Source organism: Apodemus sylvaticus, chromosome 16, assembly GCF_947179515.1.
Source record: "Apodemus sylvaticus chromosome 16, mApoSyl1.1, whole genome shotgun sequence".
Classification (NCBI taxonomy): Eukaryota; Metazoa; Chordata; class Mammalia; order Rodentia; family Muridae; genus Apodemus; species Apodemus sylvaticus.
In genome coordinates, this window is record NC_067487.1 from 88,556,677 (window position 1) to 88,624,801 (window position 68,125).

The window sequence follows — 68,125 nt, forward strand, 5'->3', positions numbered from 1 at the left end:
CATATATCCTTATTACATGCTAGGGAATCCTCTGGATATATGCCCAGGAGTGGTATAGCAGGATCTTCCAGAAGAGGCATGCCCAGTTTTCTGAGGAACCGCCAGACTGATTTCCAGAGTGGTTGTACCAATTTGCAACCCCACCAGCAGTGGAGGAGTGTTCCTCTTCTCCACATCCTCGCCAACAACTGCTGTCTCCTGAGATTTTAATCTTAGCCATTCTGACTGGTGTAAGGTGAAATCTCAGGGTTGTTTTGATTTGCATTTCCCTGATGACTAATGATGTTGAGCACTTCTTAAGGTGCCTCTAGCCCATCCGAAGTTCTTCAGGTGAGAATTATTTGTTTAACTCTGTACCCCATTTTCTAATAGGGTTGTTTGGTTTTCTGGAGACTAACTTTGTGAGTTCTTTATATATATTGGATATTAGCCCTCTATCTGATGTAGGATTGGTGATCTTTTCCCAATTTGTTGGTTGCCGATTTGTCCTTTTGATGGTGTCCTTTGCTTTACAGAAACTTTGTAATTTTATGAGGTCCCATTTGTCAATTCTTGATCTTAGAGCATAAGCTATTGTTGTTCTGTTCAGGAACTTTCCCCCTGTACCTATGTCCTCAAGGGTCTTCCCCAGTTTCTTTTCTATTAGCTTCAGAGTGTCTGGCTTTATGTGGAGTTCCTTGATCCATTTGGAGTTAAGCTTAGTACAAGGAGACAAGGATGGATCAATTCCCATTCTTCTGCATGCTGACCTCCAGTTGAACCAGCACCATTTGTTGAAAAGGCTATCTTTTTTCCATTGGATGTTTTCAGCCCCATTGTCGAGGATCAAGTGGCCATAGGTGTGTGGGTTCATTTCTGGATCTTCAATCCTGTTCCATTGATCCTCCTGCCTGTCACTGTACCAATACCATGCAGTTTTTAACACTATTGCTCCGTAGTATTGCTTGAGGTCAGGGATACTGATTCCCCCAGAATTTCTTTTGTTGTTGAGAATAGTTTTAGCTATCCTGGCTTTTTTGTTATTCCAGATGAATTTGAGAATTGCTCTTTCTAACTCTGTGAAGAATTGAGTTGAGATTTTGATGGGTAATGTGTTGAATTTTTATAGTGCTTTTGGCAAAATGGCCATTTTAACTATATTAATGCTGCCGATCCATGAGCATGGGAGGTTTTTCCATTTTTAATTCTTTAAAGACATAAAAAGGGCAATTCTCAGGGTGTGTTTGTGTGTGTGTGTGTGTGTGTGTGTGTGTGTGTGTGTGTGTGTGTGTGTGTGTGCTTGTTCACATGCCCGTTTCAGCTCTGGAACTCAAGGCCCTCTTGCCTAGATTATAACTAAGGGTAGTCTCTGGAATGCGACCTTTCACCTAGTTTCTAACAAAGAGCAGGGTCTCGAACTTCTGACCTTTTTGGGTCATTGGAGAGTTAGGATGTATTTTTTATCCTTTCAGGATGAATGGGAAGAGGAACTGTAGGAAGGAAGAACAGGAAAGGGATGAAGACTGCCCAGTAAAAGAAGATTAAAGATAATTTTAAAAGAGAGAGATACATTGAATTCACACTCAAAATTTGTTTATCTTTCAATCCTTTTGGAATATATTGGCTTAAGCCTTGGCTTGTAACAACCACACTAATTAGTGACATTGTGTTATATGGTTGTATAGGAGAATAGTTTTCTCAAAACAGCATGGATTTCTTCTCTAAGTCCACATTGTGTAAGCATAAATTAGGCTGTATCCATCATATCTAAAACACAAACATACAGGATGCCTTGGGCAATTTTCATGCCAACATCACAACAACCTTCCTCAAGTTTTTCCTAGTGCTGCCCATTCATCTGCAAGTATCATGATTTTGCTTTTCTTAGTGGATGAATGCTGTTTGATTGTGTAAATGTGACATGTTGTTACTACCTGTTTGTCAGGTGATGCACATCTAGACAGTTTCCATTTTCTAGTTATTATAAATAAAACAGAAATAAACATATATAAGGAAATATCTGTAGTAGCATACAGAGTCAATGGCATATATGCCAAATATTGATATAGCTGGATCTTTTGGAACATTGATTTACTTTCTTCCTTTTGGGAAAACACCACAATGAATTTCACAAGGACTCGTCCAGTGTTCACTCTAACCAACAGCAAAAGTCTTTGGTTTTTCCCATCATCTTTGCTATCATTTGCTGTCTTTTGTTTTACTAATCTTGGAAATTATGACTACTGAAGGATAGAATCTCATAACAATTTTCATTTTCATTTTGCTCAGCCCTGACAGAGATTCCCAGATTAAAGTCCTCTCATCAAGTTTCAGAAATGTATAAGGAAGAGGAAACAAAAATATTTACTCATGCATTCTAATAACAAAAATAAGACACAATCCTTCTTTGTCAATTTTTTCTTATTTCTTTGTCAATTTTATTTCTTATTTCCTTTTTAATATCTTTATTTCTTATGTATCATAAAAGGAGTGGAATTATATGAAATATTATCTGCCTACATTAATATTATCATAAACATTTCTATTATATTATGAAATATAGTGACTCTTGACTAATTGACCTGAGGATGGAGAGTGAGTGGAAGCAAGAAACTGAGATTTGTCAAGCTAAAGAACATATGTTATACAACCACACTTTTTTAAACTTCCCATCTCCTAAGCATGATTTCTGTATTCTATACTGTGTTTTGAATATGCTTGAAGAAAGACCAAAGGGAATAAAGGGATGCCCATAGCCCTCTCAGGATCCAGCCAGAATAGGAATATGAAAAGACAATAGCATCACAGGTTCCATTTAGGCTCACCCGAATCCATATGAGTGAGGAAGAGGAAGAGTCTCAAGATGTTCTCCAAACCACATTATTTTCTTCCTTCCCTCTCTCCATGATTCTGATATTTCTTTTCTTGTATCCACCTAGGGAGCCATTGTTAAAGTGGGAATTTCACAGAACAGCAGTAAGGTGCCTATAGCCTCAGGGACTTGCTTTCTGTCTTGTTGATGGAATGCCCTGTAGAGAGAGGAGATCCTATCTGCTGAGAGAACTCTTTTGGGTCTTTAATTACCTTGTGAAAAGTTGAGCAGGGCCCTGTTGATACTCTTCATTTAAGTGGATATGATAAAGTACATGAATAATACCTTTCGGAGGTAATCCCATTTGGCATTACATCTTTGTGAGAAGCCATGGGATCCTCCTCAGGAGGGTGTTGAACATCTTCCAATGGGGTTCCTAGAATTTCTGACAAGGTTAACAGCAGGACTGATCTCATGGATCAGCAGGCTGCCAGTGGGGAACTGACAAATAGGCTGAACTATGTGGCACAGCCTCTTCATTGTAGACATTGGTTTTACCTGTCTCAATTAAGTGGATGGGCATTAATTAAGTTTAAGAAATAGTAAAAAAGGAGTGGTCTGGCACTTTATGAGAAGGGAAGTTTTATGACATACAGTAATTGGATACTTCAGGCTGTCTGAAACTTGTGGTGTTCCTCCTGTCACAGCTTATTAAGTACTGACATCTCGGATGTGGTCCGCTATGGTGGACATTTATAATTTGTTTTGTTGTGAGTAAGGGTCTTGTTATATAGACAAAGCTATCATGAAACTATAAATCCTCCTGTCTCCATATCCAAAGTGGTGGAATTACTAAAGGTGTGCACTAATGTCCTGAGGTGAGACCTGGCTCCATTTATGAACCTCAACTGGGTTTTTAAAGCTACAAGCCTTGAACTAGTTTGGTGGCTTAGAAGTTAAAACCATTTGCTGACAAATGTGATGCCCCCAGTAAGTCCTTGTACTAGGAAGGAGAGACAAATGCTACTAAGTAGAAGCATGTGTGCAAACACACACACACACACACACACACACACAGATGCACACACACACACACACACAAACACACACAGATGCACACACAGAAATTAAAAATTTATATAATATTCAGAATATATCATTTTAACTGCTATATGTGATGACTAAATACACATAATTTTTATTTTTGTTTGTTTCTTTGTATTTGTTTTGTTATCATATAAAGTTGCCAAATGCCTATGTGTAGTCACAGAAATTTACAAAATTGAGGCAGAAAATTATAAACTAGAGGTACCCCTAGTTAACAAAGAAGATATTCTGCTTGGAAATCACAAGCTTCCATGAAGCTATTTGTTGTCATCTATTAATCTGGGGTGTACTGGTGAGTACAGTGAGTGGTTGTGTTTTGATTCTTTCTTGCAGTTTTTAAATCTTAGTCTTAGTTGTTTTATAATAACAATAATTATTATAAATTATCAATAATATCATGAAATTATTATTATTATCATCATCATCATCATTATTATTATCATTATTATTACTATTTAATCATTTTTTTATAGTCCAGACTTTATCCCTCTCCTGGTCCAGCCTCTGACTGTTCTACATCCAATACCTCCTCCTTGCTCCCATCTCCAAGAGGGAGATACCCCCAACCTCTACCCCACCAGACCTCCCAATTCCCTGGAGCCTCATGTCTCTTTAGGGTTAGGTGCATCTTGGCTGACTGAGTGTAGACCTGGTAGTCCTCTGCTGTATATGTACTGGGGGCCTCATATCAGCTGGTGTATGCTGCCTGGTTTGTGGCTCAGTGTCTGAGAGAGGTCTGGGGTCCATGTCAGTTTAGACTACAGGTCTTCCAATAGGTTTGCCTTCCTCCTCAGTTTCTTCCAGCTTTTCTCTAGTTCAACCAATGGGGTCTTGAGTCTATTTCCATTGCTTCAGAATAAATATCTGCATCTGACTCTTTCAGCCTCTTGGGGGGTCTTTCAAAGGGCAGTCATGATAGGCCCCCTTTTTTGTGCACAACTCAGCATGAGTAATAGTTGCAGACTCCCCTTGGGTGGATCTCAGTTTGGGCTTGTCTCTAGACATCCTTTTCCTCAGGATTTTCTCCATTTTTGTCCCTGCAGTTCTTTCAGATGGGAACTCTTCTGGGTCAGAATTTTTTACTGTTGGATGGCAACCCCACCCTTCTACTTGATGCCCTCTTTTTCTACTGGAAATGGGATCAACAAGTTCCCTCCCCTGACTCTAAGGCATTTCATCTAAGGTCTGCCCTTTGAGTCCTCAAAGTGAATATTGGCAAAAAAAAAATTACAGAATGTAATCCCAAGATAAGGGTTTGTCTATCTTGTTGGTTTTTTTCAAAGAACCAGCTCCTGGTTTGTTTGATTATTTGTATAGTTCTTTTTGCTTCTACGTGGCTGATTTCAGCCCTGTGTTTGATTATTTCCTGCTGTCTACTCCTCTTGGGTGTTATTTGCTTCCACGGGAGAAATATTCATTTTGTTTCTTTATTTTATAGGTTGCTACTTGTTGTGTTTACAAGCTATATATGTTTCCTCATGGCATTTTTAGGATTAGAGCCAGGGTAGTGGAGGAAATGGCTTCAGAATTTTTTACTTTTCTCATGTAATACATGCTTGATGAAAACATTTTGAAACCAACCTTGGCAACCACTTATTTTCATATCAACTTTTACAATGGTAGAGAAAAGAGGGAGTATTATTGCATTTTTGTTGCAATCTGAATTTTCTATATATCTTTCTTCATGTTTTGTATATATCTCCATGGATAATTAAATCTTTAATAAATTAATTGAAATAAATCCAGATAGATATTGGGGCTTTATGCATACTTAAGCCTGAAAATAAAGGCTACTCTGAATTTTAAACATAATACATAAACTATAAATAGATAGAATGTGTGTTTCCAGATTAAGCTCTATTATAATTTCAAACCATCATTCAAATGTTACTTCCTCAAAAGATTTTGTATCAATTGGCTTGAATATTGGCTGATAAAATATGGTTAAAATTCACAAGGACTCGACATTACTATTTTATGTATGTGATTTTCTGCACTGTTTTAAAAATGTGACCTTTATATACTCAAAGGATAATCAGACTGAGAAAGAAACTAGGGAAATGACACCCTTCACAATAGCCATAAACAGTGTAAAGTATCTTGGGGGTGACTCTAACCAAACAAGTGAAAGACCTATATGACAAGAGCTTCAGATCTCTAAAGAAGGAAATCAAAGAAGATCTCAGAAAATGGAAAAATCTTCCATGCTCGTGGATTGGCAAGATTAATATAATTAAAATGGCCATCTTGCCAAAAGCAATATACAGATTCTATGCAATCCCCATTAACATCCCAACTCAGTTCTTCACAGAGTTAGAAAAAGCAATTCTCAAATTTATCTGGAATAACAAAAAACCCAGGATAGCTAAAACTATTCTCAACAGTAAAAGAACTTCTGGGGGAATTAGTATCCCAGACCTCAAGCAATACTACAAAGCAATAACTGCATGGTATTGGCACAGGGACAGGCAAGAGGACCAATGGAATAGAACTGAAGATCCAGAAATGAATCCACACACCTATGGTCACTTGATCTTTGACAAAGGAGCTGAAAACATCCAGTGGAAAAAAGATAGCCTTTTCAACAAATGGTGCTGGTTCAACTGGAGGTCAGCATGCAGGAGAATGCAAATTGATCCATTCTTATCTCCTTGTACTAAGCTCAACTACCTAGTTAAATGCCGGCCTTGGCCATACCTTTGACATATTCCAAAAGGCATAGGCCTCCTTTTGGTATTACTTTGTTTTTTTCTACAGTCATTTCTGAGATGGCCCCACTCACCACAGTTAAAACATTTGAAATCTTGGGTCCTTATCCTTCCACTGGGGCCCCTGCATGGCTATAGAAGGTGGCATGCTCAGGTTCCATGTCTTCCCTCTTAGGCATTTTGGCGAAGATTACCCACATGCATTCCAGAGAACTTTCCCAGTGCCAGGTCTCAGATGGCTAGGATCACCGGGCCATGCCCCCTCCCCACAGCTACAGATTCATACTCATACTCCTGGCCCTCTGGGCACCTTTTCTGGCTCTTCACACACCTGATCGTGACCCACTATCTCCCCTCCTACTTTATACCACACAGGTTCCGCCTTCCTCTGCCTTCCATGACTATTTTTACCCCTTCTGTGTAGGATCCAAGAATTTTTACCTAGGTTTAATTTTTTATTTAACTTCATTGGGTCTATGGGATGTGTCATAGGTATTCTGTACTTTTTGGCTAATATTCACTTATCAATGTGTACATACTGTGTTTTTTCTTTGGGGTCTGGGCTACCATACTCAAGATGATATGTTCTAGTTATAACCATTTCCTGAAAAATTCATGATGTCTTCATTTATAAGAGCTGATTAATATTTCATTGTGTAAATGTACATTTTCCCTATCCACTCCTCAGTTTAGACACATCTAGTTTTTTTTCCAATTTCTGGCCAATATATTGTATTATATTTAGTTTATCCAGTCTTATGTTGAGGTGATAGATCCACCTGAATTTGAATTTTGTGCAGGGTGATAAATAAAGATCTATTTGAATTCTTCAATAGGTAAATATCCACTTAGGCCAGCATAAGTTGTTGAAGATGCTTTTAATTTTCTTTTATCCTATTTGAAGGTTTTGGATTTTTGGTTGAAAATCAAATGTCTATAAGTATGTGGGTTCATGTCTGAGTCATTGATTCTGTTCCATTGGTTAACCTTTCTGTTTCTGTATCAATACCATGCAATTTTTGTTACTATTCCTCCCTAGTACAGCTTGAGGTCAGGGATGGTGATTCCTCCATAAGTTCTTTTATTGTTCAGGACTGTTTTGACTATCTTAGGGGTTTGCTGGTTGTTTGTTTGTTTTGTTTTGTTTTGTTTTGTTTTCCATATGAAATTAAAATCTGCTCCTTCAAAGACTGTAAAATATTTTGTGCAATTTTGATGGGAATTGCTTTAAATCTGTATATAGCTTTTGGTAAGATTATCATTTTCAGAATGAATACAACCAGTACATGAACATAGTAGAGCTTTCAATCTTCTAATATCTTCCTTGTTATTTTGTCCAGGGATTACAAGTTCCTCTTATACAGACATTAACCTTGCTTGGTCAGAGTTCCACCAAGATATTTTATATACTTTGTGGCTATTCTAAATGGTGATGTTTCCCTAATCTCTTTCGTGGCCTGTTTGTCATGTATATAAAAGAAGGCCATTTCTTAGAGTTAATTTTATATCCAGTCACATTGCTGAAGCTGTTTTTCAGCTGTAGACCATCCCTGGTAGAATTTTGGTGGTCACTTATGTATACGATCATGTCATCTGCAAATAGTTACACATGACTTCTTTCTTTCTAATTTGTATCCATTTGATCTACATTTGTTGTGTTATTGCTCTAGCTAGAACTCCATGTACTATTGAGTAGATAGAAAAAAAGTTGACAGTCTTGTCTTGTCCCTGATTTTACTGGGACTGATTCAAGCTTCTCTCCACTTAATTTGATGTTAACTATTTCCTTGATGTACATTCCTTTTATTATGTTTAAGTGTGTGCTTTGAATTCCTGATATCTCCAAACCCTTTAACATGAAGGGGAGTTGGAATTTGTTGAAGACTTTTGCAACATCTAAGGAGATCATCATGTGTTTTTTTCCTTTGAATTTGTTTATATAGTATATTACATTGATGAATTTTCAGATATTGAACCATCCCAGCATCCATGGAATGAAGTCTACTAGATTGTGCTGAATGATGTTTTTGCTGTCTACTTGGATTCAATTTGCAAGCATTTTATTGTGTATATTGCATTGGCATTTATAAGCAAAAAATGGTCTGATGTTCTTTATCTTTTTGAGTCTTCATGTGGTTTATGCATCAGGTTAACTATGGCTTCATAGAATTAGTAACTTAGAGTTTCTTCTGTTTCTAGTTTGTGGACTAGTTTGAAGAGTATTGGTGTTAGCTCAGTTTTAAAAGTCTAGAACTTTGTACTATGTTAATCTGGATCTGGACTTTTCTGTGTTTAGAGGCTTTTAATGATTGCTTCTATTTCCTTAAGGGTATGGGACTGTTTAGATAATTTATATGATCTTGGTTCAACTTTTGTAAGTGAGATAAGTCTAGAAAGCCCTCCATTTTATTTACAGGCTTTTGAAGTAAGACCTTGTGATTTTTTTTAAATATCCCTGGTTTCTACTGATATGTCTCCCTCTTCATTTCTGATTTTGTTAATTTGGTTATTGTGTCCTTAGCCTTTAACTAATTTGGCTAAGGATTTATCTATGTTTTTGATTTTCTCAAACAACAAATTCTTTTTTTTATTTGATATATTCTTTGTTTACATTTCATTTGATTTTCCCTTTCCTGGATCTCCCCTCCCAAAAGTCCCATAAGCCCTCTTCCCTCCCCCTGTTCTCCAATCAACCCCTTCCCACTTCCCTGTCCTGCAAACAAGCAATTCTTGGTTTTGTTGATTCTTTGTATTGTTCCCTTTGCTTCTAATTGATTAATTCCAACCCTGAGTTTGACTATTTCCTGGTGTACACTAATCTTGAATGTGTTTGCTTCTTTTGTTCTAGAAGTTTCAAGTGTGACCTGAACTTCCCAGTTCTCCCCAATTTCATTATGAAGGCACTTAGTGCTTTGAATTTTTCTGTTAGCACTGCTTTCATAGTTTTTTGTAGTTTTGGCTAGGTTGTACCTTCATTTTCATGGAATTCTAGAAAGTCTTTAATTTCTTTTCACATTTCTTTACAGACCAAATGATCACTAAGTAGAAAGTTGTTCAATATCTATGAGTATGTGGGCTTTTTGATTTCTCTGTTGTTGAGGACCTACTATCCATGGTGATTTGATAAAATGCAAGGGATATATCAATGTTGTATCTGGTGAGGCTCATTTTATGTTTGTTTATATAGTCAATTTTGAAAAGGGTTGTGGAAGGTGCTGAGAAAAAGGTATATTCTTTTTTTGGGGGTGAGAAATTGTGAAGATAACACCATGTAGTTCAAAACTTTTGTTAATTTCATTTTGTCTCCATTTAGTTTCTATTTTCATGATGTGAAACTTTCATGATGAAAGTGGTATGTTAAAGCATCCCACTATTATTATGTGGAGTTCAACGTGTGCTTTGAGACCTAGTTAAGTTTTTTTTTTTTAAATAAACATTTGTATGCTTGTAATTGGGGTATAGATGCTCAGAATGGAAAATTCGTCTTGGTGAGCTTTCCCTTTGATGAATATGAAATGTCCTACTCTATCTCTTTTGATTACTTTAGGTTGAAAGTCTATTTTATACAACATTTTAAATGCTACTCCAGCTTGTTTCTTGTTCCTGTTGGCTTGTAAAACCTTTTACCAGTTCTTTACTCTGAGATAGTATCTACCTTTGATACTTGTCTCTTGTATTCAGCAGAATGATGGATCCTGTTAAAAATGCATTTTGTTAACCTCTGTCTTTTCATTAGTGATATGAGTCTCTTGATGCTGAAATGAGTGACCAATGATTGTTAGTTACTGCTATTTTAATATTGGAGATGGTACTGGGTATGTGCATGAGTCTCTTCTTTTGGGTGTGCTATTAATTCCTTTTGTGTTCTTGACTGTAGTTATCCTCTGTGTCTTGTTTTCCTTCTAGTATTCTCTCTCTGTAGGGCTGGATTAGTATTAAGATGTTTAAATTTGGTTTTGTTATGGAATATATATGTTTCTCCATCTATGATGATTAGGAGTTTGGGGAGCCTGGCATCTGTAGTCTCTCAGGGTCTGCATGATATCTTTTCAGGATCTTCTCTTTCAGAGCCTTTTTGGGAAGTCAGATGTAATACTGACAGCTTGGCCTTTAGGTTGCTTTGCTTGCAGGTTTTAATGTTCTTTCTCTGTTCTACACAGTTAGTGTTTTTATTATTATTTGGCAGAAGAATTTTCTTTTCAGATCCAATCTATTTGGTGTTCTGTAAGCTTCTTGTAAGTGTGTAGCCATCTATAAATAAAATAGGAAATCAGAAAAGGTAAACAGAATTATCACAGTTGAAGCCCAAAGGAAGTTACCGCTAGAACCTATGACTCATTGCTACTGACATTTTTATATGAAAAAATCCTGTATAGTACATAGTATACCTGCAAATGGCATAACCAAATTCTACCAAATAATTTAAATGTGTTTTGGAAAATCATGATAATTCCTCAAGTAGCATAGCTACTAAGAATATAATTAGTGCTGTTTATGAACAGTGCTACATTTTCTTTTTTTTAAACATTTTTATTTTCTATATTCTTTGTTTACATTCCAAATGATTTCCCCTTTCCTGGATCCCCCCTCCCCATATGTCCCACAAACCTTCTTCTCTCCATCCCTTCTCCAATCACCTCCCTCCTTTTTCTCTGTCCTTATATTCCCTTCCAATGCTAGATCGATCCTTTCCAGGATCAGGACCCTCTCCATACTTCTTCATGGGAGTCATTTGTTATGCAATTTGTGCCTTGGGTATTCAGGGCTTCTGGGATAATTAATATCCACTTATCAGAGATTGCATCCCATATGTATTCTTTTGTGATTGGGTTACCTCACTTAGGATGATATTTTCCAGATCAAACCATCTGCCTAAAAATTTTGTGAATTCATTGTTTCTAATTGCTGAGTAGTATTCCATTGTGTAAATATACCATATTTTCTTTATCCATTCCTCCTTTGAGGGACATCTGGGTTCTTTCCAGCTTCTGGCTATTATAAATAAGGCTGCTATGAACATAATGGAGCATGTGTCTTTATTGCATGCCGGGGAATCCTTTGGGTATATGCCCAGGAGAGGTATAGCAGGGTCCTCTGGAAGTCTCATGTCCAGTTTTCTGAGGAACCTCCAGACTGATTTCCACAGTGGTTGTACCATGTTACAGCCCCACCGGCAGTGGAGGAGTGTTCCTCTTTCTCCACATCCTCGTCAACAACAGAATACAAGAGATAGAAGAAAGAATCTCAGATGCTGAAGATACCATAGAAACCATGGACTCAACAGTTAAAGAAAATGCAAAATGCAAAAAGCTTGTAACCCAAAATATCCAGGAAATCCAGGAAACAATGAGAAGACCAAACCTAAGGATTATAGGCATAGATGAGAGTGAAGATTTACAACTTAAAGGGCCAGCAAATATCTTCAATAAAATTATGGAAGAAAACTTCCCTAACCTAAAGAGAGAGATGCCCATGAATATACAAGAAGCCTACAGAACTCCAAACAGACTGGACCAGAACAGAAATACTTCCCGTCACATAATGATCAAAACACCAAATGTACTATATTCTTTATTTACATTTCAAGTGATTTTTCCCTTTCCTGGATCCCCCTCCCGACAAGTCCCATAAGCCCTCTTCCCTCCCCCTGTTCCCCAATCAACCCCGTCATACTTCCCTGTCCTAAAAACAACTAATTCTTGGTTTTGTTGATTCTTTGTATTGTTCTCTTTGCTTCTAATTGATTAATTTCAACCCTGAGTTTGACTATTTCCTGGTGTACACTTCCTTTGAATGTGTTTGCTTTTTTTGTTCTAGAAGATTCAGGTGTGAACTTAACTTGCTAGTTCTCCCCAATTTCATTATGAAGGCACTTAGTGCTTTGAATTTTTCTGTTAGTACTGCTTTCATAGTTTTTGATAATTTTGGCTAGGTTGTACCTTCATTTTCATTGAATTCTAGAAAGTCTTTAATTTCTTTTCACATTTCTTCACAGATCAAATGATCACTAAGTAGAAAGTTGTTCAATTTCTATGATCATGTGGGCTCTTTGATTTCTCATTTGTTGTTGAGGACCTACTATCCATGGTGATTTGATAAAATGCAAGGGGATATATCAATGTTGTATCTAGTGAGGTTCATTTTGTGTTTGTTTATATAGTCAGTTTTGAAAAGGGTTGTGTAAGGTGCTGAGAAGAAGGTATATTCTTTTGTTTTAGGTGAGAAATTGTGAAGATAACACCATTTAGTTCAAAACTTTTGTTAATTTCATTTTGTCTTCATTTAGTTTCTATTTTGATGATGTGCCCATTGGTGAAAGTGGTATGTTAAAGCATCCCACTATTATTGTGTGGGGTTCAATGTGTGTTTTGAGACCTAGTAAAGTTTTTTTTTTAATAAACATTTGTATGCTTGTAATTGGGGTATAGATGCTCAGACTCGAGACTTCGTCTTGGTGAGTTTTCCCTTTGATGAGTATGAAATGTCCTACTCCATCTCTTTTGATTACTCTAGTTTGAAAGTCTACTTTATACAGTATTTTAATTGCTACTTCAGCTTGTTTCTTGTTCCCGTTGGCTTGTAACACCTATTATTCCTAATGAAGAGTCCTAGCAATGGGTGGTATGGAATCTCAACTGGTCATCTTTTGCAGCCAGGCAAAGCTTCTATTGGTGGGACCAGACTGCATTCAATTGAGCTGTTGGCTAAGAGGGTCCCATGAACATCCCCAAACAACCCAGGCTAATGCTAAGACAAAAGGTTGCTCTCCACCAACTGACAGCAGGACCCCATTGCTGCGGACAACACCTGCACAACTCATTGAACATGGAGAAATCAAGCTGGTATGTATCTGGGATCTTCCCTCCTATGTTCTAGTCTCTTTGGTATGGGAACATGTTCTGCAGGCTACTGAAAGAGAAATAAAACCAATCCAGCCACAGAACCTCTGGCCTATAATCTGTCCTGCCTATAAAAAATATATATATAACTTGTGGGAGTAGACAATCAAGGTCTGATTTGATCGGTGACCCACTTCTTGAGAAGGAACCTATACCCAACACAGCTCAAGTGACCAAGAGTCAAAAACTAGATAGTGGAGAGATCTGGGGTAAACTCAAACATTACTGGAAAAAATCAATAAAATGACTTCTAATGATAGTCTGCTATACTTGTAGATAAATGTCTTGTCGAGTCATCATCAGAGAGGCTTCTTCTGTCAGCATATGGGAACAGATGCAGAGACCCACAGCCAGACATTATGCAGAGAGAGTGTCTAAATTGGAGGTCTCCATCGAATCTCTCCTCTCAGGTGCAGAGAACATGGAGGACACCATGAGAAAAGGCCCTTGGAAACAATCAAGTAAGGCACATATAATCTCACAGAGACTGAAGCAGGAAGCACAGGGCCTACACATGCCTGCAAGAGGTCTTTTGCATATATACTATTGCTATTAGCTTAGTGTTTTTATGGGACTCCTAACTGTGAGAATGAATAGGTTTCTGACTCTGGTACCTGCTCTTAGGATTCTTTTCTTCCTGTTGGGTTGTTGTGTCCAAGGTTGATATGGTAGTTTTTGCTTCATCTTATTATATTTCATTTTGTCAAATATTTTATTTGGTGGTTGTCTTTTGGAAGCCTATTCTTTCCTAATTAGAGACCGAAATGGAGTAGATCCAGTGGGGAGGAGCTGAGAGGAGTAGAGAGAGGGTAAACTATAATAAGGATATGATTAAACATATGAGAAAAGAATCTGTTTTCAGTATAAGAAAAAAAAATGAGCAAAACCAAAGACTTGCTTTGCTGAGTATCATAAACATGAATGGATAATTAAGGGTAAGGACAAAGTCTGATACCACACATGATACTGCATTTCAGAAGAAAATACTGTATTTCAGAAGAAAATTTGAATAGTGAAGAATTGTTAAGAGTATAGATGCTCACAGATGGCTTCTCTAAATATAATGAATATATGTATGGAAAGTAAGCAAACTACCTTATTGCATAGGAGGTATGACACCAGACTCATGGCCCTTGGCTTGATTTTATTGCTTTAGAGAGCATGTTAATTCTTTGGGATCACCTTTAAGTTTTGACTCTATAAAGGTGTTTCAAAAAGAAATGAGAAAGTATTCTGTCCTTCCCTGGCAAATAGAGTTGAGTTTCAGGAGCACAAAAGGCTGAAACTCCAGGGCTTGTGAAATCAGAGGCTGAATGAGTTTAAACCACAGAAGCTCTGGAATCTTCCAGACCCTAGCAGGGAAAATGCCACCAAATAAACAAAATAGGTGCACATTAGGCTGGTGGGAACGTTTAAAATCTGTGTGGTACATACATCTGATAGAATGCTCCCCTCTTTGTATTTTAAACTTTCCAGTTTATTTACATAAATATGCTACACTTTCTGTGAAGAAGATTAGTCAGAATGACCTGTGTCTGAATTTTAATTACACTGGGGCTTTCGAGGGGCATTTCTCATTGAGTGTTCTCGTCCAGTCAGTAATTCTGCTTGACAACTCTATTTTACAGGGAACAATTTACTGGGTCTGACACTTCAGTGGCAGCATCTAACCTTATTGTCTAAGAGCTCCATTTTCTTTTTGCACTTAATTTTTCTCTGAAGTCAGAGAAGAGATGCATTAGTGGCAGTTCTGGTGAGGTAAAGGTCTGGAACCTGGTTTCATTTTTTTCCATTCTGTGTATTTTTCTGTGCTGCACTGCTGCCACAGATGATCTGTGGGTTTGATTCCAGTAGGGTTTGTAAAGATGGTGGGCAACTGGCTGCATTACAGGTGCATAGCAAACTCCTCAAGAGTGATCCACAACTTGGCAGGGTCTGATGGACGAGTTGGTCCTCAGAATCTCAATTTTTCCCCCTTCAACCTATGATGACTTGATGGCTGACCAGAACAGAAATGAATTGGAAAGAAAGCCCTCAAGGCCAGGCTTTGGGGACTAGGGTGAAAGGAAGGCAACAGATTCTGACCCACCGAGTTTTTGATTACTCTTTAGACATTTGTTGGAACTATGGTGTGTTCAATACTACTCTAAACTCTGGGGATGTAGAGACTAAACAAAATATCTGCAAACCAAACTAAAGCAATCAAACATCCAACCAAACCAAACAAAATTAACCAACCCAACCAAGCAACTGGCCCACCCCAATCAATCAACCAAATAACCAAAAAAGTCAAACATCCATCCAACCAAACCAATCAACCAACAGCCAACCAACACACTAACAACAAACTAACAAACTCAAATGAACTAACCAATCAAACCATCCAACCAACCAACAGATCTAAGTAAACCAACCTACCAGCCAACAAACCAACCAAACCAACCAACTGAACCAACCTACTAACTAACCATCCAAGCCAGCCAACCAATGAAGCAACCAAACCAGTCAACCAAACAACCAAATGAACTAACCAACCAAACCAGCCAACTGACCAAAGGAATCAACCCAATCAACTTACCAACCATCCAAAACAACCAAACAAACAAACCAGTCAACTAACCAAATAAACCATCCAAATCAGCTAACTAACCAAAGTAACCAAATCAACCAACCTAGCAAACAAGCAACCTAACCAACCAACCCACTCACCCACCCATCTACCCACCAACCAACCAACCAACCAACCAACCCAACCCAACCCAACCCAACCAACCAACCAATCCAGTCAACCAATGGCGCCAATCAAAGACACCCTCCTACCACCACTAGCATCCTCTGTGCACCCACCCCCGCCCACACACACATAAAAATTTAAACCATCAAACTCCCTGCCCTCATCAACAAAGATAATGTCTAGTAGCAAATACTTGGGAAGTAAATGGATGTCTGGATTCAGGCAGTGACAGCAGGGGTGACAGCTGGGGGCAGACACAGCTTCCCATTTTGTAATACTATAATACTGTTAAGCACTGCCTTAACCCAAATTGATTTCACTGACTATTAAGATTCCATGCTTTTTGTCTGACAAATGTCACACTCATGTACAAGCATTTGTACTTTATTTAGAATGCCAGTTTAAAGGGTTGCAAGAAAGATAAAAGACTAGTGTGCCTTTGTGGGTAAGCTCTGGGAAGGATTACCTCTGAACAAAGTGGTAATTGATTCCCATGAAGAAGTAAGGAGAGGGTCCTGATCCTGGAAAGGATTGATCTAGCATTGGAGGGGAGTATCAGGACAGAGAAAAAGGAGAGAGGTGATTGGAGGATAGAAGAAGGTTTATGGGACATATGGGGACGGGGGAACTGGGAAAGGGGAAATCATTTGGAAGGTAAACAAAGAACATCGAAAATATAATAATAATAATAATAATAATAATAATAATAATAATAATAATAATAAAAACCTCTCCAAGAAAGCTGCCAGATGGCACTGGTAAGGTGCAGATCGGCAGAACCATTTGCCCCACCCCCATAGGCAGGACTATCCAGGTTACCCCTCACCCCTTGGGCTTGTTCGCGAGGAAGTGGGGGAGTTTCAGTCTCTTTCCAGACAGCATGATTACACACCCAAATTTTCTGACACCTCAAACACACCGAAGTCAGATTGTCTCCACACAACCAGACTGTCAAAGGCATGAGTCTGGTGGTTGGGAGAACTGGCCACTCTGTAAGGTGGGGAGTGGCTGTGCACTGCCCCTGTGCCAGGTCTGCTCAGCCGGGGTCTAGGGAGAAACACTGGCAAGGAAGAAGCAGTTCTCAGGACCGTGACATGCAGAAGTCACCAGAAGGTGGGACATTGGGAGGAGACTGCTTGGAAGGACTGAGCCTATGAAGAGGAGAAAGAGGGGCAGGGTGTTGGGGATGGGGACTTGGTGACAGTGCCAGGGGGCCTGTGAGCTGCGGACTTGGAGCAACTTCTCCTGGGCATGCGCTGAGGGGTGGCGGGCAGAGCATGAGCTGCTAGCCAGGAGCCAGGAGCCCTGAGCTGGGAGCTGGGAGACTCAGCTGGAGCCCTGCACGCTACCACCCTCCGGGTTCCCAGCCCTGGGTGCTGAGCTGGCCTCTACAAATAGCAGGTTCCAGCTTCTGCTTGGGCACACAGGCTTTTGCTGGGGAACTCAGGAAAGTCACCCTGAAAAGTGTCTGCTGCTGCTATCGCCCCCTACTCAGCCTCTGCAAGAGGTAACAGCCTGCCTGGGATTCTGGGGCTCCAGGGAGGGAATTTTGCAGGGTGCAGAGGGTGAATATGGAAGCTGTGGTCTTGCACATTGGACAGCTCAGGATGGTGGTGGTGGGGAGTACATCCTACCTGAGAGGCAGCTGGGGTGTTTCTTATCAAGTTTCCCAACTTGCAGCAGTGAACATCCCCTCACAGGGGGCGCCTGCTGGAGATACCCCTGTGACCCTCATTACTGCCTAGTGGAGCTTGCTCTGTCTGGCACGCACTTGTGAACACACACTCTCTCTCTCTCTCTCTCTCTCACACACACACACACACACACACACACACACACACACACACACACACATACACACATACACACACGAGTTCTAACCCCCAGGTGACACTGAGTTCTGGCCCAGCTGACCGACAGGTTTTGGTCCCTTTGAGGGGTCCTTAAAAGATGCTGCAGTGACTGGGAGTGGTAAGGGGCTGCTTCTCAGCCCTAGTCCCAGTTCAAAGAGGAAGTGGTCTTGGTCCTTCAGACTTGGAAGGGATGCTGGGATCGCAGCTGACTAAAGAGCACACTTTCCATGGCTATCTCCAGCCCCCCCTTCAGCAACTCCTGTCCCTCACCCCCAAGCCAGGCCTCTTTCCCCTAGGCTACCTTCGGGTTCTACCTACCCCAAAGAGGAGTCAAGAAGGAGTTAGAAAATCGGGGCTTCAAAGTAAGAGTGGGTGATGAGAGGATCATGCGGGGTCTCAGATTTGCACCACAGCCTCAGTGAGCTCCTCTGATGCCTCTGGCAGGGCAAGGAGCCCAAGTAAATCCCAGAGCCTGCTGCTAGGATGGAAGTTAAGGTTGCAACCAGCTGCTTCTAGGTGATGTGAGAACCAGAAAAACCAGAAAGCCTGTGTTTGCCCCTCTCCACCTTTGATTTTGTTTCCCTCTGGGGAGGTGATTTCTGCCCTGAGGACACCCAGTGGTTTCTGTTTGAAGACAGAAACTTTATAGGTGTGGATGTGAATATTGATGAGATAGTTGTAGTTACTCAAAACTTACTGGAAAAACCCAGAGGGGAGAGAGGTGTCAGTTGCTGTTAGCAGACTGAGGTTTCCTGAGGGCAAGGATGCTCAGTTGATTATGTGGCTCAGGCAGCACCTACTTAGCAGGGAAACCCTGGGGGACATTCTGTCACACTGGCTTTTATGATGTAAAATGTCTTCTTTGTTTATCTTGCTTTTCTTTCACCTGCTTCCTGCTTCCTTACTCTTTCTAAAATGACATTTGAGGTCATTTTGTGGGCATTACATTTTGCTTACATTTCCCCTTAGTATGAAAGAAGTTATTTATAAAGGTGTAGCTCTATAAAATACATGGAAGAGCAGACTACAGGGATGAATTCACGTCTCCTAAGATGGGCACTAGGTGGCCCCTTTTATAGGTGTACATCTTCATTTAGACGACCTTGCTTTCACAGGAATTTTCTTAATGAGATCTGGAATCAGAATGATATCAATCTGACTTGGTTCAGAGACTCAGCCACAGAGTGGTTGCCTGATGCTGTGCTAGAGGTAGAGTTAGGAGAGGCTTAGACAAGTGGACCCTGTCAGCTGACTCAGTGTGGGAGGAAACACATTAGTTCATGTTCTTTGGGATATATTCCAGGGAAACATTGACATGAAATCACAGTAATTGATCAGTGCCTCTGGACTCAGCACACAAGCCTTAAACTCAAGCCTGTAGGAGATGCAGTAAGTTAAAATGCTTCTTCGGGGGGGGGGGGGGAAGGAGAGAAAGAAAGAAGGAAAGAAGAAAAGGAAATAAGGGAGCGTTTTATGAGAGTTGCCCCAGCCTGCGGGGGTTTTCGACAGGGGACCCTAGAAGAGAAGGGCAGAGAAACAGAGACAGGAGACGCTAAGAACGAGGTCAAGACAAATTAACTGCTCAAGACCTAGTAAACTGTATTTTCTCAGGGAACTTATACAGGCAGGGGAAGAAGTGAGCGAGTGGGATTCTTCATGTGGAAGGAAGGAATGAAGGGAGGGAGGAAGGAAGGAAGGAAGGATGAATTACAGTGTTAATGCTTCCATTATCCCTGAACACGTTCTGTGATAAGATGATAAGAGAGCAAACTGGACCAGCCCTGTTGTGCTCATGGTTTATCGGTGTGTATGCAGGTGAGAGTTACTGAAAGTATTTCTTCTTTGTTGACCTGGTTGTAAACTTGCCTCTCTATAGGTGAATGACTAAATTATGAGTCATAACAGATGTGTCATCTCCCTTTCTGGATGATCTGTCTTTTCAATCATGTTTGCTGTATGTGGCTATTATAAGAATGGAGATCGAGGGGAAATAATCATTAACCAAGGCTGCTAATTACAAGATGCATTGATAAAATATTTTATTATGTAAAAGTTCAAAGCTCACAAGACTAGTTCAGTGGACTCCTGTCTACCCGACAGGCTGAGGCTGGAGTTGTCCACTCAGGACCAGTGAGTTCTTGTCTACAGTGTAGCCAGATGCTCTGATTATCTAGTCAGGATCAGTGGGTTCTTATCCCATAGCCAGATGCTATGGTTGTCCAGTAAGGGCCATTTTAACTTCATCTGTAGTCTCCTGCACTTTCTAGTCTCCTTGGAGTGTGGGACCAAATGATAGAAATTATATCCAAGGAAGTATAGCTACAAATGATGTCTTACTTGGGCTGTGCTCACCGTTCTTCCCCTTTTAGTTGGTTGTTCTTGTCTCCTTCTTATCTCATGAGAGTGGGAGTGAGGAGCACTGGTGGACAGTGGGTCGGAATGTAATGGGACTGTTCTGCCCTACTTGACTCCTTTATCATTTCCCACTCATTATTTCCTGATTAAAAGTGTTGCGAGGCCTCATTGACACAAATAATGGACAAGTGGGGTCTAAAGAGGTTGGCCGTGCTGCCCAAATCAGCATTGTTAGCATTTTATAACTCGTTCTAGAATTTTCTATGATTCTCTTATAATGATTATAGTGCATTTGTGGGTGTCTCTTTTGTTTATTCTTTTTAAATTTAAAATTCTCTCCTTTGAGCTAGCTTAGATACTGATTGACCCTTGTGTGCAAGGTACTCTGCTAGGCTATGTTCTGTTTATAGCAGTGAATAACAAAGATGGCTGCTTTCCCCAGGCTCTCAAACACATCAAGCTGAAAAATTGTTCCTGTAGAAGCTTATTAATTTTATTAATATTAATGTTATTAATATTAATGAGGAGTGGCTCATTAGGTCAAGGTGCCTTATGTACAACAGTGAGGACTGACAGAGTTTGTATGCCTGGAGCCCATGTGCAAGCTAGACACATAGAGTAATTGTCTACAACCCCAACACTACTGGGGATATGGGAGGCAGAGACTGAATCCCCAGACCCCATGGTCCAGCTAGCCTGGCATACACAGCAGAAAAATTACCATATGACCCTGCCTCCAAAATGGTGGAACATGAAGGCAGATACTCCAGGTTGTCCTCTGATTTTCACATGTACATTGTGGCATGTACCAGCATCCACACATATGAATACACATCACACACACACACACACACACACACACACACACACACACTCACAGACACACACACACATTCATGCAAAACACTTATGCTTATATAACCAAGAAAGGCATAATTATTTTTAATATCTTGACTGAAAATATGCCACAGCAATAGTGACACAAAAGATGTGGGAGTAACCAAACAATCTGAGTTCAGGCCATGTCATATGAGATGGAACCCCCTGTACATGTTACAACAGGGATAGAAAAGTAACCTGGCAATCAGAAGGCAAGAGATTCCATAGAGTCACACAGCCCAAAAATCTCACACCAAAGTTTATTTGGGAAGGAAAAACCCAGAGGGCTGTGTGGAGAGAATATCTTCTATCTGTATGGATGAGGCACCTGTCAGTTAAAATCTGATGGCCTATAGCTTAGGCACAATGTAGGAGGCAGGCATACGGGAGGCAGAAAGAATTCTGGAAGAGTGCCGGGTGGAAGATGCGCCTGGGAAACTATGAAAAAACAGGCCCATGTTAGCTGAGCAAAGGTAAACAGACACACAGCTGAATATCAATTAGAATAAATGGGTTAATTTTTGTTATGATCAAGTCAGAAATGAGCCTAACTATATGATGAGTGTATTTATAAATATATTTTGAGTTTGTGTCTTCCTGGGAGAATGGGGCTGGGAGAAAGAACCGAACTTAACTTCCTCTGGTGCGTCTGCCTCTGCTCAAATGCAAAGCAGCAAAGAATTTCAACAATATGTAAGTATATGCATTCCTGATGAGAGCTGAGAATACCAGAGGAAATTACAACTAGAGTACAAAGACTTGTGAGCCAACATATGGGTGCTGAGATCAATTACGATCCACAGATTTAGTGCTGTTCTTTTTAGCACTGAGCCATGTACACAACAGGGATATAAACCTGTTCGTGGGGTTGGGCACAGAGCTTTCCAGGGTAGGGATGGCTGCGATTTCGACTTCTGTGCTTGGGCTGCTCTGTAAGGACGGAGTGTAGATGGGGAGACTGAGGTTGGCCTGTAGAGCAGTTAGAGTGTTCTCTCTGTGGAACCTGGCAGTTGGAGGAGCTCAGGGGGGGGGGGGCTTAGCCACTCCTGAGCCTCAAGGGATTTGCATACATCAGACCCTGCTTAAGTGGTCAAGAAAAGGAAACTAGATATTCAGAATACTTAAGTTAATATACACAGATGATTACAAGGGACCTGTCCTCAGGACAAAAATCTATAGGAAGATTGGCAAGGTTTCCTATCACCTATTTTCTCTTTCAGGTCCTCACATGCAGCCCCAAGATTTCTCTAGAAAACTCATTCAGTGCCCACAACTTGAATGCTATTATGCTTTCTCTGGTGCAAATCAGGGAGAGCTAATAGCCGAGGAGAAGGTCTGTATGCACTTTGTTAAATGTTCCATGTTCTCCATCTCTTGGTGTCTTGGGGATTTCAGTCACAATAATCTTCCAATAAACTCTAAAGTTTTGCATCCCCATGGTTTCTCTGTGCAAGTCCCCACCTCAGCTCCCTTGAGGGACCTGCCTCAAATCTGAGCAAACCTAGGGTATCTCATGAGCAGGTACAAAGTTATAGAGTACCACGTTTATATACTTCTATTTTTCTTGCTTGTATAGAAGACTTTTTGTGTGTGAATATTTCAACAATATGTAGGTATATGCATTCCTGATGAGAGCTGAGAATACCAGAGGAAATTACAACTAGAGTACAAAGACTTGTGAGCCAACATATGGGTGCTGAGATCAATTACAATCCACAGATTTAGTGCTGTTCTTTTTAGCACTGAGCCATGTTTGGAGCTCCATTTACCATCTTTAAAGTAAGTGGTGCTCTGGAGAGCATTGGAGATCAGAATGCTTTGTTTACTCCTCATCTTTTCATCTAGGAATATTTAAAAGTGATGATCTGGACCCTTAGCCTGGTCTTTTACTGATATTACCACCTCACTTAAAACTCTGCATTGGTCTGCAACAATTTGGGCTCAGGGTTGAATTGTATCCGTGTCTACAGGACCAACTGTGATATGAAAAGACATAATGTCTCTCTTTACTTAAACCAACAATAAGAAGGATAGGAGAGCATACAAGGGAAGGATATAATAGAAGTGAAAAACAGAGCTTGTCTAGGACAGATGTGGAATGGAATGTGAGCATTGCAGGAAGGACACAGATGCACTTCCTGTACTCATCTCCCCAGAGACACCCAAGAAGCCAGTGGTAAGAAAGCCTTGCACTGTAGGGATGGAACGGCCATCAGTGTGGCTTCCATGTATTATCCATTGGCTGAGTGTTGACTCATTATTTTCAGATAGCAATGGTTAGTGAGCCCCTGGCTGCTCTTGGGGATACAGTAGCAAACATTATGAACACATAATACTCAATCCTGTCATGCTAATTTCACACACTTCTAGGCAACCTTGAAATAACCAGCTCAGTTCATAAATAACAGTTCACTATTGTTTTCAGCTTTACACCATCCTAGGCCAGGTCCTAAGGCCAAAGGGTCAACAGGTTAATTTAGGAGCATGGATATCTGGGCAACTGAACTCTTACATTATATGTAATCTGGGACTCTGAATAGACTTCAAAGCCCAAGCTGAAGACCACAAGTCTTAAGGAAAAGGGAGAATCCACTAGAGAGGATACAGCAAGGTTCTATTAGCTACTATTGATTATGACCAAAGAAATTCAGGCTCAGGTGTGAGAAATCCACTATGTACTTTTATTTGGGGAAGCCTAGAGCTACATGAACAATATAAACTTGTACTATATCTCTTGGTTACAGACCAGAAGTAGATGGTAAGAACCTACTGTTGAAGACATCACAGTTCAGTCTTGGCAATAGAGAAATGATCTGAGACTGGCAAACTTCTTCCCTGCTGCCTTGCATTCTCTGTGCAGTATGGTGCTATGCATAGTGTTGGGAGAAAAGTCATTTTCTGACAAGTAGTGGATTCTTTTTGCTATAATGCTGACCTGATAGGAAGGATATGCCTATTGATGCAATCATGGAACTATTGTTATAATAGTAACCAACAATTTCGGGTTGAATTTTTGGCCATTTCACAGGATGGAATCCATGCCTGAAGCTCTAAATCACAGGGATTCTGTGAAATTTGAGGGAAATATCAATGTGTTGTGGTTAGCTTCACTTGTGCACAGGGCCAAAGTCAGAGGCATTGAAGAGAATGGATGTCCACCCTCGGGTCATAGTGGGCTTCTTTCTGCAAGTCTGTCAGCAACAGTGAGTTTGTTGTGTCATCCCTTGTTCAGGACAATAACTTTGTGTGAGGTAGACACAAACCCTAGCCTCAGTGGCCAGGTCATTAACAATTCATGGAAATCACATGCTGTAGGAACCATGTTCAGGCAAGCACTTTTCTGCCTCTAGGCCAGACAGATTTTCCTGGTATATTATGATGTGTTTTGTGGCTAGATTGGTCAGTCAGGAATATGACCATCAGGACAACTTGGTTGCAGGACTGGACAGACTGGAGCAAGTGACATGGTGTATGAAGAATGGAGAAAGGCTTTATTGTCCTATTTATATTATATAAATGTAACAATTTCCACAGGGCTGTAGTCATTACCTCTTGTCTTCCAGGGTTTGAGAGGTGCTCACTTAGTTACCAAAATTCCTTTCACATCTGTGATGAACTGCAGATTCAATATGCAGTGAATATCAAAGTGCAACTGTCACTGCTTTAATGGTATAAGCCTCAATTGTCATCCTCAAAGGTTCTTCTGGGAGCCTAGCAGAAACACTAGGATCTTTTCCAGGAAATACTTTTTTTTTCATTTTCCCATGATGGGGTACCAGAGGATAATAGAGTCTCACGTAGAGAAACATCATATTATGCGGTTTGTATTAGAAACTGAATATTGGTGGTAGACATCTTAGATTAAAGTCAGCCCAAAAGAAAGTAAGTTTCTCTTGAATCAGAAAATTCTCTTAATTATTTAAAAATCAATTTATTACTCAGGGTAACACTTTGAGTACATGAGAAATATAGACCAATATCTGGGTCCTTTGAGATATTTCTCTTCTGCAGTTGATTACTTAGTGTTGGACTTACAATCTGTCCCATATTGACACTGCAGCAGATGAGGCAGAGCAGCTTTGGGTGCACTGGAGCCTTACACACGTACTGGTGCACAGCCAAAAATTTTGTCTTAACCTCTTAATAAATATGCTATATAAAATAATTAATTTCTAATTGCTATAAACTTCTCAAATACTAGTCTATCTTTGAATAAGCCATATATATTGTTTTTCCTTCTGGACACTGTATATAATCATAGTACGCCTTCCATCCATGCCAGTGCACATAAATGACATAGATAAATTATACATGACATAAAAGCAACATGCATAACACCCATTGAATATACAGAGTTATTTACACTACACTACATGCATACATATAATACATTCATATATATAAAACACACAAAGACATTTATAAGTGCATGTGCAGACACACACATACACACTTAAACTCTTTCTCTCTCTCTTTCTCTCTCTCTCTCTCTCTCTCTCTCTCTCTCTCTCTCTCTCTCTCACACACACACACACACACACACACACACACACACTCCCACAACTAAAGGTGTGTGAAATTTGATTCATCTCAAATCTGTGACAGTTACCTTGATGTTCCAGATGGTGACATGACTGCAGTCCTGCAATTGGAGAAAAGGAAATGTTGATAAGTCATGGAAAACTCACATTTTGAAACAACTTATACATTTTATATTATACTAAAGGAGAGTCTCATGTGATCTAGGCTACACCACATATCCTAGAGAACACAGAAGGATCTTGGAATTATCCTCCTGACACCTGCTCTCTAGTGCTGTATTACAGGCAAGCAGCACCTTGGCAGATTCCAGAAGTGCTGGGAACTGGATCCAGGGCCTAAAGCTTGAAAAACAAGCACTCTCCCTACTGAGCCCTGTCCCCAACCTCTAATATAAAAAGCTCAGTGTAGGGCAATAGTTCTCAGCCTAGAGAGTGTGATTGCAATGTTGGTAGCAGCTATGGGAAAGGGTCTAGGGACCAGTACTCCTACATAGTTCTCCTTATGGTCAGAGTCAGTGTGTCACGAGCACATACCTTGGCACATTTTACCCAGAGTCACTTGCAAAATATTGCTTTATTAAAAGTACCAGTTAGTGCAGTCATATTGGAGTCATGATATAAATCAGATGGTAAAAGTTACCTAATAATTTTTTTAATATTTTTATTTTCTATATTTTTTGTTTACATTCCAAATGATTTCCCCTTTCCTGGATCCCCCTCCCCATATGTCCCATAAACCTTCTTCTCTCCATTCATTCTCCAATCACCTTCCTCCTTTTTCTCTGTCCTGATACTCCCCTGCAATGCTAGATCAATCCTTTCCAGGATCAGGACCCTCTCCATACTTCTTCATGGGAGTCATTTGTTATGCGATTTGTGCCTTGGGTATTCAGGGCTTCTGGGCTAATTAATATCCACTTATCAGAGATTACATTCCATGTGTATTCTTTTGTGATTGGGTTACCTCACTTAGGATGATATTTTCTAGATCAAACCATTTGCCTAAAAATTTTGTGAATTCATTGTTTCTAATTGCTGAGTAGTATTCCATTGTGTAAATATACCACATTTTCTGTATCCATTCCTCATTTGAGGGACATCTGGGTTCTTTCCAGCTTCTGGCTATTATAAATAAGGCTGCTATGAATATAATAGAGGATGTGTCTTTATTGCATGCCGGGGAGGGATGTTCAAATATGGCATACAAAAATGTAAGGATTAATCGGACTAACACAATTTGACTACTTAGTATTAGATAGCTTGTTACTCATGATTCACCTGCTATAGCTGTCCTGCTGCTGCCATTACAGGTAGGCTTTACATTGGCCAGAACTAGAAAGGGTCTTTACAACAGAGAACCTTCGGTTTGGAGTTCTAGGCATTTTTTATAATCGTGCAATCTCTTTCAACATCCCAGTAACTAAACATTATTGTCTCCCAAGATAGGGCTATGTAGTTTAGATCAGATCTGCTAGAAAAGTCTTTCTCACAATCAACTGAAAATAATTCTCTGCTTTTGATCCATGAGATTACATAAAGGGAATCTGGGGAAATCTTACAGTGTGTAACAGTATCCACTGATCATGCAGGGAAGCAGGCACTTCACAATAACCTGACTCCAGATCTAGAGCATCTGCCAAATTCTTCTCACCACAACAGGTACTGAAACCACAGATAAAGGCATAAACTAAAAATAGTATCTGTTTTCACATGTCTATACAATGATGCTACAGAAAGAAGATAATATGTGTATCTTGTAAAAGAAATCTTAAATTTTATTAGGTCTCAGTATTTTTATGATCAGGAGAAAATGCAAAATGTGTACACATATACATTCACATTTATATGGACACATGCACACACACACACACACACACACACACAGAGAGAGAGAGAGAGAGAGAGAGAGAGAGAGAGAGAGAGAGAGAGAGAGAGAGAGAGAGAGAGAGAGAGAGAGAGAGACTGATATAGGATCTTAGATTACTTTGGATCTCTATGACTGAATTTCTGGTTCTTATATATTTCATGCGACACGTTTTGGTCCTTTCCCTATGTTGCTGCATCTCCTCTGAATCTATACTCAATGGAAGAGTCCTGGCTGATAAGCAGTAAAGTGATAGAATCTTGCCATCTGGGGTGGATCTGACACCCAGAGATCTGATCATACTAAGTGTGTGATCATAGAACACAACATAGGAGAAGAAACCACCTCCCTAGATGGTGAGAACCATACACTTCTAGACAAAATTCCAGAACAAGATTTGCATAATTTACCTTTTGTGCCAGTTTGTCCTTTGCATTCAGATCTCTGACTGAAAGTTTGTAACTGACATTGATAAAGGACAAAGTAACAGGGAATAAGCATTAAATAAGCTAATGAGTTTCATAATTTGTTCTTTTCCTCATGTTACTGGGGATAGAATTCAGAGCCTCAAGCATGCTGCTCTCACACTCTGACCCTGAGGTACACACAAGTCCTACTTCCTTAATCTTCTCCTGAGAGTATTAGTATACCCGGATATCAGGATTATGGGACAGAAAGGAATAGCATCTCAGAGACAGTGAATGATCAGATTTCAAATATGAGAAAACTTATGCTCACTAATCCCAGAATCATAGATATTTGGTTATTATGAATTTCTAAGAAGGGGGGTGATGAAGATAAACTGCCAGGAGGGTAAGGAAAAAACCCAATCAGTGCTGTGTCCTGCCCGAAAACACGGCCTTGATTACTTGCACAAAGATACATACACAGAAGAGAGCTGTGTCCTGTCTGTGGGCATGGAGCCCACTCTGTAGACAATTGGATATTTATTTTAATCCAGTAGGTGTCAGTGTGAAAATCCCAATTATGAAATGAGAAAAGGCAGACTCACAGTTGCACACATTTTCCTCCAAGTCCAAGTTTCCTGTCTCTCATGTCCACCTTTCTCTCCACCTTCCTCCTTTCATTCAATTTTCCATTACTCATTTACCTTCTCTTCTTCCTTAGATCTCTCTCCCTATCTCTCCCTCTTTATCTTTTCCTTCTTGCCTCTCTCTTTGCCTCCTATCTCTCCTCTCATCTTCTCTGCACAATGTTACCATTCTCTTTTAGAAACTGTGAACTAATCTTCCTTTTGCAATTCATCATTTTTATCTTTGTCCTCCTAGACCTTGTCATTCCTGTCCAAACTTAATGCCCTCTAGTTTCTTATTTTGTCCTTTCTTTCATTTCTATGTCTTTCTCCCTTGTCTTCCATCCACATTTTCTTTCTGTCTGTCTTTGTTTCTTCCTTTCTGTCTTTCTTTCCCTCCTTCCTTGTTTTCTTTCTTTCTTTGCTCATTTTTCTTTTATTTATCATACTCCTCCTTCTTTTCCTCCATCTTCTCAATGTCCTTCCATCTCTACTCTGTGTCCTCCTTCTCTTTCCCCTGTGTGTATATAAACATCTTTGTCTCAATGTCTCTGGATCCCTTTCTTGTACAATGAATTCTTGCCCATTGATTGTGAGGAACAAGAGACAATATTCTAGAACTAGTGTTAGCTTGTACCTTTAGGACATCAAGTGACGAAACGTATTATAAAAGAAAGCATATTCATTGCTTGCTGAACACTACCTTGCATAAAGAATTCAGAAGAATATAACATTGGGAAGGAAAAATCATGGAAATCTCAGTGTTTCTTCTGGAATTTCTTCAATCTCTGCCCCTTAAAGTTACTTCTTAAGAGGTTGTCTTAAAAACCAGCAGTGGTGTCATTATGTCTTTTAAGAGTGCTTGGTGATCATTAGAATATGCACATAAAAGGAAGGCTTTCATAGCAATCAGTTAAGACATTCTGAACAAAGACAGTTTTTAAATAGTTTTGAGACATTGGTGATTCTATACTTGTAAATTCCAGACTTGAATCTCACATACTTACTCTTTATACTTGGGGGCACACACCACAGCTATGGATTCAGGGAGCACCATTTGATATCCAAAATATGTGTGCAGTTCTGCACTTGACCAGAAGGCTGTCTGGGTTTGATCGGTCTGAGAAGACAAAAGAAGCAAAGAATTCTAAGTTAGCCCAGCCAGCTATGCTTGATTCACCAAGGAAGGGAGGCACAAGGAACATTAACAATCTGTTCTCTCCTGTGATTTCCAAAATCCTTGAATGTAGACTGCCATCTGTCATGTGCAGCAGTAATGTGGAACCATCTTTTTTGTCCTCCTAATTCATAATGTTCAAAATGTACTGTGTTTTTCTCATTTAGTGCCTTAGTGTTTTCATTTTTGTGAATCAACACCATGGTCAGTCCAACACTTATAAAGGATAACATTCAATTGAGGCTGGCTTATAGGTACTAAGGTTCAGTCTCATCATCATAGCAGAAAGTATGATAGCATTCAGGCAAACATGGTGCCTGATGAACACAGAGTTCTACATCTTGTTTGAAAGGCAAAAAGGAGAAGAATGTTTCACAGAAGAATGTCTCCTCCTCTCTTAAAAAGAGGAACTCAAAGTTCATGCCCAAAGTGATACACTTTCTAAAACAATGCCAATACTACTCCAACAAGGCTATACACCATACCCTGCCTGGGACAGGAGTATTCCAACCACTTACTTTTATCTTGTCCCTCAGGACAAGGCCCTTTTGGTCATCCACGCTTAGTTAAACCTGATGTCTAGATAGTAACTATTCCAAGTTTTGTCTTCACTTCTAACCCATCTCTGCTTCTTTCCTAACAACAGCAGACTGATTGCTTCATCAATATTTCTGATGACTGCTTCAACAATTTTTTGGGAATGCAGCTGTTTATATTGAATCCTGCCCCTGAGACCCATGGGATTTCTCCCTATGTGACAAGGAGCTACTTCTGTCCTTCTGATGTGGTATAGTATTACTGTCATCTGATCATACTATGTCTTTTTCCATTACTTTTCTTCTTCCTTCACTGGGTCAGCATATGTAAAAACCCAGCAAACAATTGCATGCATGAATGGTGATAAATCTTGCAGATGTTAAACCCTGAAAGCCAGTTGTAAAAGTTACATTTCTACCCATTGCAATTGAATCACTCTTAGAATGGAAGTGGTGCACATGTAAAATGGAGGAAGACATGGTGAGAGCAAGAGGGGTTTCAATCTTTGAGGGAGAAAGTGAGAAATTTGGAGCAGGCTTCTAGCAGATTCTCATTTCTTTCTCTAAGTTGTGTATAAACATAGATTCTTCCTCCACGAGCCATTAAACAACTGTGTTTATGTATGTATACTCACACCTAAGCTATCATTTAAAATATCAAGCCTTTGGAAATCTAAAGTGAAATGAAAGAAAAATTAAAAAAAAAAAAACAATAAACAAGAAGAAACCATGTCCAAACTATTTCACAGGTCCTATATGACAGTAATCCGTCAACCCATTCCAAAAGAGCAGCCTTCTCACTTCAAATTCCCCTAGATTCTAGGGCCTAGATGCCAGCTTCAGTATGACAGTTATAACAGAATCCACAATGGCCAATTTCTCATCAAGTGACTTTTGTTTTGAGGCACAATATTACTGTTCAGTCAACATGGCACCAAATTCAGTAACTTTCAGTTTATCCTCCTGAATGCTGGGGCTCTAGGAGAGTGACAGTATACCCAGTTTTTGATGACATTATTGAACATTGCAGTCTCTGTACACCATGGATTAAAATATCCCCAGAACTTCAGCAGGTTCCATCCTGAATTCCTGATTCCTGTGTCCCCATCCTGTGGCTTCGGTGAACCACATATCCAGTGCCCTTTCATCCTTTTTGCTCCTTCATCCCCACTGTGTTCCCTGATTTCCTTATTAGACATTCACCTAAGGTGCCAGGAATTGTTTCTCTTGCAGCCAGTTCTCCATATTTACTGAGATCATGAGCCACCTGCATGTTTAACTGCCTCAAGTCCCTCTCTAGCCTTCTCACAACATCCTCCCAATATTGATGTTGTAATATCTCACAGGTGCCTTCAATTCCACTTTATAACTGCATCTCACTTTCAAGTTCTGTCCTCTTCTACAAACCCTACTCATGTTTATGAGATAAACACTGGCCCCTCCATGATCCCAACTGATATCCTGCCCTGTCTCAGACTCCTCAATCTCTATCCCTATTCCCTGGATATCTGAAATCCCCTGATCAGTCCTACAAACACACACACACACACACACACACACACACAAGACTATCACCCTCTTATCATCATTCCATGGTATCAGCTCCCAAACCTCACCTGACTTTCCCTAACCAAGCAGCTTTGCATCTCCTTCATTTTAGGTTCTAGAGTATGGCTTTGATCACACCATAATTTTGCTCAGAATAACCCACAGAGTTTTCCCTCTACTCAAAATGGCCACTGTTTTTCCAGGCCATCCAAGACAAGGGATGCCATGGTTCTAATGACTGATATCAACACATATCAGGCATTGTTTTCCAATACATACCATAAATCCTAGCCAACAGAAATGCTCACCGATACAGGAGGTCAGTGTATCACTCTTCAATGCTATCTACCTCCCCTCTAAAATCAAGAGATGTATGCTGTGCATGTGCAAATACTTGAAAACCTAGCTTGTAGGATCTCTTTGTTGGGCACAGAGGACGTACTTCTTCATAAATACAAAACACAACCATTAGAAAGGACACTCTTGGCTTACTTAAGTTTCATTTCTACATCTTTTAGGTATGTGGTCTGTACAGACTGTTTTAATACATCCTGCTAAGCAACCATTCTCCATGCAGATTCGTATCAAGTTGGAACATTGAAGAATTACTCTGAGTAAGACATAAAATACAAGGAGCTGTAAAAGTACTAGGAAATGCTCCTTTCACTTGAACTGCTCACTGTTGACTGTATATGGTCAGTGATAAAGATCTGGAATGGATTGACTCTTTGCAGAGCACTATTTAGGCTGGCTGTTTCTAAGAGAGAGACAAGAGGTTCCCCAGTTACCGAGTTCCATTTGCTTACATGGATCAATCCTAATGTAAGAAACCCCAGTTCTTCTTATATTAGGAACTGATAATCCTTATAGCAATAATCTTGGGCTCCTTTCTGGAGAGGAATGATGCTATGGGTAACATGATATTCCTCTTCAACCTGCCAGGAGAAAACAACTTGTCACAACTCTTGGAGGACTCAGACCCATTCTCTCACACACACATGACCCAGACCACACCAGTGCATGCATCTCATTGTTCCTACTATCTTTAGTGTTTCAAAACCTTGGGTGCTATTGTGCTTTGTTGAGATACAGTAAAAAGGAAAAGATGTTGAGTAGAATCAGAGATATTCATCCTGACACCTCCTGGTCCTAGGCTCTTTCCTGTAGCAGTCAGCAGGTCTGCTCAGGTGTCCTGAGGTGTCTTGATAATTTATACTCCAAAGCTTACCAGTGTAGGTACTAAGTCAAGGATCCAAAAGCAATTCGTGTTTCCTTTTCTCTTTGCAACTAGGCACCATTTCTCTATTCCTGCTTTATGCCTCCCTGGCTGCCTTATGCTTTCGGTCTGCCTTCTTTATCCTTTAGGTAATATGGCACTCAGACTGTGGAGCTGATTTGAGCTTGTAGGAAGCCTTCAGGCTCATTGTGTGAGTGACTAGAATTATTGGCTCTAGCCCCCAACTAGAATGAAAATTTCTAATTATAGTATTGAACCACATTGTTCATTTCCATGAACTCTGAAAAGCAACCAAATACAGTCATCAAATTCAAGATGGCCAGTCCTTGTCACCCACAGTTCCCTCTGGAGGGTGATGTGTGTGGTATATGCCCTAGATATGTTCCCTGACAGTCATGGAAAAACAAGGGGGAAGAAACGGCCTAAGATCAGGAGAAGTATTCATATCTTTACCAAGGCTCCATGTAACACCCCACATTTCTTGATTCCTCTCTTAGTGTTCTTCCTTTCTGAGGTGAGGAATTTCTCACATACATCCTGAGGGAGAACCAGCAGGTGCAGGTCTCTTCCCTTCTGAACTCTAATGAAAAATTTAGAGAAGTCTGTGGTGACAGGGCCTGGTATCTCTGAGCAGCACTCAGTCAGTCAGCCTGGGAGAGAAATTTAAAGTCATTGTGATTCTTTCCTTCATTCTGCTCCTGATAATTAATTAGCAGGAAGTTTTACTCTAGGTTCTGGCTATTGGTGTCTGGGAGATGGGGCCTTGGACTTTACTGTCAGCTTAAGTGGATAGAGCAATGTTTCTGGATGTGAATCTGAGATGATTATAAAATTTCTATGTGTGTGGAAGGATTCATTGGACAAAGTCTTCTAACTGAGGTATGGACCATATGCCTCCAGGGATCTAAACAGTCAGAGAATAGGAAAACTTCTGCTGTGTTTCCCCAGGCAGAGATATGTCTTCTCTATTCTTAGTTCATATCTCCAGATTTTTTGGCCTCTGGATTCTAAGATCTGGACATGTGTTTTCCTGTGTCCTGCTGGGATTTTCCTTAGGCACAGTCTCACACAAGTGATTTACAAGGGCCGTGACTTCCAGACATAGAATCAAACTGCAAGTATTTCATAGAATCCTCCTTTAAGAAGCCAGCTGTGGGCATGCTCAATCATATGGAGCATTTACACTCGAGCTGTGAGCCTGTGAGAAACCCCAACAGATAATAAGAGGTTGCGTACAGCAGAAAGCCAGTCTATTCTCAAGATCAGAACATCAGGGTATATCCACAATAGTGTAGTATTGTAGGGAAAAGAGAGACCCTTGTGGCCTCAGAACTTCAAGGCAAGCTCAGAAGTTTTCTTTCTTGCCATCAACTCATAGACACATCCAGAAATATTTCTACGTCTACTCAAGGTGACAAGAGAGTTAGATTGTCAAGACTGAAAAAAGAAACACTCATCACAGTAGGTTTTGTTACCACAGCATAGTGAGTTGATCCCTGGTAGCAAAATACTGAATACATGGCTGGAGATTGAGTATTCTCTGTGGGCTCCAGCGCTCCAGACTTGAGACACCTGTCCAGCATCTCTGCCTTACCTTACTTATGAGCTTCAGTTGAACTCCTGTGTGACTGACCCAGAAGAAATTGGAACTACTTCTACACAAGGCTTGTCCAAGTCAGAAACCTGTGGTAACTCACCTGGCCTTTCCAAGGTGCGTGTTTCTGCAGCCTCTTTGGAAGCTGCTGATGTGGCTGGGGCTGCTTCTTCACAGGCTTTCTTTCCTGAAGACACCACTGGTGGGCTGAAGGTCCTTGTTGTTACTGAAGAAGGCTGAGCTTCCTTTTATGCTAATGGTGCTCCAGGGCCCTCCTCCCCAAATTTGTTTCCTTCAGAACCATCCATTTTTCCAAATGGGTAGAAAGCCCATTTGAATAATCCCCATGTTACTAGAATATTTCTTATCTCCTCCCAGAAGGCTGCTGTTTGGTGAAGTTCCTCTTTGTCCTTCTGTAGGAAGGGAAAATTATTTAGGCCACTGCTTTAAATCTTACAAGCAAATTCTTGTCAGCCCAGATATTAACCAAATGTAGTTCTATTAAAGTCTGGCATCTCAGTCTAGGACCTGTATCCCTGGTGTGTTTGAAAATCCATTCTTCTACTTTACTCATTTCCTGTTTTCAGTAAAGCTAGGTCTGAGTCTTCTCAGTATGCCACTCCAGTGTGTGTGTGTGTGTGTGTGTGTGTGTGTGTGTGTGTGTGTGTCTTTGCTTCATATGCACATTGCATGTGGAGCCCTTTTATTAAATAACACACTCCACTGACACAGCACAAGACAGTCCTGGGAACAGACTTAGTAGGTGACACAGAGTTTTTCTCTCTCCATGCTTCTCACACTGAGTTTCTCTGCCAAATAGCTTAGATATTCTTCCAAGTATTCCTTTAGTAATTCCCTTTTCAGGTCCTCATCTCTCCTAAAAACGTGTTTTGTCCTCTGCAATACCAAACCAAAATGGATAATTAGAACAGTTCTAATGTCATCAAAAAGACAAAGAAAATGAGTTAGCAGGGCAGCAGTATCTCAGTCATGACCTGAACGCCATTCCCTGCCATCCCCTGCTTTGTACTGAAATCCTGAAGGAGAATTTTCATCCATTCCATCTAGTGTCATCATCTGTGGCTTTTCTGTGACTAGCCTTGTACTACTCTTTAGATTTTTGGTCACCCACATTGAGAATGAAAACCTACCTTGAGGATATTTGATCTTCTAAAATTCTCTAAAATCTCTTGGTACTTTTTTTCTGTGGGGATTTTTCTACATAGAGTCTTAACAGAATAGAACAGAGAGAAAGCTGTGCAGAGAAAATTATGTGTCTAAATGAGGACCTAAGGAAATTTGGCCTCTGTATACTTGGTTTCACATGTTTCTCATATTTAAAAAGGTGCACGCTGACATCCCACATCCATTTCCATCCCTTGGCCTGGAAAGAGAATATCCACAGTCTTCCATTAAAGTGGCACATTCAGCAAACATTCAACTGTCAATGGGCATTGCTAAAGTGGCCTAGTGCCACTCTCACCTCAGCACTCAGGAGGAACCAGATGGACCCACAGAAATTTGAGGAAACTGGTTGTCCTCATAAATTTGAAACTAGAAAATAAATAGTGTTCACAGTCTTCCATTCCCAATCACAATATGAATCTTTGTCCACATAGAAGGTTTGTTTATTGCTTACCAGGAGTGCACAACCTCATCAGATGTCATCAGGTAATGACTAGACACCGGAAGGTTCTTAGTTCCTGGAGGTACTGTGCTGTTGGCACCTAGTCAGATGATACACTGAAAGATGCTGGTGAACTGCTTCAACCCTCAGGTCTGTCCAAGATTCAAAACCGATTCACAAACCTGTCAGAAATTCTGCTTAAGAAGAGGATATGACCATAAACTCAGTCTAAAAAACTGATGTCTGGGTAATTATATGACTCCTTAGTAAGAGTGATTTATTTTTGGAAAAGAGAAGAAATAATGGGAGATTTACTATAATCTCAAGAGAATGCCTTTATTTTGCTGGAAAGCACCAGTGGAAACCCAGGAGAAACCTTGTTCTAGGAGTTATAAAAGAAGGATAATGCAAACTGTGGTACCTGAGCTCATCTGTAAACCTGAGCTTTATCTTTGTAGACAAGGAAGTGTTATGTCTGCTCATCACACAGGCTTCAGAAGTTCAATAAAATCATGTCCAGAAAACCCCTCCCCAGTGCCTGAGCTCCTCAGAGTCACGTGTATCTCCTTATATTCTGTTTCACCTTTCAGGGCCTCTTATGGTTGGTGAGACTTTTCTACCATCCTCTTACTATAGGTAAAGCACACTTGTCAGTCACTGAGGCTGAAATAGTTATTTCCTGGTGACAGCTCTGCTTTCTACTTTTTATTCTGCCTACCCAATATGATAGCCAGTTTGAAAAAAGCCTAACTGTGCTTAACAACACTGATGCCAAGTAGTCCACAATCCTCTGGTGACTGTGGAGCTATAGGAAGCCATACCTCTCTCCCGTGGAATTCACTGAGCTTGGCCACCCATCAGAGACAAGCCAGTGACTTCTTGAGAGGAGATTTGGAAATCAAAACACCTCCCAGATCAGATACACCCTGCTTTCTGGCCCCCTTTTCTTCTACTATGATCTGGACCATGTGTGCACAGGTTCAAGAACTAAGTCTACTACCAATAATATTCCTTACTCATTGATACCACCACCTTTAGTCCTCATGTCTTTGAATTGCAAGAAAAAGCCTGTGTGTGAGCTGCCAGAAATCTGACAAAGAGATGACAGCCTCAAGTGCCATAGCTTTCAGCCAAGGAGAGAACCCTGAATAGAACAACAGGTTGAACAAGGGAAGAGTTCCAGGAAAGGAGTAGAAACTGCAGGTTCTCATGTGAGAAATTTGTGATAGAGCACAAAGATGGCTTTTCCTTGTCCACATTTATCTAGGTCGGCTGCCATTTTGAAGAAGTTTTTCCTAAGGCTCATGTAAGAAGCCAACAAATAATTGTTGTTGATTTCAGTGTTCTGCTCTAGCGCACTTAAGATTTGGAATCTCTCTTGTGGAGGTAGAGTGACATTATGATGTCTGAGGATGTTCTAAGACAGAAAAAAAAGACAGGAAAGATCAAAATCATTGGTCAGGCCTGCCGTCCATTCCAGATCTCTAGCGCACGTGCACATGCATGCACATAAACACACACACACACACACACACACACAAACACAAACACATACACACAGTTCTGTGCATCTGTATTGCTGCATGTTTGTGTTGGATTCACAGATCTCTTTTGCTAAAGAAATTAGAGTGAATAGAACCCCACAAGTGGTGTTTGAGTTTTATGAATTTGGTAAATAATCCCACCATGGGATTTCCTTATTATGGTAATCAAGTGGTAGGCTTGGGATTGGGATGTCTGTCCCCATTAAACATGTAATGCACAAGAGCTTTCAGGGAATGCTCAACTTTAGGAGCTGTCTTACAAATAGCCTATTTATTGAAGTGAGAACCAGAAAACTTCACATAGCTATGAGTGGTTCTGTACACATAGAAACGTAATGCATTTTCATGACCATGAGGAAGGAAAACTCAGTTTCTGCTGTCTAAGAAGTTCAGAGGAATGGATACAGAAAATGTGTTAAATTTACACAATGGAGTCCTACTCAGCTATTAAAAAGAATTAATTCATGAAATTCTTAGGCATGTGGTTGGAACTTGAAAATATCATCCTGAGTGAGGTAACCTATCACAAAGAAAACACACAGTAATCACTTGCTGATAAATGGATATGAGCCCAAAAGCTCAGAACACCCAAGATACAACTCACAGATCACATAAAGCTCAAGAAAGAGTAATATCAAAGTGTGGGTACATTGATCCTTCTTGAAAGGTGGATCAACACACGATGGCTTACAACCAACCGATAGACTGAGCATAGGTTCCTCAATGGAGCAGCTAGAGAAAGGACCCAAAGAGATGAAGAGATTTTCAGCCCCACAGGAGGAAGAAGTACCAACCAGTATCTCCAGAGATCCCAAGTTTTAAAACACCAAACAAAGAGAACCCATGGCTCCAGCTACTCATGTAGCAGAGGATGGATATTTCAGACATCAATGAGAGGAGAGGCCATTGCTCCTATGAAGGCTTGATGCCCCAGTGTAGGGGAATGCCAGGTCAGGAAAGTGTGTGGGGGATTGTTGGTAAACGGGGAGGGGAAATGGGATCGGGGATTTTTGGAGGGGTAACAAGGAAAGGTAATAACATTTGAAATCTAAATAAAGGAAATAGATACTAACAAATAAACAGAAAACAAACAAACAAAAATGTTCAGAACCTAATCCTGAGAATCCTCAGTAGGCAATAAAACAGTTGAGTAATCTGAGCACTTTGAATCACAGCATTGTGAATGACTTTCTTGGGTCAGAGTGTTTGAGCACAGAGTGCAATGCAGTCTAAAGACTAACTGATAAGGGCATTGACCTGTGTTATCTAATCCCAGTGGCAATATAAAGAAAAAGTGATATATGTCCACTTGGGTGAAAACATTTGAGGATCATTAGTATAAACACAAAAATAACATTTACATTTTAAATTTGTCTCTCATAATTCCATGTAAATTACCTTCATTTGTAACTGCATTGAGACATACCATATTTGTTGTTCCAGTAGAGAAAGATCCTTTCTTCTGTAGATTCCATTGGTCTGAGTGCCTAGGTATCACTAGGTTCCCACCTGTCACAAGTTAAACAAGAAGCTAGGAAAGGAGATCCTTTCCTTCACTGGGAATTAATGTTATATTACATTAATGTGGACACACTTCCCAGGGAGGATGTGGATGTGACAGGTGAAGGGAAGATCAAGATTAATCTTTCAGTCATTTTTACCTCAGATAAATCCCTGTGCAGGATTAGATGTAAAAGGACTTCAACCTGATTGCTGAGAAAGTCTCAAGCCTCCTCTCTCAACACTGCTGTTGCCATTGGTCTCTGAGATCTCACTAGATCACCCATTTAGTTGTGCTTGTAGGATCATAGGATCTTTCAGTGCATTCCTCCAAAGATTTCTAAGTTTGGCTTATAATTCAGTGCCAATAATAATCTGTCATAGGATATGATGTATTACTGAGAAAATAGATATTATGGCTTATATTGAGCTGTTGAGTAACTGTAGTTAAAAATGTCTCATACATTTATTATAAAATACTTAGAACTTTAAGTGTCTTAACACAAACCAATGACAAATGGTTGAAGTAATTGATTTGCTAATTAAGCTGATTTCAAGATTCCATAATGTGTAAATTTGTTAACTCTTAATATTGTATCTGCCTAATGTTTGGAACTGATAATTTTCATTTAAAATATTTTTTAAAAAATTAATATTGAAGTATGAGTATCAAAAATTCTAATTTTATACTTTTGATATTCAAAAGTGTATCAAGAAATCATTCAAGGATAACTGAGATATTTTAAATAAATTCTGTTATGTATGATGATACATTTTATTTCATTGTTCTTCAGATAATTGGCAGCTATACCCATTCTATTACTTGTCTCTTTGAAACATTGCAGCTGTAAACATGTATGTTCAAGTATTCCTGTGAAATTATTTTGACAACAGTTCTCTTGCCTTTTGGCCAGGAATTGCAGCTAATGAGAATTTCTTCCTGGGATAATTAATTTCCCTGAGCACTCTCTTTTCAATTAAAGTTGAAGAAAGGTATATAATAATAAATAGGGACTGTTAAATACGTTTTGATGATTTATACACCTTCAAGTTGACTGGAATCATCTAAGAAATCGTAGAAGCATATTTCTGGTTATATGTGTTAGAGACTTTCCAGGTGGGATTAACAGATGCAGGTGTTCCACTCTGAATGTGGGAACTGTGTGTCCCTTGACCTGGAAGCTGAGGTTGAATAAACAGTAGCAAAGGAGATAGCCACCAGAGAAGTACATCCCTTCTTCTTTTTTGCCTTTCTGCAAGGCTAAAATGCTGTACTCCAGCATACTGTACTCCCAGCCATGATGAACAGAATCTTCCTCCTATTGGAATGCAAACCCCTAAAGCTCCTTGGAACCTTTCTCTAACTCCTCTATTGGGGACCCTTTGCTCAGTTCAATGGTTGGCTGAGAGAATCCCCCTCTGTATTTGTAAGGTACTGGCAAGGCCTCTCATGAGACTGCTATATCAGGCTCCTGTCAGCTAGCACTGTTGTCATGCACAATAGTGTCTGGGTTTGGTAACTGTATATGGGATAGATTCCTATTTGAGGGCAGTCCCTGTAAGGTCATTCCTTCCTTCTCTGCTTGACACTTTGTTTCTATATTTCCTCCCATGAGTATTTAGTACCCCTTTGAGAAGGATCTAGGCTAAAGGGTCTGGAAGGATGTACCAAGTTGACAGTGAAAGACACAAAAATGAACTAGAGCAGCTACATCAATTTCAGACAAAGTAGGTGTCATTTATATAATAACATGTCATTACTTAAAGCATAACATACATGCTTTTCTTACATTTTGAAGGTTTACAGTTCCATGATGGAGTCACTGGAAGTGTTGAGTTCACGATCTCATTCATGCATGGCAGCTTCTTGCTGTCTTTCTACAACCATGAAACGAGCTCCTTGTCCCTCTCTGGACTGTTATTGGTGGTAAAGTGACCCAGAAGTGACATCACTGCTGGAATCCCAGCTCTCTCCTGGCAGGCTGTGCTCAGAGGGCAATGAAACCACCCAGCTCCAGGGTGCAGATGGTGAGTGGAAGGATCCTTTCCCAGATGCTCTACTCATCTTATGTCCTGTGACTCTCCCACAGTTCTTATTTTAGATTCGCTGTCTTTATCCATTTGTTACCCTATGTTCTAATAAGGACTCTTGGAAAGGCTCCTATTGTCTCACCATTATAGTACTTTGAACTTTGAACCAGAAGTTATCTGTGACCCCAATATGAAATACAATTCTCAACATCCATTCACAAGTAATATTAGACAGTAGTGTGGGCCAACTGCATTTCTTTCTTTTAAGAAGTTGTATTCTATTTCATTATGATAAGTAAAAAGCAAATTTCCAGTAATTATTGTTAAAATATACTATATATATATATATATATGTGTGTGTGTGTGTGTGTGTGTAATTCGAAATTGATTGACTAGATTGCAACATTGAAAGATTATATATACCATAACCACAAAAATATGTAAAAACTTTGGTAGAAGTAAAAAAAAATCATGATTGCTTGAGTTAAGGACATACTGGTAGAGAAGGAAAACCCTCCTACTTTGTGACATATTTGCATATGTATTTAATTGGACTATAAAGGTGTTAGAAAGTGAAGGAAATAACCTTATATTTGTAGGGTTTTTTTTTGAGATTTCTTTTCTTTTATTTTTTTTAATTTATTGATATATTTATTTACATTTCAAATTATTTCCAATTTTCTGGACCCCCACTCCCCGAAAGTCCCATCAGTCCCCTTCCCTCCCCCTGTTTTCCCACCCAACCCTTCCCACTTCCCTGTTCTGATTTTTTAATTTTTTTAAATACATTTTTTTAGTCAATATATTTTTATTTACATTTTAAATGATTTTCTCTTTTCTGGCCCCCCACTCCCCAAAAGTCCCATAAACCCCCTTCCCTCCCCCTGTTCTCCTACACGTATGACTTTTTTATTGCCTGTTGACATTTCTGTGATCTGACGTGTTTGTCACTACTTATAGTATTACCCTCTCACTCAAAATCAGCCTGCAGCTACATGCTTTCCAGAAGCAGTCTGTTCTGCCCAGCTGCTCTAAAAATCAATCTGTCTATAAAAAGCCAGCCTTGCTAAGGGTAATGCCAGCATAGGTATTTCTTTCCCAAGCTGAATGAGAGAACACAGACTTTCAGGGTCTAATTCTTTAAAGAAAGTAAATATACACATAATAGAAGCTCCAAATGCATCATTATTTACATTTTTATATTTTATATTTTTACCATTTTAAAAGGTACAATGGCATCATTAATTGAATATACATTATGTTCTGTAACTTTCCCCCTGTGCCCATGTCCTCAAGGATCTTTCCCAGTTTCTCTTGAATATGTTGTGGAAAATGCAAAGACTGAAAATCAGACATTATGCTGGCAGAGAGACAGAGATACATACAGAATGTCCAACAGACAGGCAGACACACACAGAGAAAAGAGAAAGAGACAGACAGAGAGAGCAAGATAGAAAGAGAGAGACAGAGACAGAGACAGAGAGAGAGAGACAGTGCGAAAGAGTAGCACCCAACTCCATATGAGATTTCTCCATTAAATACCCCTCCTCAGAGCTCAGGAAATCCTGAAGTAGAAAAATAAGAATAAATAATATACTTTCCATAGGATAGACTAGACACAAGGAGAACAAAGCGTTCTAAGTCAACTGATCAAAACTTATTTGTATACACAGACACCGAGGCAGCAAACATAGGGTGTACTGGGGTGTACAAAGTCTTCCCAAAACCTACCTTACACTTTAGTATTTTTATGAGAATCCTAAATGTGTAAAAATATGTCTCAGTTTCTTGTGTCTTCTCTTGAGCTCTTTTCTTCTATTGGTTTGCCAAGTCTTACTTTGTTGAGGTTTTCAGTGTGGTAGCCTAAGTTTCATTCTTAAATTCAATATACAGATCTAAAAGAAACCACCTTCCTGAAATTATCTGCTGACTTCCAAACTTTTATCCCTTTACTGATCAATATTGAACACACAAACAAACAAACAAGCAAACAAATGTTAAGTATCTTAGATGAGGTTTAGAGAGATGCTTTAGTGATTATGAGCATGTACTGCTCTTGCAAAAGACCCTACTGAAGTTCTGGTACCTCATAAGCTGGCTCACAACCGTGAAAGTGGAAGGTAACATTAAGCAACATCTGAAATTGTCTTCTGACATCCACATTTGCATGCTGTGTGCAAATATCCTCCCATTGTTCAGGTGACATTCCTTACTGTATATGAAGGTGTATCTCTATATTTTCAATTGTTAAATCTGTACTGATAAAGACCTAAGTGATGGCAGGAGTTTGATACTGTCATTTCTGAACCATCACTGTGTTTTAGATTTTACATTTTGCTGATTTAAATTTTGCTGTTTTGCTCAAAACAGGAATGTCATTGCCCAGTGGCAATCCAAGAAATATTCTGGCACTGCCTTATTGCTGATTGCTAATTATAAATATCTGACAGCCAATAGTCAGGTCAAAACTACTGGGGTTGACCAGGGCAGTAGACAACAGAGGGGACAAAAGCAGATGCAGGAGTATGAAAAGATACTGATGGAAACAGAAGATAGGGAACAGAGCAGTAAACAACAAGACCCAATTGCGTAGGTAGATTTTTGTACAACTTGAAGTTTAAATGAGCTATCCCATTAAAATGCCTATAGCTTTGACCAATACAGAAATCTATGTTTTAGTTCTCCTGTAAGCTGCTCTGTGAAAAGCCCTGCTTTCATCTATGCTTACAACAATACATACCTGCAAAACAATATGTGATGCAGCTTCTTGGGTGTATGGATGATTAAACTGATAGACAATTTCATGGTTTCCTACATAGAGGAATCCAGAGAAGCTTCCATCCCTCTTCCAAACACAATGGTCCTTCCTGCCTGACAAGTGTAGCCCAGCCTTCTCACATTTCTCTCTTGCACAAATACCCTTTGAGCCTTGGTAACAGGCTCTCAGGGCAGCAATAGAGCCCCTGAGAACAAAGTCTTTGATTTATTACTCGTGCTGTATGCATAGAGGCAGAGAAGGCACACACAGAACTAAGTACACATGTATGAATGCTCACATCTACAAGCATAATCTCTCACTCATGGAGACCCTCATCTCTGTACATACTCATGTATCACACACAATTGGAGAAACCTGTGACAGAGAGGCACATGTAGACACACATACTTCAAAGGGTTTTTACAACTGTATAGCCATTTAATCTACTGTACACTTGAGAAACTCCCCTGAGCCAGCAAGAAACTGGACTTGTGTGTTAGTTCATGATAACTGTGGCATCCACTGCTTCCTCCTTTTTCTGGACTTCCATCAACCACTGTCCAATCATGTTCTCTTTCAGATATCTCTGGATAAAATAGCTAAGGGTCCTGGAATGCAAACTGCATGACAAGTGTGGTTGCCAATCTTTCAGACTTGTATATCTATCAAGATAGCAGTGTCACAGATGGAGGTAGATGCATAGTGCTCTCACAAGGCAGAGAGGGGAGAGGCATTCAACAGAAAGCAACAGGCATGCCACTTACTTCATTCAGCTTAGAATCTCTGTCTCCACAGTTGGCTCCAGTCAGTCTGTGGAAAACTTCATCCCTCTGCTCCCTCGGAATCTCTCTTGACCAATTAAAGGTAAGTTGTCTAAGAGACATGGCAACACAGCTTGTGAGCAATGAGTATTTCTTTATGGTCACCTGTCCCTTTGCCTAACTGTGAAGTATCTTTTAGGCTCTGGTTCCTATATTGATGATTTGTGAGGTTTGGTTGTCCAGAACTTGAGCATGCTATATTAGTAACTCAGGCCTAAATAGAACATCAACATCACTGTCACTCAAACCTCACTGAAGCTGAGGCAAGAAAATCATGTGGCCAGCCTGCCTTATATGGAAATTCTACCTCAAAAAATGCATGATTGTCATTCAGAAATGTCACTGCACCTGACATCTCATAGACTACAAATGCCTCTTACTATGCTAACAGGAAAATGTCAGCAGCAAGGAGGATAAACTGCTCTGAGTTAATGAAATCACCTGCGAGTTTCTTTGCTTGTTGATGGAGAATCACCAAAATATCAGCACATCCCTCCTCTCATCTCTAGAATTGGCTTTACTTTTGATCAGGTCTAACTATGTAATCCAAACTACCTAGACATCTTGGTATATTTCTCCCTCTATTCCAAGAAGCAGGACTTGAGATGTAAGGCAGAATAGCATACTTTTTGTCTTCTGAGTGACTTACCTGATTAAAGAATAGGAAAATTGGCAAATTTCCTACCTTCCATTATCTCCAACAGGTCTTTAACTTGTAGCCACAAGGTCTCTCCAGAAAACACATTCAGAGTCTACAACATAAATACTATTATTCTTTCTCTGGTTCAAATTAAGGACAGCTTATGTCTGAATAGGAAGTCCATACACAACTGGTTAAAATATTCCATGTTCTCCTTCTCTTGCTGTCTTAGCTTTTTCAGGGACTTTAAGCTTCCTCTAGAACTCCACACTCTCTACTTACCCATGGGTTCTCTGCCAGATCCCCCACCTGACATCCCTTGAGGTACATGCATCAAGATTGAGGAAATCCAGGCAGGCTCTTGAGCACGTACATACTTATAGAGTTCTAGGTTTAAGGATTTCTATTTTTTCTCAGAAGACTTTGTGTATGTGAATTTTTGGTCTATATGTATGTATATGAATTCATTACTAGAGCCAAGGTTACCTGAGAAAATTAGAAATTGAGTAGAGAACTTATGAGCAAACATATGGGAGCTGAGATCAAATAGGATCCATATTGAATGATATTTTTTTTTTGGAATGAGCCATGTCTGGAGCCTCACGCTGTGTCTATAAATTAATTTGTACTCTACAGAGCATTGGAGATCAGAATGCTTTGTGTCCTCCTCATGTTTTGATCTAGGAACATTTACAAGTGATTACCTGGCCCCTCAGCCTAGTCCTGTACTTATAGTACCACCTCACTTACAACTCTGCACTGGCTAGCAGCAAGTCAGTCTGGGGATTGGGTTGTGTCTATGTATACAGGGCCAGCTGTGATATGAAAAGACATAATTTGTGTCTTCACTTAGACCAACAAGCAAGGAGAGGTGAGAATCATAGGGAAGGATCTAATAGGAGAAGTGAAGAAAAAGTGTGTGTCTGGGACAGATGTGGACTGGAATGTAAGCATTGCAAAAAGGACACTTAGAGATTCACTTTCTGTACTCATCTAGGCACCGACATGCAAAGGGACCAGTGGTAAGAAAACCTCGTGCTGTAGTGATGGAACAGTTATCAGTGTGGCATCCTTATATGATGCATTTTTGAGTGCAGACTTGTGGAAATAATTGAGAGTTCATTATTCTCAGATTGCAATGGTTACTGAGACCCTGGCTGCTCTTGAGGATCCAATAGGAATCACCCTGTCCACAGGCTTCAATATCCAAGCTAGAGACCATGAATCTTAAGCTAAAGGGAGGACCCTCTGCAGTGAACACTTGCAGCTTGTTTCAGCAACTGATGATTGTGATCAAAAAATTCAGTCCCAGGAGTGAGAAACCCACTTTGTACTTTTATTCAGTGAACCCTGAAGCTACATAAACAATATAAGATAGTACTATTTCTCTTGGTTACATACCAGAAGTAGATGGTAAGAACCTACTGTTGAAGAAACCACAGTTCAGTCTTGGTACATAGAGAAATGAACTGAGTCTGGCAGACATCTGACTGTTGCCTTGCATTCTCTGTGAAGTGTGGTGCTATACATGGGAGAAAAGTCATGTTCTGACTACTAGTGGATTTTATATGCTATTATTCTAACGTGCTTGGTAGGATATGCCTACAGATGCAATCATGACAGTCTTGCTATAACAGTAACCAACACTTTCTGGTTAAAATTTTGTCCATTAGACAAGATGGAATCCATACCTAGATCTTTAATCTGGTCCTAAACCCACACTTGGTACATAACAGATCATGAAAAGACACACTGCTGTCATTTTGGACATACTTTCAAACTGCTTCCTGAATGTGTTCATGTTCATAGATTAGTCCTACTTTTCCCAGAGGTCAGAGAAACTACTTTTGCAAGGGGATCTGTCAATGTATAGACTAATTTAATCTCATTTTTATTATGATTACTCTTATTGCTACTACTCTTATTATTATTATTATCACTGTTATTATTATTTAGATGTATACCTATTTCCTTATTTACCTCAAGTTGCTGAGAGCAAATGTTAAGTGTTTGACCCCAAATGAGACATTTAAATCACACAAATACACACCAGACCTAACTACTCAGAGGCTATAGTATAACATGACCTAGAAACAGTATAAAAGGTGGAAGATGAGGAGGAGTGCTTTGAAAATGTCTGTTCTGGACAGGATAAGCCATTGCACTCATAAATCCCAGGGGCTGTGTTTACTTGCACTATACCTTTAAAAAGTGAAGTCCTTACAGCATTTTGTCATACATATTAAAGAAGCTCCTAGTCCAGCTTTATAAGAAGAGGTACTAATATCAAGTGTTTTTGGTATGAGGAGTCATATTTCTTTAGAGGTATGGAGTAAAGAATTTGTCCAGCATCCGGGACACCACAAGGAAGACATGTAACACACCTGATTATACACAGCAGGTTTTTGGTTTTGTTTTGCTTTGTTTTGTTTTGTTTTAAATAGTACATGTGCCTTGGCTTTCAGGCACAAGGACCTTAGCACCATGCCTGACAAGCAGAGTTTGATCATGGAATCTAACATAGTAGTAGAAAATACCTGATGCCTTCAAGTGCTCCTGAACTCGAGAGAACCTCTAGCATATGTACTCTAGAAGCAAAACAATAAACACATATACAGAAACACACACACACACACACAGAGAGAGAGAGAGAGAGAGAGAGAGAGAGAGAGAGAAACAGAGAGACAGAGAGACAGAGAGAGAGAGAGACAGAGAGAGACAGACAGACAGACAGACAGACACAGAGACACAGAGACACAGAAAGAAAATAAATGTACATTTAAAGGAGACATGATAGTTAAAGAGATTTTTTTTAAATTGGATTCTGTGTAATTTGCGAGAAACATCAATGTGTTGTGATTAGCTTCACTTCTGAACAGGGCCGAAGTCAGAAGCATTGACGAGAATAGTTGACCACCCACAGGTCATAGTGAGCTTCTTTCTGCCAGTATGCCAACAGCAGTGAGTTTGTCCTGCCATCCCTTGTTCATGACAGTATCTTTGTGTGAGGTGGATGCAAGTACTATTCTCATTGATTAGGTCATGAAGAATTCAGGGAAATCACATGCTGTAGGAACCATGCTCAGGTGAGCACATTACTCTGTGTAGGCTAGACAGATTTCCCTGGTGTATTGTCTTGTGTTTTGTGGCAAGATTGTTGAGTCAGTAGTATATCCATCAGGACAACTTGGTTGTAGGACTGGACAAACTGGAACAGGTGACATGGTGTATGAGGAGTGGAGAAAGTCTTCCTCATCTTATTTATGTTCTATAAATGTGACAAATTCCACAGGGCTGTAGTCATCTTCTCTTGTCTTCCAGGGTTTGAGAGGTGGTCACTTTGTTACCAAAGTTCTTTTCACATCTGTGATGAACTGAAGATTCAATATGCAGTGAACATCACAGAACAAAGTCAGCACTTTAATGGTATAAGCCTGACACAGCATCCTCAAAGGTTCTTCAGGAAGCCTAGCAGAAACACACATCTCTAGCATATTTTCCAGAAAATACAACTTTTTCAGTTTTCCATGATGTTGCAGTACCAGACTATAATAATCTCATGTAGGGAGACATCATATCATGCTGTTTATACTAGAAACTAAATACTGGTGATTGACTCATGTCAGATTAAAGTCAATCCAAAAGCAACAAAGTTTCTATTTAGTCAGAAAATTCTCTTTAGTCTTCAATAATCCATTTCTCTCAGGGCAACACTCTGAGTAGATGAAAAATGTAGGCTGATGTCTGGGACCTTTGAGGTGATTCCCTTCTGCAGTTGGTTAGTGAGTGTCAGAAATACAATCTCTCCTACATCCACCCTGTGACAAATGATGCAGACCAGTTTTGGGTGTACTGAATCCTTACATACAATGTATGTTCATGGTTCATGGCCAAAAATATTGTCTTAACCTCTTAATATGATTTATAACAAAATCAATTTCTAATTGTTATGAAATCCTAATACACTATTTATGTTTAAATAAACCTCATATAGAAAATATAAGTTTTCTTTTGGCCACCAAGCATAACCATCCAGACTGGTACACATATATGATGTAGATTAAACATTCAAGATATAGAAGCAACACGTATAACACATTGAACATAACAGATATGTATACCACCGTACATACATATAACACATTCATATATTTAAAACACTCAGAGAGACATACATGTACACAAGTGCTCACACACACACACATTCTCTCTCTCTCTCTCTCTCTCTCTCTCTCTCTCTCTCTCTCTCTCTCTCTCTCTCTCTCTCTCACTCACTCTCTCTCTCCCACAACTGAGGTGTTTGGGATTTGACTCATCTCAAATCTGTGACAGTCACCATGATGTCCCAGGAGGTGACATGACTGCAATCCTGCAATTGGAGTAAAGGAAATGTGGATAAGTCATGGAAAACTCCGAATTTGAAACAACTTATACTTCTTATATTATATGAAAATAAAGTCTCATGTTATCTAGGCTACACCATATATCCTAGAAAGCACAGAAGGATCTTGGTGTTATCCTCCTGACTCCTGCTCTGCCGAGCTATGTTATAGTCAAGCAGCAATTTGGCAGATTCCAGAAGTGGAAGTTCTGGAACTGAATCCAGGGCCTAAAGTTTAAAACACAAGCAATCTCACTGCAAAGCCCTGTCCCAAGCCTCTAATGTAAAAAAGGTCACTGTAGAGCAGTAGTTCTCATCTTAAAGGTGAGATTATCTTGTTGGTGGCAGCTATGGGAAAGGGGCTGGGACCCAGTACTCCTCCCTACTTCTCCTCATGATCAGAGTCTGTGTCACTATGTATCTTGACAGATATTTTACAGAGTCACTTGCAAAGTATTGCTTTATTAAAAGGATCAGTAAGTCCAGTGTAGTATTGGAGTCATTGTATAAATCAGATGATAAAATTTATCTAATAGTCTTTGAGGAATGCTTAAATATAGCATACAAAAACATGAGGAGTACTCAGTCTGACTCCGTTTGGCTACATAATGTCAGATAGCTTTAAACTCATGATTCACCTGCTATATCTGTCCTGCTGCTGACTTTGTCGATATGTTTTACATTGGCCAGAAATAGAAAGGATCATTACAACTTGGAACCTTGGGAGTAGATTTCCAGGTAATTTTTTATAATCATGCAATCTCTTTCAATTTTCCAATTCTTAACATTGTTATGTTACAAGACAGAGCTATGTAGTTTAGAACACATCTGTTCAGATTTTCTTCCTCCCATCTGGCTGAAAAAACCTCCTCTGCTTTTGATCCATGAGAGTACTCAACTGGGAACAAGGGAGATGATAAAATGTGTAACAGAATCCACTGATCTTATACGGAAGCAGGCACTGCACAATCACCTGACTCCAGATCCAGGGCATCTGACAAACTCTTCTCAGCACTACAGGTGCTGAACCCACAGATAACAGGCTTAAACTGAAAATGGTATCTGCTTTCACAAGTCTACACAATGATGGTACAGAAAGAAACATAGAAATATACATGTTTTACAAAAGAAATCTTAAATTATATTAGGTCTTAATTTTTTGTTATAATCAAGAGTATAATGCAATATATATATATACACACACATACATACACATATATATTATGACACACATAAAGCACACATACGCAGAGAGACAGAGAGAGACAGACTGACTGAATGACTCTTGGAATTAGCAGTCTGATATAGGATCTAAGTTTAGTTTGGATCTCTGTGACTGAATTTCTGGTTATTATATATTTTATGGGACAGATTCTGGTCCTTTCACTATGTTGCTACATTTCCTTTGAATCTAAACTCAATGGAAGAGCCCTGGCTGATATGCAATAAAGTGAAAGAATCTTGCTATCTGGGGCTGATCTGACACCAGAGATCTGATCATACTAAGTGTGTGACCAGAGAAAATAATATGGGAGAAGAAACTACTTCCCTAGAGAGTTAGAACCATACACTTCCAGACAAAATTCCTGGTCATAATTTGCATAATTAACCTTTATTGCATATTTTTCATTTGCATTCAGATCACTGAGTGAGAGTTAGGTAATGACATTGATAAAGCATTAAATAAGCTAATGCTTTCATACTTTGTTCTTTTCCTCATGTTACTGGGGATGGAATTCAGAGCCTCAAGCATGCTGCTCTCATACTCTGACCCTGAAGTACACTCAAGTTTTGCTTCCTTAATCTTATCCTGATGTTATTAGTAAGCCCAGATATCAGGTTTGAGGGACAGAAAGGACTAGCATCTCAGAGACAGTCAATGACTAGATTTCAAATATGAGAAAACTGATATCCACTGATACCTGCATCCTAGATATTTGGTTATTGTGAATTGTTAAGAAGAGGGTGGTGAAGATGAACTGCCAGGAGGGTAAGGAAAAAATGATGAACCCAATCAGCACTGTGTCCTGCCTGAATACACGGCCTTGATTACTTGTACAAAGATACATACACAAAAGAGAGCTGTGTCCTGTCTGTGGGCGTGGAACCCTCTCCGTGGACAATCGGATATTTCTTGTAGTCCAGTAGGTGTCAGTGTGAAAATTCCAATTCTGAAATGAGAAAAGGCAGACACAGTTGCACACATTTGCCTCCAAGTCCTAGTTTCCTCTGTCTCTCTTTTCCACCTTTCTCTCTAACTTTTTCATTTGTTTCTGTTTTCTTTTAGTCATTCTTCTCTTTTTTTCTTAGATGTTTCTTTTTTCTTAGATGTCTCTCCCTCTTTCTCTTTTACCATCTCATCTCTCTTAAAACCTCCCATCTCTCTTCTCATCTTCTTTGCACAATGTTTCCCTTCTATTTTAGTAACTGCGGACTATGTCTGCCTATTGTAATTGATCATGGTCCACGCTGTCCTCCTCCTAGGCCTTGACATCCATGTCCCAGTTTTAATTATCATCTAGTTTCATAGTTTTTCTCCTTTCTTTTTTTCTTTGATGTCTTTCCCTCTGATCTTCCATCTACCCTTTCTTATTTATTTATTTATTCATGTATTCATTCATTCACTTTCCTTCCTTTTGTCATACCCCTCTTTCTTCTCCTCTCTCATCTCTGAGTCTTTTCCTCTCTCCTCTGTGCCCTCCTCCTCTTGCATCTTTATCTATATAAACATCTCTGTCTCTATATCTCTGGATCCCTTTCTTGCATGATAATCTAAGTGGACAGAGGAAGTCAACAGTAGAAATATGTAGGAAGAACAATGTAGCAATGAGTTAGGTCTGTTTAAACCAATAAATGTGAGGGAGAAGGGACAAATTTCTAAAGCCAGAAATTTTGTTCCTGTAGTACATCAAGTCTACAAAAAATATTATAAAAGAAAGCAGGATGATTCATTGCTTGACCAATAGTACCTCTCCTGAAGAATTCAGAATAACACAGCATTGGGAAATAAAAGAACTGAAACTCTTATACAGTGTTTTCTGAGGAATTTCTCCAATCTCTGCCTCTTGAGGAAATTTCATGAGAGGTTGTCTTAGAAATCCAGCAGAGGTGTCATATTATCTTTTAAGAGTGGCTGGTGATCGCTAGAATATGCACCTTAAAGGAAGGCTTTCATAGCAATCAGTTAAGACATTCTGTACATAGACAGTTTTTAAATAGTTTTGAGTCATTGAAAATTTTGTAATTCTAAATTCCAGACTTGAATCTCACATACTTACTGTTTATACTTGGGAGCACATACCACAGCTGTGGATTCAGGGAGCATCATTTGGTATGCAAAATGTGTGTGTAGATCTACACTTGAAAGAAATGCTGTATGGGTTGGATGGGTCTGAGAAGACAAAAGAAGTCAAGAATTGTAAGTTAGCCCAGTCAACTATGCTTGATTCACCAAGGAAGTGAGGCCATGGATCATTAACAATCTGTTCTCTCCTGTGATTTCCAAAATCTCTCCATGCAGACCCACATCTGTCATGTGGAAAACGAAAATTGAATCATCTGCCTTGCCCTGCTACATCATAAAGTTCAAAATGAACTGAGGAAAGGAAAACTCATGCAAAATGTAAATAAATAATATATCTAATAAAAAACACAGTAAAGGTGCTATGGGCATGGCCTAGTGCCTGCTTAGCATGCATAATAAAACATCATAAATCAAAAAGGAAGGTTTTCTCCTTTACTGCCTCTGTTTTCAATTTTGTGAATGGGCACCATGACCAATGCAACATTTATAAAGAATTTAATCAGGGCTCCTTACAGGTCCAGAACTTCAGTCCATTATCATCATAGCAGATAGCATGGCATCATCCTGGCAAACATGGTGCCAGATGAGCAGAGAGTTCTACATCTTGTTTGAAAAGCAAACAGGAACATAAAATATCACAGGAAGGAAGAAGGGTTTTGGAGTTCATGCCCAAAGTGAAACACTTTCTCCAATAATGAGACTCTACTCCAACAAGGCCATACCCTCTAATAGTGTCACTTCCCTTTGATCATCCATGACTACTTAAACCTGATGTCTAGACAGTAACAATTTAAAGTTTTGTCCTTCACTTCTAACCCATGTCTGCTTCCTTCCTGCCAACAGCACACTGATTAAATCATCATTTTTTCTGATGACTACTTCAACAATCTCTCTGGGAATGCAGCTGTTGACATTGAATCCTTCCTCTGAGACCCATGGGATTTCTCCCTATGTGAAGAGGAGCTACTACAGTCCTTCTGATGTGGTACTGTACTACTCACACAATCATACTATGACTCTTTCCTTTACTTCCTTTCCATTCTCACTGGGTCACCAGATGTAACTACCCATCAGACAAATACATTCATGAGTCCACACTTACAGATAGTAATCTTACAGAGAGTAATGGTTGCAGCCCAGTTAAAAAAGTTACATTTCTGCCCAATGAACGTGAAGTACTGCTAGAATTGAGGAGGTTCTCATATAAAATGGAGGAAGACATGGTGAGATCAAGAGAGGTTTCAATGTCAGAGGAAGGAAGGGAGAAATTTAGAGCAGGCTTTTAGCAGATTCTCATTTCTATCTCTAAGTTGTGTATGCATATAGATGCTTCCACCTTGAGCCCTTTAACAACTCTATTTATGTATGTACACTCACAACTATGCCTTAATTTAAAACATCAAGCCTTTGACAACTAAAGTGAAATCAAAGAAAAATTGAAGAAAACAACAAACAAGAAGATACCATGTCCAAACCATCTCACAGGTCCTACATATCAGTAATCTGCTAACCCATTCCCTAAGAGCACCCTCCTCACTTCAAATTCCCCTAGATTCTAGGTCCTAGATGCCAACTTCAGTATGACCATTATGACAGACTCCACATTGGCCAATTCCTCATCAAGTGACTTTTAGTTTTGAGGCACAGCATTACTGTTCACTCAACTTGGCACCTACAAGTATTATTGTCCTGAATGCTGGGGGTCCAGGAGTGTGACAATATACCCAGATTTTATGACATTATTGAACATTGCAATCTCTGCCCACGAAGACTTAAAAGGCATTAAGTCAATATCCTCAGAACTCCAGCAGGTCAAATCCTGAAGTCATTCTTCCTGCATCCCTGTTATGCGGCTTCTGCAAACATCATATCCAGTTCTCCTTCACCTTTGTTTCTTCTTCATCCCTATATACCTGCTTTCCTCATTAGACATTCATCTAATCTGCCAGGGAATTGTTTCTCTTGCAGCCAGTACTCCCTATTTATCAGGATCATGACCCACCTGCATGTGAATGAGGTCCCTCTCTAGGTTTCTCACAACATCCTCCCAATGTTGATGCAGTTGGAATATCTAACATGTGCCTTCAATTCCAAACAGTATAACTGAACCCTGCTGTCAAGGTCTGTCCTCTTCTACAGCCCTATTCATGTTTATGAAAGGAGCATTTCTAACTCCATTAGTACAATTGAAATCCTGCCCAGTCTGACTCCTCAGCCTCTATACCTATTGCCTGGGTATCTGAATTACCCTGATCCCTCCTACACACAAACAAGACTATCATCTTCTTATCCACATTCCATGGTATAAGCTCTCAAACCACACCTGACATTCCCTTCCCAAGGAGCCCTTCAACTCCTTTAATTTTAACTTCTGGAATATGGCGTTGGTTACATCATTCTTTTGCTCAGAATAGACCAGAGTTTTCTCTCTACTCAAAATCACTCTCTATTTTTACATTCCATCCTAGACAAGGTATGCCATGGTTCTCTTTGGTGATATCAGTGCAGATCAGGCATTCATTTCCAATACAAACCACAAATCCCAGACAACGGAAATGCTCACTGATATAGGATCTCTCGTATCTCTCTCCAATATGATCCCCTCTCCCATAAACTTTTTGGGTACCTCTTCCCAAGTCATCATGTCACTTTACATGTGACATCTCTTCCAGTGCAACCCTCACTGTCCTATATTTCTCACCTGAAGCATATTGTGCACTTTGTCTCATGTGACTTGGTGCTCATTTTTGTGTGATTTCCCTTTTGAGTCCCAAGCCACAAAAGGCCAATATCAGTTGGGCATAACATATTATTAAATTAGGCACAGCAGGAAGAATTTATACAATTGGAATGAAGAGCATCAGCACTTCCCAAGGTCTGATTAGAAGTTTTTGATCTCACAAAAAACACAAGTAATCCTCCTCCTTGGGGCTTATATCTGTTGTTAGAAGAAATTTAATAGTTTTGTGAACTTCAGTCTTTGAAAATGACAGAATCATCCAAGGGACTCTCTAGGCAAGTAAATGTGTTTTCTTGAAAGTCAAAAGATGTATGCTCTACATGTTCAAACACTTCAAAATCTTGCATGTAAGATTATTTTGGTGTACACAAAGGAAGTACTTCTTCATAAATAAAAAACACAATCATGAGAACAGACTCTCTTGGCTTACTTAAGTTTCATTTCTATACCTTTTAGGTATATGGTTGCAGTGGCTATTCCTGGTTGTCAACTTGACTATATCTAGAATGAACTACAATCTAGAATTGGAAGGCTCACCTATGATCCTAATCTGGAGGCTCAGAGATATAAGTTTCTGACTTGGATCTTGGCATGGAGATCTTGAAGCATAGTGGCTATGAATTTTAGAAGATTAAGACAAGGAGATGTCCAAGTTCAAGATCATCTGGGATTAAAGGCATGGAGGCACACACCTTTAATCTGGGCCACACCCTCTGCTGGAGAACCACAGGCAAGTAATCTGGGCCACACCCTCTGTTGAAGACCTACAGCCTTTAATCTGGGCTACACCCTCTGCTGGAGATATATAAGGACATTGGAAGAAGGAAGGTTTACACACTCTTCCTATATTGCTTGCCTCGTGGGACTGAGCAACTGCTAGATCATTGGACTTCCACCCACAGCTGCTGCTGTCCATTTTGGGGGAGTTGGACAATAGACTGTAAGTCATTGACAAATTACCTAACTAGATAGAGATTGCCCATATGTTTTGTGACTCTAGAGAACCCAAACTAATACAATGGTCTATGTACATTTTCTCATATATCGTAGCAAGCTACCATTCTCCACACAGTTTCACATGAAGTTCAAAGTTTGAACAATTACTCCTAATAAGACATAAAATACAAAGAGCTGTAAAAGTGCTAGGAAATGCTCCTTTAATTTGAACTGCACACTTGATTATATGTGCTCAGAGCTGATGATCTGGAATGAATTGACTCTGTGCACAGCAAGTTTTAGATAGGCTGTTTCAAAGAAACAGAAAAGGAACGCTCATTCCCAGAGGTCCTTTTGCTTACATGTGTCCATCCTAATGTAAGAAGTCCGAGTCCTTCTTGAATAAAGAAGAGATCCTCCTCATGCTTTGCGCAGCAATAATCTAGGTCTCCTTCCTGGACAGGAATGAGGATATGGCTGATGTGATATTCCTCTCCAACCTGCCAGGACAAAACAACTTGTCACAACTCTTGGAGGTCTCAGACCCATTCTCTCAGACACATAATAGGCCCCAGACCAGACAGTGCTTGAATCTCATTTTTCTTTCTCCCTTTGTTGTTTCAAATCCTTGGCTGCTCTTGGGTTTTGCTGAGATACAGTTAAAAAGGAACAGATGTTGAGTAGAAATGTAGATGTCCAGCTTGACACCTTTTGGTGTTAGGGTCTTTCCAGTAGCAGCCAGTAGGATTGCTCAGGAGTCCAGAGATGCCTAGGAAACTAGTGCTCAAAAGCTTACCAGAGTAGATACTCAGACCAGGACCTAAAAGTCATTGACTTCTGGTTACAACTAGGCAACTTGTCTGTTTCCGGGACTTATGCCTGGCTACCTGCATTTCTGCTTTCTGTCTGCGTTCTTTTACCTTTAGGTAATATAGAACTCTGATGCTGAGGGGCCCAGTGTTCCAGACTTGAGGCAACTGTCCAGCACCTCTGCCTTACCTTACTGGTGAGCTTCAGTCTCACTCCTTTTTTCCTGACCCAGATGCAATTTGAACAACTTCTACACAAGGCTTGTCCAAGTGAGAAACCGATGATGACTCACCTGGCCATTCTAAGGTGCCAGTTTCTGCAGCCTCCTTGGCAGCTGGTGATGTTGTTGGAGCTGCTTCATTGCAGGCTTTCTTTTCTGAAGGCACCACTGTTGGGCTGAGGGTTCCAGTTGTTACTGAATAAGGCTGAGCTTCCTCTGATGATATTGGTGCTCCAGCACCCACCTCCCCACCTTGTTTATTTTTCTTGAGAACCATACCATTTTTGAAAAGGAAAGGAAGCCCATTTTGAAAATCAGGTTCTGATCTTTCTTTTTTCCTCCCACAATGATTCCTTCTTGGACAGTTCTTCTTCTTCTTTCTTCTTCTACAGGAGAGGAAAAGAATTTAGTCCACTACTTCAAATTTTGGAAGAAGCTTCTTTTCAGCCCAGATATGAACAAAGTGTAGTTCCCTTAAAGTCTGACATTTCAGCCTAGGGCCTGTATCCCTGGTGTCTTGGAAAATCCATTCTTCTACCTTACTATTTTCCTGTTTTAATAAAGTTAGGTCTCAGTCTTCTTAGTATGCCATGACATTGTATGTGTGTGTGTGTGTGTGTGTGTGTGTGTGTGTATGTGCATGTTCATGTGTGTTGATTGGATTACAGAGGGCATGTGGAGCCCTTTCATTGACTCACACACTTCAAAGACACTGCATAAGACAGTTCTTGGAACAGACTGTGTAGATGTCACACAGTCCTCCTATATCCATGCATCTCCTCACACTGACCTTTTTTGTCAAGCAAATGAGATTTTCTTCAGAGTATTGATTTATCAGGTCTCTCTTCCAGTCCTCAGCCCTCACAAAAATCTGTTTTGTTGTTTGCAATACAAAACCAAAATGGATAATTAGAAAAGTGCTAATGTTAGAAAAGAGAGAAAGAAAAGAAGTTGGCAGGGGCAGCAGTATCTCGTGCATGACTTGAACCCCATTCCCAGCCATCCCCTCTATACAGAATTCTTAAAATAGCATTGCCCACCTTTCCATCTAGTGTCATCATCTGTGGCTTTTCTGTGAGCAGCTGTGTTCTGCTCTGGAGTTTTTGGTGAGCCACATTGAGAATGAAAGCCTACCTTGAGAATATTTGGTTTTTTATAAATCTCCAGAACCTCTTTGTACTTTTTATCTGCAGGGAGCTTTTCCACATAGAGTCTAAAGGAATAGAGCAGAGAGACTAAGCTGTGCAGAGAAACTAAAATGTCTAAATGAGTCCCTAAGGAATCTTGGACTCTGTTTTCACTGCTTCAGAAGTTACTGGTATTTAATAAGGCACACCCTGAGATCCCAGATCCATTTCCATTATTTAGACTGGAGAAAAACTATCAAAATTCTTCCATGAAACTGGCACATTCAGCAAACATTAGCTGTCAATAAGCATAGTTAAAGTGACACAGTGCCAGTTGGTCATTTCAACACCCAGGAGGCACCAGATAGATCCACAATCCTTGAGGAAACAGGATGGACTCCTGGACTTCATACTAGGAAATAAACACAGTGGTCTGAGTCTCTCATTCTCACTATTAATATTTGCTCACATAGCACTTTTGTTTATTGCTTCCTGGGAGTGTACCACTTTACCTCAGACATCACTAGGTAATGAGAGGAGATACGGAGGGTGCTCATTTCTAGGTGGTGATGTTCCCTGGGTACCTAGTCTCATGATGCACTGAAAGATGCTAGTAAACTGCTTCAACTCTCATGTCTGTCCAAGATTCAAGATTCACTGCCTTGTCAAAAACTCTTCTTGAGAAGAGGATATGACCAGAAACTCAGTCTAGGAAACTGATGTATGGGAAAACATGTGACTCCTTGTTAAGAGAGATTTGTTATTGGAAAAGGGAAGAAATGAGAGTAGATTTATTGTGATCTCAAGAGGATGCCTTCATTTTACTGGAAACCACCAGTGGAAAACCAAGAGAAACCCTGTTGTAGTATTTGTACAACAAAGGGAATGCAAACTGTGGTACCTCTACTCATCTGTAAATCTAAGCTCTCTAGTTGTGGAACAGTAATTGATGTACCTACTAAACATTCAGTCTTCTGAAGATCAATGAAATCATGTCCAGAAAACCCCTCCCTATACTATACACACACACACACACACACACACACACACACACACACTATATCTCCTTATATTCTGTTTCACAAAATTTAAGGCCAACTAGGATTGGTGAGACTTTTCCATTTTTCCCCTTACTAAAGTCAAAGCACCCTTGTCACTGAGGCTGTAAGAACTATTTCATGGTGGCAGCTTTGCAATCTGTATTTTACTCTTCCTACGCAATATAATGAACAGTTTGGAGAAATTTCTAAGGATGGTTAACCACACTGAAGCCAGGTAGTCAACAGTCCTCTGGTGACTGTGGAGCTACAGGAATGCCTACCTCTCTCCCATAGAACTCAATAGGTGTGGGCACACATCAAAGACAGTCCTGTGACTGTTTACATCAGGGGAGATTTGAAAATCAAAATAGCTATCAATTCAGATACACACTGATTTTCAGCCCTCTTTTCTTCCACTATGAGCTGGACCTTGTGTACCATTATAGTTCCTCATTTATAATACCACCACATTTGGTCCTCATATCTTTGAATAACAAGAAAAAGTCTGTGTGGGTAGTGCCAGAAATCTGATGAAAATATAACATCCTCAAGTTCTATAGCTGTGAACAAAGAGCTGAATAGAAAACCCTGAATAGAAAAGCAGACTGAGCAAAAAAACGTTTTGGAGAAAAGGAGTATAAACTGCAGGTTCTCACGTGAGGAATTTGTGGTAGAGCACAAAGGCTGCTTCCTTTTGTCCACAGTGATCAAGGTCAGCTGCCATTTTGGAGAAGTGTTTGCTCAGGCTCATGTAAAATGCTAATGAATAATTCTTGTTGATTTCGATGTTCTGCCCAAGAGCACTCAGCAGTTGGAACCGCTCTTGGGGAAGAAGAGTGGCATTATCATGCCTGGCAATGTTCTAAGACAGAAAAAAAGACAGGAAACATCAAAACACTTTGTCTGACATGCTGCCATTTCAGCTCTCTAGCACATTCATGCCTTTGCGCACAGACACACACATACACACTACACACACACACACATACACACACACACAATTGTGTATGTATATCTGTGTCAGATTCACAAACCTCTCTCCCTAAAGAAATTAGAATGAATAGAACACCCCCTTGTGTCAATTCAGCTTCATTCATTTAGTGAATAATCATACTTTGGTATTTCTTGTTATGCTAGTACAGTGGTAGATTTGGGATTAGGGCTGTCTCTTCTAATTAAAAACATAATGCAAAGGAGCTCTGAGGGAATGTTCAAGTTAAGCAGCTGGCTTACAAATAGGCTATTTATTGAAATCAGGACCAGAAGACTTCACATAGCTGTGAGTGGTTGTGTACAAATAGGAGGGTTATGCATTTGCATGATCATGAGGAATGAAAACTAAGTTCCTGATGTTTAAGAGGTTCAGAAATTAAGGCTGAGAATCTTCAGTAGGCCATACAGGCTTTGAGAACTCTGAGCACCTTGGACCACTGCGTTGTACAGGCTGTCTTGGGTTAGAGTGTTTGAGGGCAGTGTTCAATATAGTGTGAAGACTAACTGGACAGAGCATTGACCTGTTTTCCCTGATCCCAGTGGCAATATAAGGAAATAATTATATATGACCAGTTGGGTGAAAACATTTGAAGATCACCAGTCTAAATACAGAAAAAGACATTGAGATGTTAAATTTGCCTCAAAGAATTCCATGCAAATTACCTTTATTTGTAGCTGTGTTGAGACCACATTTGTTCCAGTACAGAAAGTTATATCATTGCCTAGACTCTGTTGGTCTGAGTGCCTAGGGTTCAGGAGGTTCCCAACTGTCACAAGATGAACAATAAGTTAGGAAAGGAAAACTTTGCTTCTTTGTGAATTAATGTTATATTACATTAATATATGCATTGCTAAATAAACCACTATGCCATAGTAAGTCAATCTTCATTGAAAATTCCTGGTAATCCCCTACAATGCTGCATATAGCCATTCCAGGACCAGGGCTCTCTCCTTCCTCTTCTAGTTTCTTCTTGGGAATGATTTGATATGTGACAGGACAGAGAAGTGGGAGGAGGTTGATTGGGGAACAGGCAAAGGGAAGAAGGCTTATGGGATTATGCTGAGGGGTAAACCAGGAAAGGGAAAATCATATGTAATGTAAACTAAGAATATAGAAAATAAAAAAGAGAAAATTCCTATAGTTGATAAGTGTTGATTTAATCCATATTTCAATTAAAATTGTGTTTTACTCTGCAATATGTGTTGTGTCTACCATCCTGCTTCAGTCACTGAATTATAGGAATAAAAATCTGTATCTCCATGGCCCCCTAGTGCTCAGGTGGCATATCTTCACAAGTAATGCTGCCACTGGCACTTTTTAAAAGATTTTGCCTGGAGGACCACAGCAGGTAATATAGTTTCTCTGTGTCCTAGACATGACACACAGTCAAATTTTCTGTCCTGAAGTTTCCATTCAAACCATAAAGATCTGGTCCATGCGGGTTGTACTCTGAGTCCCCAGTAGGACACAGGTGCAAATCCTGGCAGGTCAGCCAGGACAACCTTGTCCGTAGAGGGTTGGCAGATGTGGCAGCCAGTTTCTCTCCCATCACAACACTGCTACTGAAGAGCACTGCAGTTCAAAGGTTAATGTGGAAACTGAGTGCAGGATGGCTGCCACAATGAGACATTTTGGCTTTGAGCATTCCTGTGTACACCCCAGCTCTCTGTCTGCTTCTCTGGAAAACCTCTCATGAACTACCTGGGTGCTTTCTCTACGTTGTGCTCTCCTAAGCACTCTACCTCTAGGTGTGCCCAGAGCCTGTTAGTTTTGCTACTATGGAATGTGAAGATCCTTATAATTAAAGAAGGAATGCTCTGTCCAAAATCATGAGCTCAGATATATCAGGGCCAAAACTGACACTAGGGCACCAGATTCTATTTCAGTACATTCCCTATGCTTCCACACTGTCTGGACTTCTCAAAATATATAGGGATATCACATTAGAGGGCAGAAGCTGGTGTGTCCTGTGTGTGACTGGCACTACATACAGTGTGACCACATGACAAAGCATGCTCATCCACACATGACAACCAAGAAGATCCCAGGCTGGCAGGCAGAGGTGGGCAAGCTGAACAGAATCCCCTTGGCAGAGAGGCCCGGGAGCATCCTCGAACCCTTGCCGGTCTTTGGCTGAGGCACCCTGTGGCATCCATCACCTTCAGGCTTCTTCGAAAGCCTCTTCAGGAATGGAATCTATGTTCCTCTCCACAAATAAACATGGCCTCTGGACTGTTGAATGGGGGGGGTGTTTCTGATGGAAGTATATTAATTTACTTTTCTGATTGGAAATCTGTTTTGTATTTTTTCTAGTTTAGAACTTTTTCTCTGTCTCTCTGTATGTGTATCTCTGTCTCTCTGTCTCTGTCTCTCTCTCAGTCTGTCTCTCACTCTTGTAAGGAAAAGGAAGAAAATTTGCTCTAAATCATGAGCATTCAAACAAACATTTCTGCAATACAATTTACAAAATCTGGATTTTTTCTACTTTTCTGCTCACGTTTTGTAGAAATGAGGCAGTGTTCTTATATTTATAGTTTCATAAAAATATTTATACGGTATTCAAATTACCCATTTGTGGAGAGACAATTTTGCAGCCTTCTATTCCATGTTTTGTAACAAAGTTTTGTACTTATCCAGCGTGAGAGTACGCCTGGTAGGTAGTCAGAAAGAAACAAAATAACAAGTATGATACCAGCCTTGTATAGTGATTGTTTTAGATCAGAACTGGTTGAATAGAGAAGCCTTAAAATGGAAAATAAACTTGGTGGTTAGTTTCTTTGTATCAGTTTCAGGGGGAATTCTAGCAATCAACCTTGTTTCCCAGAGAACTATAATTATGGTTGAGTAGAACTAATCATGTGAGTCTGACCATCCATGGAGGGTGTGCCCAGGTCTGCCTGGACTGCTTGTTGGGCAGTTTAGCAGGATCAAATGTGGAATGGCAGCCCAGAGCAAATGATCCCATGTCCTGTCTGTACTTAAGCAACGAAACCAAGAATGTAGACACAGAAAGTTTGAGATTGCACTTTGGCTTTTTTTTTTAATTATTATTATTCAATTTTTTTATTCGATTTTTTTTATTTACATTTCAACTGATTTCCCCTTTTGTGGTCCCCCACTTCCTGAAAGTCACATAAGTACTTTGGCTTTTGTTATGGTTTTATACTGCATGCTGGATTGATGACCACACAGAGAAAAGGAAATGTTTTATTGGTTGTTTAAACTTTCCACCAAAGTGCAAATTCCACAAAGCAAGGCCTTTATGCAGAGTTGGCTCTGCAGTTCAGATGCATTTCCCACATACAAAATACTGAGAAATGTGTCACTAAATGGCAGTAACTGTCACCTAACTTCTTTTCCAGTCATTGTGTGTGAAGGAAATTATTTTGCTCAAACAAGAAGACTTGGAATGGCGATTTTGTAGCTTGCCTGAAAACAGATCTTAGGCACTGCTTTTATGCCTCAGGAACAGTTGACCTATACACAGGTGATCGCAAAAAAAGGTAGTTTTAGTTAAAATTTTGGAAGCTCAGGCAATACAGTAAGTGTGAGAACAGGTAAATGGCATTGTTTTGGCAGCCTGAGAATATTGTTGTGAGGTATGAATTAGGTGTTGTATTTGCCTTTTAATAATTGGCGTTTTTATTTAATTATATATTTTTATTTTCTATATTCTTTGTTTACATCCCAAATGACTTCCCCTTTCCCAGTTCCCCCCTCCCCATATGTCCCATAAACCTTCTTCTATCCACTCATTCTCCAATCACCTCCCTCCTTTTTCTCTGTCCTGATCCTCCCCTCCAATGCTGGGTCAATCCTTTCCAGGATCAGGACCCTCTCCTTACTTCTTCATGGGAGTCATTTGTTATGCTAATTGTGCCTTGGGTATTCAGAGCTTCTGGGCTAATTAATATGCACTTTTCAGAGATTGCATTCCATGTTTATTCTTTTGTGATTTGGTCACCTCACTTAGGATGATATTTTCCAGATCCAACCATTTGCCTACAAATTTTGTGAATTCATTGGTTTTAATTGCTGAGTAGTATTCCATTGTGTAAATATACCACAATTTCTGTATCCATTCCTCTATTGAGGGACATCTGGGTTCTTTCCAGCTTCTGGCTATTATAAATAAAGCTGCAATGAACATAGTGAGGCATGTGTCCTTCTTGAATGCAGGGCAATCCTCTGGGTAGATGCCCAGGAGTTGTATAGCAGGGTCCTCTACAAGTGTCATGCCCAGTTTTCTGAGGAATTGCCAGATTAATTTCCAGAGTTTTTTCTGGCTGACTCCCAAGCTCATGCTTAGTTGCCCCGGACCTCCTTTCAAGGAATGGTGGACAATGTCCACAGTTGCATGGGTCCTCCTTCATCAATTAACAACCCCTCACAGACATGCCTAAAGACCATTTTCATCTTAGTGATCCATAGTTGCTATACTTTTCTCAGGTGGGGACAAGATATCCTCAAAGTTAACACTAAGATGTTTAAATGAGATTTTTTTAAGTACAAGTGCACATTTTATTTCAACGTTCTTCATATGATGGTCGACTATGCTCATTCTTTTACCTGACTCTCTTAAACATGGCAACAATAAATATGTATGTGCAATTATGTGTGTGCAAAGCTGACTTAAAGTCCTTCCACTAGAGATGGAGAAGTTGTATACCTAGACTAGATTTCATTTTTATTGCTAGTTTCTTCAATAACTACCTTATAGATCGTCATTCTATATCTCCACTGATCATCAACACAGTACAAATATTTTTCACAGATCTACAGAAATAATTGTAAAATACCTATTGAACCCAAAGTACCCTGAAAGCTAAAGCCATCCTGGGCAAAAAAGTAATACCAGATGCCTCACAGAAACATAGTAACAAGAATTGTGCAGCACCCAAAAACAAAAGGGAAGAATTATGAACATAGTTGAATCTCAGATTCTTTTACAGTCTCCAGTTTAGATTAATTGCACGCTCATAAAGTTCTACTTTTATTTTGATACTACACATTGGATATTACACTGAATCACATTAAGATATGTATTCCACTCACACCTGACTGTAGATGAGAGAGATTCCATTTCTCTTGTATACCCACTGTTATGTACCTATTAATTGATCCCAGGCCATTGGCCATTATTTTTTTTTGCTGATTTTTGCACCTGGAAGCAGTGTGTAACTGAGTATTCTCAGTGCAACTTCTATATAGTTCTTTTTTACACTGTCTCCTGATTAGCTTAATTCATTTATTTTCAACTCTTCTTGTTTCTTTCATACAATTTATATATTTATTTTATATTTTATGCTTTTTATTTCTTTTTATTAGATCTTTCCTTCATTTACTTTCCAAATGTAAACCCAAAGGATTCCAATGCATGTAATAAGGATACATTCTCCGCTATGTTCATAGCAGCCCTATTTATAATAGCCAGAAGCAGGAAAAAACCCAGATGTCCCTCAAAGGAGGAATGGATACACAAAATGTGGTATATATACACAATGGAGTACTATTCAGCTATTAAAAACAATGAATTCATGAAATTCTTAGACAAACGGAAGAATTATTAGATGAAGCTGCAGAATATCATCCTAAGTGAGATTACCCAATCACAGAAGAACACTCATAGTGTGCACTCTCTGATAAGTGGATATTAGCCTAGAAGTTTGGAATAACCAAGACACATATCACAATTCACATATCAAATGAAGCCCAAGTAGAAGGAAGGAGAGGCCCCTGGTCCTGGAATGACTCAGTGCAGCAGTGTAGTGGAATACTAGGTCAGGGAAGCAGGAAGAGGTGGATTGGGGGGCAGGGGGAGGGAAGAGGGCTTATGGGACCTTTGGGGAGGGGGAATCCAGGAAAGGGGAAGTCATTTAAAATGTAAATAAATAAGATATCAAATAAAAAATATTGTCCACTTTCCTAATTTCCTCTTCAAAAATACTTTATCCCATCCACCACACCCTGCTCACCAATCTACCAACCATATCTTCCCTGTCCTGGAATTCCCTACAGTGGGGCATCAAGCCTTCACAGGACCAAGGGCCTCTCCTCTCACTGATGTCTGACAAGGCCATCCTCTGCTATGTATGCTTCTGGAGCCCTGGGTCCCTCCACGTGAACTTGTTGGTTGGTGATTTATTCCCTTGGATCTCTGGGGTTACTGATTGATTCATATCGTTTTTCCTTCTAGGGGGTTGTAAACCCCATCAGCTCCTTGGGTCCTTTCTGTATATCCTCCATTGCAGATCCTGTACTTAGTTCATTGGTTGGCTGTGAGCATCACTTCTGTATTTGTCAGTCACTGGCAGAGTCTCTCAGGAGACAGTTATATCAGACTCCTGTCAGCAAGCTTTTTTGACATCCACAATAGTGTCTGGGTTTGGAAAGTATATATGGGATGAATCCCCAGATGGGACAGTCTCTCGATTGCCTTTCATAAATTCACTGTTTTTAGTAGTTGCCTAGTGCTCCGTTGTGTAAATGGACCACATTTTCTGCATGCACTCCTCTGTTGAAGGTGAAATGGATTCTTTCCAGCTTCTGGCTCTCATAAATAAGGCTGTTATAAACATAGTGGAGCATGTGACCTTATCACACGTTTGAACATCATCTTGGTATTTGCCTAGGAGTAGTATTGCTGGGTCCTCAGGTAGTATTTTGTCCAATTTTTTAAAAGAATTTCCAAAATGATTTCCAGAGTGCTTGTACTGGCTTGCAACCCCAACAGCAATGGAGGAGTGTTCCTCTTTCTCCACATCCTTGTCAGCATCTGCTGTCACCTGAGTTTTGA

The 68,125-nt window shown here is 39.8% G+C and overlaps 1 long non-coding RNA gene across 1 annotated transcript; it reads right to left on the reverse strand.

Moving 5' to 3' along the window:
- Nucleotides 1-36,557: 36,557 nt before the first annotated feature.
- On the reverse strand, nt 36,558-45,192 carry LOC127666996 (uncharacterized). Its single transcript, XR_007973762.1, has 3 exons — nt 45,081-45,192; nt 39,454-39,536; nt 36,558-36,665 (listed from the first exon to the last, which is right to left on the reverse strand). It is a non-coding gene; the product is annotated as an uncharacterized LOC127666996 (long non-coding RNA).
- Between the last annotated feature and the right edge of the window lie 22,933 nt (nt 45,193-68,125).